The sequence below is a fragment of the Tachyglossus aculeatus genome, chromosome 21, assembly GCF_015852505.1.
Source record: "Tachyglossus aculeatus isolate mTacAcu1 chromosome 21, mTacAcu1.pri, whole genome shotgun sequence".
In the NCBI taxonomy this organism is placed as follows: Eukaryota; Metazoa; Chordata; class Mammalia; order Monotremata; family Tachyglossidae; genus Tachyglossus; species Tachyglossus aculeatus.
The window spans coordinates 41,752,724-41,813,671 of record NC_052086.1 but is presented as its reverse complement, the minus strand read 5'-3'; the positions used below and the strand labels follow the sequence as shown (position 1 = coordinate 41,813,671).

Here is a 60,948-nt window from a genome sequence, read left to right as displayed (position 1 = left end):
AGCGCTGGGGAGGTTACAAGGAGATCAGATTGTCCCACGGCGGGGGGGGGGGGTGTCACAGTCTTCATCCCCATTTTCCAGATGAGGGAACTGAGGCCCAGAGAAGTGAAGTGACTTGCCCAAAGTCACCCAGCTGACAATTGGTGGAGCCGGGATTTGAACCCATGACCTCTGACTCCCAAGCCTGGGTTCTTTCCACTGAGCCACACTTCACTTCTCCGGCCCTCAGTGCCCTCCTCTGTAAAATGGGGATTAAGACTGTGAGCCCCCCGTGGGACAATCTGATCACCTTGTAACCTCCCCAGCGCTTAGAACAGTGCTTTGCACATAGTAAGCACCACATACCTGCTGTGTGACCTTGGCAAGTTGCTTCACTTCTCTGGGCCTCAGTTCCCTCATCTGTAAAATGGGGATTAAGCCTGTGAGCCCTATCTGGGACAGGGACTGTGTCCAACCTGACTAGCTTGTATCTACCCCAGTGCTTAGAACAGTACGTGGCACATAGTAAGTGCTTAACAAATACCACAAATATTATTATTAGTAGTAATAATAATAATAACCATCCCTGCATCACTAGGTACCTGCTGTATGACCTTGGACAAGTCACTTAACTTCTCTAAGCCTCAGTTAAGTCTCCTGTAAAATGGGGATTCAATCCCTCTTCTCCCTCCTACTAAGAATGTGAGTCCCTAGTGGGACCTGATTATCTTGTATTGACCCCAGCGCTTAGTACAGTGCTTGGCCTGTAGTAAGAGCTTAATGAGGCCTTACCAGTCTGAGCCCCTCCTTCCTGTACTCTATTTATTTATTTTACTTGTACGTATTTATTCTATTTATTTTATTTGGTTAATATGTTTTGTTTTGTTGTCCGTCTCCCCCTTCTAGACTGTGAGTCCGCTGTTGGGTAGGGACCGTCTCTAGATGCTTTCAACTTGTACTTCCCAAGCGCTTAGTACAGTGCTCTGCACACAGTAAGCGCTCAATAAATACGATTGAGTGAATGAATGAATGAATGCCATTATTATTATTATTATTATTATTATTATTATTATTACCCACGTCCTTCTGACTCCCGGACTTGGGATACTAGCCACCGAGCCCCGCGGGGTGGGGAGAGAGGTGGTCTCTGGAGGCTCCGGGAGGGGGGGAGTTCAGGTAGAGGCAGGGGGCTGGACACAATGACCCCGAGTCTAGGATCCAGCAGGGACTGGGATGGTGCCTGGAATCAATCAATCATATTTATTGAGCGCTTCCTGTGTGCAGAGCACTGTACTAAGCACTTGGGAAGTCCAAGTTGGCAACATCTAGAGACGGTCCCTACCCAACAGTGGGCTCACAGTCTAGAAGGGGGAGACAGAGAACAAAACCAAACATACTAACAAAATAAAATAAATAGAATAGATATGTACAAGTAAAATAAATCAATCAATAAATAGAGTAATAAATATGTACAAACATATATACATATATACAGGTGCTGTGGGGAAGCGATTGGCGTGGGGGAGAGAGAATGGGCCTGGGAGAGCAGAGCACTGTACTAAGCACTTGGGAAGTCCAAGTTGGCAACATCTAGAGACGGTCCCTACCCAACAGCAAGCTCACAGTCTAGAAGGGGGAGACAGAGAACAAAACCAAACATACTAACAAAATAAAATAAATAGAATAGATATGTACAAGTAAAATAAATAAATAGAGTAATAAATCTGTACAAACATATATACAGGTTTGGCTGAGTCCCTTTCTCCCTGCGAGGAGGAGTCCGGCCTGTGCCAGGCGTGGGGAAGCGTTGCGTGGCAAGCGGGCACCTGTAAAAGTAGCTCGAGAGACGCGGGCCACGTCAAACGATGGCAAACGCCAATTAAAATCTTGGGAATAAATAACCAACCCGGCCCCGGGAATGATTAGAAAGCAGAGAGGCCCTGCTGTCGGGCCCACGACTCTGGTGGTAGGGAAGCAGGGTGGTCTTGCGGAAAGAACACAGGCCCGGGAGCCGGAGGACGTGCCTTCTAATCCTCCCCGTCTGCTGTCTCCTTCCTTCCTCTCCCCCTGGTCCCCCTCTCCATCCCCCCCATCTTACCTCCTTCCCTTCCCCACAGCACCTGTATATATGGATATATGTTTGTACAGATTTATTACTCTATTTATTTATTTATTTATTTTACTTGTACATATCTATTCTATTTATTTTATTTTGTTAGAATGTTTGGTTTTGTCCTCTGTCTCCCCCTTTTAGACTGTGAGCCCACTGTTGGGTAGGGACTGTCTCTATATGTTGCCAATTTGTACTTCCCAAGCGCTTAGTACAGTGCTCTGCACATAGTAAGCGCTCCATAAATATGATTGATGATGATGATGAAGTCATTTTACTCCTCTGGGCCTCAGTTCCCTCATCCGTTAAATAATAATAATAATAATGATGATGGTGGTATTTGTTAAGTGCTTACTATGTGCAAAGCACTGTTCTAAGCACTGAGGGGATACAAGGTGATCAGGTTGTCCCACGGGGGGCTCACCTTCTTCATCCCCGTTTTACAGCTGAGGGAACTGAGGCACAGAGAAGTGAAGTGACTTGCCCAAAGTCACACAGCTGACAATTGGCGGAGCCGGGATTTGAACCCGTGACCTCTGACTTCGGGGGCCCCATGTGGGACAGGGACTGTGACCATCCCGATTAATATAACCAGATAAATGTGTCCTTTTATTGTTTATTGTCATTCATCTTCGTTCAATGGTACTTATTGAGAGCTTACTCTGTGCAGAGCACTGTACTAAGCTCTTGGAAAGCACAATACAGCAACAAAGAGACAATCCCCGCCCACAACGGGCGCTCAATAAATACGGTTGAACGAACGAATTGGCTCGGATCTACTCCAGCACTCAGAATGGCGCAGGGCACGTAGTAAGCGCGTAACAGATACCACAGATAATAATAATAGCATTTATTAAGCGCTTACTATGTGCAAAGCACTGTTCTAAGAACTGGGGAGGTTACAAGGTGATCAGGTTGTCCCACGAGGGGCTCACAGTCTTCATCCCCATTTTACAGATGAGGTAACTGAGACCCAGAGAAGTCAAGTGACTTGCCCAAAGTCACACTGCTGACAGTTGGCGGAGCTGGGATTTGAACCCATGACCTCTGACTCCAAAGCCCGGGCTCTTTCCACTGGGCCACGCTGCTTCTCGTTATAATGATGGCATCTGTTAAGCGCTTACTATGTGCAAAGCACTGTTCTAAGCGCTGGAGGGATACAAGGTGATCAGGTTGTCAATCAATCAATCGTATTTATTGAGCGCTTACTGTGTGCAGAGCACTGTACTAAGCGCTTGGGAAATACAAGTTGGCACAGTCTTCATCCCCATTTTACAGATGAGGGAACTGAGGCACAGAGAAGTGACGTGACTTGCCTAAAGTCACACAGCTGACAAGTGGCGGAGTCGGGATTAGAACCCGTGACCTCTGACCCCCAAGCCCGGGCTCTTTCCACTGAGCCACGCTGCTTCTCGTTATAATGATGGCATTTGTTAAGCGCTTACTATGTGCAAAGCACTGTTCTAAGCGCTGGGGAGGATACAAGGTGATCAGGTTGTATATATGTATATATGTTTGTACATATTTATTACTCTATTCATTTATTTATTTATTTTATTTGTACATATCTACTCTATTTTATTTTGTTAGTATGTTTGGTTTTGTTCTCCGTCTCCCCCTTTTAGACTGTGAGCCCACTGTTGGGTAGGGACTGTCTCTATGTGTTGCCAATTTGTGCTTCCCAAGCGCTTAGTACAGTGCTGTGCACATAGTAAGTGCTCAATAAATACGATTGATGATGATGATGATGATGAGGTTGCCCCACTTGGGATACACAGTCTTCATCCCCATTTTCCAGATGAGGGAACTGAGGCCCAGAGAAGTGAAGTGACTTGCCCCAAGTCACACAGCTGACATTGGCGGAGCCGGGATTTGAACCTCTGACCTCTGACTCCAAAGCCCGGGCTCTTTCCATTGAGCCACGCTGCTTCTCTAATGGATACGACCGAATGAACGGATAATGATGCGTTTACTGTGTGCCGAGCTCTGTACTAAGCGCTGGGGTACAGACCAGATAGATCAGGTCAGACAGTCCCTGTCGATCCGCGTGGGGCCCGCATTCGAAGTAAGAGGGGGAAAAAAGAGGTATCATTCCCATTTTACAGATGAGGAAACTGAGGGCTGGGAAAGTCAAGTGCCTCGCCCAAGGTCACCTAGCAGGCAAGAGGCAGAGCTGGGATAATAATAATGATAATAATAATAATGGCATTTATTAAGCGCTTACTATGTGCAAAGCACTGTTCTAAGCGCTGGGGAATTTACAAGGTGATCAGGTTGTCCCACGTGGGGCTCACAGTCTTCATCCCCATTTTGCAGATGAGGTAACTGAGGCACAGAGAAGTTAAGTGACTTGCCCAAAGTCACACAGCTAATTGGCAGAGCTGGGATTTGAACCCATGACCTCTGACTCCAAAGCCCAGGCTCTTTTCCACTGAGCCACGCTGCTTCTCATGATGATGATGATGGCATTTATTAATAATAATAATAATACTAATGATAATGATGGTATTTGTTAGGCACTTACTATGTGCAAAGCACTGTTCTAAGCGCTGGGGGGATACAAGGCGATCAGGTTGTCCTACGTGGGGCTCACAGTCTTCATCCCCATTATACAGATGAGGTCACTGAGACCCAGAGAAGTGAAGTGACTTGCCCAAAGTCACACAGCTGACAATTGGCGGAGCCGGGATTAATATTAATAATAATAACAATAATGCCATTTATTAAGCGCTTACTATGTGCAAAGCACTGTTCTAAGTGCTGGGGAAGTTCCAAGGTGATCAGGTTGTCCCATGGGGGGGCTCACAGTCTTCATCCCCATTTTCCAGATGAGGTCACTGAGGCCCAGAGAAGTGAAGTGACTTGCCCAAAGTCACCCAGCTGACAACTGGCAGAGCGGGGATTTGAACCCACGACCTCTGACTCCAAAGCCCGGGCTCTTCCCACTGAGCCACGCTGCTTCTGATTGTCAGCTGTGTGACTTTGGGCAAGTCACTTAACCTCTCTGTGTCTCAGAGACACAGCGCCTACTATGTTAAAAGCGCTATGTTAAGTGCCTACTATGTGCAAAGCACTGTTCCAAGCGCTGGGGAGGCCACAAGGTGATCAGGTTGTTCTGGGTTGGGGGGCTCACATTTCCCAAATGAGGGAACTGAATTCATTCAATCGTACTTATTGAGCGCTTCCCGTGTGCAGAGCACTGTACAATAAATACGATTGATCGATTGATTGAAGGAGCTCTCTGGATCAGAAAGTTGCCACCCGCCCCCGCTTGTACTTTCTTCCAACAGAAACGGCTTTTAATAGACTATGACCTAATTCCTGTCGGGATTTCTAGTTTTCCTCCGGATAGAATTTTGCCGCCTTGCAAAAAAAATAAAGGACTATTATGTTTTCCCAAGCAATTTGCCAAGCTTACTTCCCAAGCGCTTAGTGCAGTGCCCTGCACGCAGTAAGTGCTCAGTCAATCCGATTGATTGATTGATTGATTGAGAAGCAGCGTGGCTCAGTGGAGAGAGCCCGGGCTTTGGAGTCAGAGGTCATGGGTTCAAATCCCGGCTCCGCCAACTGTCAGCTGTGTGACTTTGGGCAAACCACTTCACTTCTCTGGGCCTCAGTTCCCTCATCTGGAAAATGGGGATTAAAACTGTGAGCCCCCCCGGGGGACAACCTGATCACCTTGTCACCTCCCCAGTGCTTAGAACAGTGCGTTGCACATAGTAAGCACTTAATAAATGTCATTGTTATTATTATTATTATTACTAAGCACTTGGGAAGGACAAGTTGGCAACATAGACGGTCCCGACCGAATTCATTCATTCATTCATTCATTCAATCGTATTTATTGAGCGCTTACTGTGTGCGGAGCACTGTGCTAAGCGCTTGGGATCACACCCGGTTGGCGGCCGAGTGACCACGCGGCCCGTGGCGGTGCCACTTTCCCACCCGGATGGCAGAGGCCGCTCCCCGAGAGACAGAAAGGCCCGGCCCGCGACGGTCGGTAACAAAACCCAGCGTTTTATTGGAGGTAAAAAGAGTCGGTGAGATCCCACGTCCACCCCTGCCCGGCGTGGTTTGTCCAGGTCAGTAGTCGGAGAGAGGGCGAGGGGCAGCCCGGGCACCGACGACCCCCCGGGTGACCCTCCGGAGGGTCCCGAGGGTCCCACGGGCGCGCCTCAGTGGCACAGGGCGATGGGCTCCACGTTCAGGAAACGCACGTGCATCTTGGTCTCGATGTCAATCCCCTGCCAGATCTGCCCAGGGGGCAGAGTGATGACGATGATGGCATTTGTTAAGCGCTTACTACGTGCCAAGCACTGTTCTAAGCGCTGGGGAGGTTACAATCAATCAATCAGTCGTATTTATCGAGCGCTTACTGTGTGCGGAGCACTGGACTGAGCGCTTGGGAAGTCCAAGTTGGCAACATCTAGAGACGGTCCCTACCCAACAGCGGGCTCACAGTCTAAAAGGGGGAGACAGAGAACAAATCAATCAATCAATCAATCGTATTTATTGAGCGCTTCCTGTGTGCGGAGCACTGGACTGAGCGCTGGGGAAGTCCAAGTTGGCAACATCTAGAGACAGTCGCTACCCAACAGCGGGCTCACAGTCTAAAAGGGGGAGACAGAGAACAAAACCAGACATACTAACAAAATAAAATAAATAGAATCGATATGTACAAGTAAAATAAATAGAGTAATAAATCTGTACAAACATATATCCATATATACAGGTGCTGTGGGGAAGGGAAGGAGGTAAGATGGGGGGATGGAGAGGGGGACGAGGGGGAGAGGAAGGAAGGGGCTCAGTCTGGGAAGGCCTCCTGGAGGAGGGGAGCTCTCGGTAGGGCCTGTTACAAGGTGATTAGGTGGTCCCACGGGGGGCTCACAGTCTTCGCAGTCTTTTTAGACCATGAGCCCACTGTTGGGTAGGGGCTGTCTCTATATGTTGCCAACTTGTACTTCCCAAGCGCTTAGTACAGTGCTCTGCACACAGTAAGCGTTCAATAAATACGATTGATTGATTGATTCGCCCCCATTTTACAGATGAGGTAACAGGCCCAGAGAAGTGAAGTGACTTGCCCAAAGTCACACAGCTGACAGTTCTTACCTCCTTCCCTTCCCCAAAGCACCTGTATATATATTTGTACATATTTATTACTCTATTTATTTATTTAACTTGTACATATCTATTCTATTTATTTTATTTTGTTAATATGTTTTGTTTTGTTCTCTGTCTCCACCTTCTAGACTGTGAGCCCACTGTTTGGGTAGGGACCGTCTCTAGATGTTGCCAACTTGGACTTCCCAAGCGCTTAGTACAGTGCTCTGCACACAGTAAGCGCTCAATAAATAGGATTGATTGATTGACAGGTGGGATTTGAACCCATGACCCCTGACTCCCAAGGGAGTCATGCCCTAGTCTAAGGGACATGTAACTTGACACGCTTTATGGCTGTCTGCGTGCAGATACTTTTTAAGCATCTTTAAGCATCTTTTAAGCATCTTTTTAAGCATCTTTGCATTTCCCACTTCCGTTCCAGGGCAGACGGATGTGCGGTCAGCGGTCGTGGAGCGCTTAGTCCAGTGCTCTGCACACAGTAGACGCTTGATAAATACCATCGAATGAGACCACTGACGCTGCCTCGTCTTACCTGTCCTCCCTCCCCTGTAGACTGCGAGAGCCCCAGGTGGGACAGGGAATCTGTCCAGCCTAATTAACTTGTAATAACAATTAATAATTACGGTATTTATTAAGTGCTGACTCTGCGCCAAGCACTATTCTAAGTAATGGTGGTCCCCTTCTAGACCGTGAGCCTGCTGTTGGGTAGGGACCGTCTCTATATGTTGCCAATTTGTACTTCCCAAGCGCTTAGTACAGTGCTCTGCACACAGTAAGCGCTCAATAATGAATGAATACAAGCAGCGTGGCTCGGTGGAAAGAGCCCGGGCTCTGGAGTCAGTGGTCATGGGTTCAAATCCCAAATCCACCAATTGTCAGCTGTGTGACTTCGGGCAAGTCACTTAACATCTCTGTGCCTCAGTTACCTCATCTGTAAAGTGGGGATTAAGACTGTGAGCCCCCCGTGGGACAACCTGATCGCCTTGTAACCTCCCCGGCGCTTAGAACAGTGCTTTGCACATAGCAAGCGCTTAATAAATGCCACCATTATCATACAAGGTAATCAGGTTAGACACAATCCCTGTCCCACATTCGTTCATTCAATAGTATTTATTAAGCACTTACGGTTTGCAGAGCACTGTGCTAAGCACTTGTGAGGCTCACACTCTTAATCCCCGTTGTACAGGTGAGGTAACTGAGGCCCAGGGAAGTGAGGTTGCCGAATTGTACTTTCCAAGCGCTTGGTACAGTGCTCTGCACACAGTAAGCACTCAATAAATACGATTGAAAAATAATAATAATAATGGCATTTATTAAGCGCTTACTATGTGCAAAGCACTGTTCTAAGCGCTGGGGAGGCTACAAAGTGATCAGGTTGTCCCACGGGGGGCTCACAGTCTTAATCCCCATTTTCCAGATGAGGGAACTGAGGCCCAGAGAAGTGAAGTGACTTGCCCAAAGTCACCCAGCTGATAATTGGCGGAGCCGGGATTTGAACCCATGACCTCTGACTCCAAAGCCCGGGCTCTTTCCACTGAGCCGGATGAAGTGACTGGCCCAAGGTCACACGGTAGCAGACAAGCGATAGAGCTGGGATTAGATCCCTGATCTCTCACTCCCTAAGCCCGTGTCTAGCCACTAGGCCATGCTGCTTCCCGTGTATCATCATCAATCGTATTTATTGAGCGCTTACTGTGTGCAGAGCACTGTACTAAGCGCTTGGGAAGTACAAGTTGGCAACATATAGAGACAGTCCCTACCCAATAGTGGGCTCACAGTCTACCCACCGCAGCGCTTAGAACAGTGTCTGACACATAGTAAGCGCTTCACAAATACCGGAAAAAAACTGAAAAAAGGAGGTCAATGGCAGCGGCAGCAAGGCAGAGCTTTGCCGGCTTTTCTCCCCAGGGTCTCCCCATTCCCAGGATGCCCAGAAAATGCTCTCTTCCCTGTGTTCCCGTGCTCTCTCCCATGGCATCTGTCGCTTCCCAGATTCCCACGCCCAACCAAGCCAAGCCCGGGAGTCTCCCCAAGTTGCGGAAGGGCAGGAGAAGAGGTAGATGGGGGGGACGGGCCTACCTTCAGGAAGTCGTCAAAGGTGATCCCCTCGTACACCTGATCGGGTTGCTAGGGATTTAAGAGACGGAGAACGTGAGCCGCCCATGGGCGGGTAACCTGGGAGACGCCCAAGGGGATTGTGGGAAACTCCCTAGGCAAGATGGTACCCGCTCACTCGGAAGAGTTGAGGACCGAGGGCCCGTCAGAGTCAATAATAAAAATAATGATGGCGTTCATTAAGTGTTTACTATGTGCAAGCCGAAAATAGTAATAATAATAATAAAAATAATGGTGGCATTTATTAAGCGTTTACTATGTGCAAGCCGAGAATAGTAATAATAATAATAAAAATAATGGTGGCGTTTATTAAGCATTTACTATGTGCAAGCCGAGAATAGTAATAATAATAATAACAGAAGCAGCATGGCTCAATGGAAAAGAGCCCGGGCTTTGGACTCAGAGGGCATTGGTTCAATCCAGTGGTCGCATTTATTGAACCCTTACTTATAATGGCATTTATTAAGCGCTTGATACGTGCAAAGCACTGTTCTAAGCACTGGGGAGGTTACAAGGTGATCAGGTTGATCACTTGAGAAGCAGCGTGGCTCAGTGGAAAGAGCACGGGCTTTGGAGTCAGAGGTCATGGGTTCTAATCCCGACTCCGCCACATGTCTGCTGTGTGATCTTGGGCAAGTCACTTAATCAATCAATCAATCAATCGTATTTATTGAGCGTTTACTGTGTGCAGAGCACTGGACTAAGCGCTTGGGAAGTACAAGTTGGCAACATAGGGACAGTGCCTACCCAACAGTGAGCTCACAGTCTAAAAAGGGGGAGACAGAACAAAATCAAACATACTAACAAAATAAAATAAATAGAATAGATATGTACAAGTAAAATAAATAAATAGAGTAATAAATATGTACAAACATATATACATATATACAGGTGCTGTAGGGAAGGGAAGGAGGTAAAATGGGGGGATGGAAAGGGGGACGAGGGGGAGAGGAAGGAAGGGCCTCAGTGTGGGAAGGCCTCCTGGAGGAGGTGAGCTCTCAGTAGGGCCTTGAAGGGAGGAAGAGAGCGAGCTTGGCGGATGGGCAGAGGGATTGGGGGCATTCCAGGCCCGGGGGAGGACGTGGGCAGGGGGTCGATGGCGGGACAGGTGAGAACGAGGTACGGTGAGGAGATTAGCGGTGGAGGAGCGGAGGGTGCGGGCTGGGCTGGAGGACAGAAGGGAGGGGAGGTAGGAGGGGGCCAGGGGATGGATGGACAGCCTGGAAGCCAAAGGTGAGGAGTTTCTGCCTGATGCGCAGATTGATTGGAAGCCACTGGAGATTTTTGAGGAGGGGAGTAATATGTCCAGAGCGTTTCTGGACAAAGATAATCCGGGCAGCAGCATGAAGTATGGATTGAAGTGGGGAGAGACACGAGGATGGGAGATCAGAGAGAAGGCTGATGCAGTAGTCCAGACGGGATAGGATGAGAGCTTGAACGAGCAGGGTAGCGGTATGGATGGAGAGGAAAGGGCGGATCTTGGCAACGTTGCGGAGCTGAGACCGGCAGGTTTTGGTGACGGCTTGGATGTGAGGGGTGAACGAGAGAGCGGAGTCGAGGATGACACCAAGGTTGCGGGCTTGTGAGACGGGAAGGATGGTAGTGCCGTCAACAGAGATGGGAAAGTCAGGGAGAGGGCAGGGCTTGGGAGGGAAGACAAGGAGTTCCGTCTTGGACCTGTTGAGTTTTAGGTGGCGGGCAGACATCCAGGTGGAGATGTCCTGAAGGCAGGAGGAGATGCGAGCCTGGAGTTGGGGAGAGATCAGGGGCAGAGATGGAGATCTGGGTGTCATCAGCGTAGAGATGATAGTTGAAGCCGTGGGAGCGAATGAGGTCACCAAGGGAGTGTGTGTAGATCGAGAACAGAAGGGGACCCAGAACTGACCCTGGAGGAACCCCCACAGTAAGGGGATGGGAGGGGGAGGAGGAGCCTGCAAAAGAGACTGAGAATGAACGACCGGAGAGATAAGAGAAGAAGCAGGAGAGGACGGAGTCTGTGAAGCCAAGGTCAGATAGCGTGTTGAGGAGAAGGGGGTGGTCCACAGTGTCAAAGGCAGTTGAGAGGTCGAGGAGGATTAGGATGGAGTATGAGCCGTTGGATTTGGCAAGCAGGAGGTCATTGGTGACCTTTGAGAGGGCAGTGTCCGTGGAATGAAGGGGACGGAAGCCAGACTGGAGGGGGTCGAGGAGAGAGTTGTTGTTGAGGAATTCTAGGCAGCGCGTGTAGACAACTCGTTCAAGGAGTTTGGAAAGGAATGGTAGGAGGGATATGGGACGATAACTAGAAGGTGAGGTGGGGTCAAGAGAGGGTTTTTTTAGGATGGGAGAGACATGGGCATGTTTGAAGGCAGAGGGGAAGGAACCAGTAGAGAGTGAGCGGTTGAAGATGGAAGTTAAGGAGGGGAGAAGGGATGCTTCTAGACTGTGAGCCCATTGTTGGGTAGGGACCGTCTCTGTATGTTGTTGACTTGTACTTCCCAAGTGCTTAGTCCAGTGCTCTGCACACAGTAAGTGCTCAATAAATACGATTGAATGAATGAATGAACAGTAAGTGCTCAATAAATATGATTGAATGAATGAATGAACAAAATGGGGCTTAAGAGTGTGAGTCCTGTGTGGGACAGGGACTGTGTCCACCCGATTACCTTGTATCTCCCCCATCATCATCATCATCATCATCAATCATATTTATTGAGCGCTTACTGTGTGCAGAGCACTGTACTAAGCGCTTGGGAAGTCCAAGTTGGCAACATATAGAGACAGTCCCTACCCAACAGTGGGCTCACAGTCTAAAAGGGGGAGACAGAGAACAAAACCAAACATACTAACAGAATAAAATAAATAGGATAGATATGTACAAGTAAAATAAATAAATAAATAAATAAATAGAGTAATAAATATGTACAAATATATATACATATATACAGGTGCTGTGGGGAAGGGAAGGAGGTAAGATGGGGGGATGGAGAGGGGGACGAGGGGGAGAGGAAGGAAGGGGCTCAGTCTGGGAGGGCCTCCTGGAGGAGGTGAGCTCTCAGCAGGGCCTTGAAGGGAGGAAGAGAGCTAGCTTGGCGGGTGGGCAGAGGGATTGGGGGCATTCCAGGCCCGGGGGATGACGTGGGCCGGGGGTCGATGGCGGGACGGGCGAGAACGAGGTATGATGAGGAGATTAGCGGCAGAGGAGCGGAGGGTGCGGGCTGGGCTGGAGAAGGAGAGAAGGGAGGTGAGGTAGGAGGGGGCGAGGGGATGGACAGCATGGAAGCCCAGGGTGAGGAGTTTCTGCCTGATGTGCAGATTGATTGGTAGCCACTGGAGATTTTTGAGCTCTCCCCCAGCACTTAGAACAGTGCTTGGCACATTGTAAGCGCTTAACAAGTACCGTAAATATTATTATTATCATCATTATTATTATTAATCCCTGCACCACCACTTGTCTGCCGTGTGACCTCGGGCAAGGCACTTCACTTCTCTGGGGCTTCCGTTCCCTCATCCATAAAATGGGGATTAAGCCCGTGAGCCCAGACTGAGCCCCCTTTTTCCTCTCCTCCTCCCCATCCCCCCACCCTACTTCCTTCCGCTCCCCACAGCACCTGTATAGATGTTTGTACAGATTTATTACTCTATTTTTTTAACTTGTACATATTTACTATTCTATTTATTTTGTCAATGATGTGCATCTAGCTTTACCTCTATTTCTTCTGACGACTTGACACCTGACCACGTGTTTTGTTTTGTCCTCTGTCTCCCCCTTCTAGACTGTGAGCCCATTGTTGGGTAGGGACCGTCTCTCTATGTTGCCGACTTGTACTTCCCAAGCGCTTAGTACAGTGCTCTGCACACAGTAAGCGCTCAACAAATACGATTGAATGAATGTGGGACAGGACGGCGCCAATCTTACTTCCTAAACGGAGGCCACTCAACACTTCATCCTGGCCCACTGTTGGGTAGGGACTGTCTCTATATGCTGCCAACCTGTACTTCCCAAGCGCTTAGTACAGTGCTCTGCACACAGTAAGCGCTCAATAAATACAACTGAGTGATTGATTGATTGACCATCCCCTTTGCAGTGTGGGTACAGTCAAATCAATTTTCAATTTTCACTCACCAATGAGCGATGGAGCGGAGGGTCACATTGCTCCCACGAAAGGAAGGTTTTGTATGTGTGTGTGTTTGTGTGCTTAGTACAGTGCTCTGCACATAGTAAGCGCTCAATAAATACGATGGAATGACTGAATGTGTGTGCGTGTGTGTGAGATGGGGTTAGCTTTAGGGCTAGGAAAGTGAGGCAGGGGCTGCCCTAGCACGTAGTAAGCGCTTCTTAAATGCCACACTTGTAGTTATTTATTTATTTAGTTAGTTATTTTGTTAATATGTTTGGTTTTGTTCTCTGTCTCCCCCTTCTAGATTGTGAGCCCACTGTTGGGTAGGGACCGTCTCTCTATGTTGCCAACTTGGACTTCCCAAGCACTTAGTATGGTGCTCTGCACACAGTAAGCGCTCAATCAATACGATTGATTGATTGATTGATTGAATATTTACCATTTGTCCCACGCAGACACTGGCAGCCTCCATCATGGCCCCGTCGGCGATGGAGCGGGCCGATTCCTTCTCGATGTGGGGGTTCCCGGACAGCAGCTCTTCCACCACCTGCCCAAGGGGAGGTGGCCCAAGTTGCGGGGGGCGGGATGGGGGGCTGGGCTGGGAAGAACAGGCCGGGATGGGATGGGGAAGGGGGGGGGGGGGTGCAGGAAGCCTACTTTACATTGCGATATTCTTCCAGGGTGATCCTGCCGTCGCTGTCCGAGTCGTACATGTGGAACAGGACTGAGGATGGGAGGAGGGAGAGATCAGTCAAAGCCGGGGATTGGGCCCGGAACCCCTTCCCACCCCCCAATTCCATCCAGGCTTGGGGACCCCCCCGTTACCCTCTCCCTGAACATCCCGATCCCCTTGCTCTGAGAGACGGACATCAAAACCCCACAGCCGAGAATAGTAATCATAATAATAATAATAATAATAATAATAATAATAATAATAAAAGAGAAGCAGCGTGGCTCAGTGGAAAAGAGCACGGGCTTCGGAGTCAGAGGTCATGGGTTCAAATCCCGGCTCCACCTCTCGTCAGCTGTGTGACTTCGGGCAAGTCACTTCGCGTTTAGAGAAGCAGCGTGGCTCAGTGGAAAGAGCCCGGGCTTCGGAGTCAGAGGTCACGGGTTCAAATCCCGGCTCCACCACTCGTCAGCTGTGTGACTTTGGGCAAGTCACTTCACTTCTCTGGGCCTCAGTTACCTCCTCTGTAAAATGGGGATTAACACTGTGAGCCCCTCGGGGGACAACCTGATCACCTTGTAAATTCCCCAGCACTTAGAACAGTGCTCTGCACATAGTAAGCGCTTAATAAATGCCATTATTATTATTATTATTCTCTGGGCCTCAGCTAGCTCATCTGTAAAATGGGGATGAGGACTGTGAGGCCCCCCCGTGGGACAACCTGATCACCTTGTATCCCCCCAGCACTTAGAACAGTGCTTTGCACATAGTAAGCACTTAATGAATGCCATCATTATTATTATTAATGATAATACTAATAGTGATGATAGTGGTGCTTGTTAATAATAGTTATTACGGTATTTGTTAAGCGCTTACTCTGTGCCGAGCGCTATTCTAAGACCTGGTAGATACAAGGTCATCGGTTTGTCCCACGTGGGGCTCACAGTCTTCATCCCCATTTTACAGATGAAGTCACAGAGGAGATAAATGGCTTGCCCAAGGTCACACAACAGACCAGTGGTGGAGGTGAGATTAGAACCCACAGCCTCTGACTCCCAAGCCCGGGCTCTTTCCACTAAGCCATGCTGCTTCTCTAAGCACTTGAGCGCTTAGCTTACTATACTTGTTAAGCGCTTACTATGTGACAGGCACTGTACTAAGCGCTGGGGTGGATACAGGCTAATCGGGTAGAACATAGTTCCGATCCCACATGGGGCTCACAGTCCCAATCCCCATTTTCCAGATTCATTCATTCATTCAATCGTATTTATTGAGCGCTTACTGTGTGCAAAGCACTGTACTAAGCACTTGGGAAGTACAAATTTGCAACATATAGAGACGGCCCCTACCCAACAGCGGGCTGGAAACTGAGGCCCAGAGAAGGGAAGTGACTTGTCCAAGCTCCCACAGCAGACAAGTGGCGAAGCCAGGGTTAGAAGCCATGACCTGCTGACTCATTCATTCATTCAATCGTATTTATTGAGCACTTACTGTGTGCAGAGCACTGTACTAAGCACTTCCAGGCCCAAACTCTACCCACTACACCATGCTGCTTCTTAATTTAATGTAATTTAATGATGGCATTTGTTAAGCGCTTACTATGTGCAAAGCACTGTTCTAAGCGGTGGGGGGATCCAAGGTGATCAGGTTGTCCCACTTGGGGATCACAGTCTTCATCCCCATTTTACAGATGAGGGAACTGAGGCACAGAGAAGTGAAGTGACTTGCCCAAGGTCACACAGCGAACAACTGGCAGAGCTGGGATTTGAACCCATGACCTCTGACTCCAAAGCCCGGGCTCTTTCCATTCTTACTACACCGGAGAAGCAGTGTGGCTTAGTGGAAAGAGCCCGGGCTTGGGAGTCAGACACCTTGGGTGTTCAAATCCCAGCTCCACCGCTTGTCAGCTGTGTGACTTTGGGAACGCCACTTCTCTGGGCCTCAGTGACCTCATCTGTAAAATGGGGATGAAGACTGTGAGCCCCACGTAAGACAACCTGATTACCTTGTATCTACCCCAGCACTTAGAACAGTGCTTGGCACATAGTAAGTGCTTAACAAATACCATCATCATCATTACACCGCGCTAGCTGGCACTTGCCAGGAGCCATCCTGATGTCACAGTGAGGGAGAAAACCGGGACCCCCTTTTCCAGGTGATCCGGAGGGGACCTCCCCAGGCTGTTGCTTAGCAGTGTGGCTCAGTGGAAAGAGCCTGGGCTTGGGAGTCAGAGGTCATGGGTTCTAATCCTGGCTCCACCACTTATCAGCTGTGTGACTTTGGGCAAACCACTCAACTTCTCCGGGCCTCAGTTCCCTCATCTTTAAAATGGGGATGAAGACTGCGAGCCCCACGTGGGGCGACCTGATGACCTTGTATCTCCCCCGGCGCTTAGAACAGTGCTTGGCACATAATAAGCGCTTAATAAATACCCTTATTATTATTATTGCTGACTGGCAGAGGTGGGGACGGGGGGCTGGGGGAGGAAGGAGGGGCTTCCGTCCATCTCACATCGCAGCTTCTCTCTCCGGCACTGAGCCAGCTGCTCCTCGTCCACGCTGGCGTCGATGGGCCGGAAATAAGACATGATGGTCAGGAAGTCCTCGAAGTCGATCTCATCCGCTAGGCCTGTGGGTGCCTTGCGGAGGTTCCTTCAAAGGGTGTGACAGAAAGGGGGAGAGAAATAGGAGGGGGAGAAAGAGAGAGAGGAATAGAGAGGAGAGTGAGAAATAGAGGAGGGAGAGAGAAATAGAGAGAGGGAGAAACAGAAGAATAGAGAGGAGAAAGAAATGGAGAAAGGGAGGGAGAAAGAGCGAGAGAAATAGAGGGAGAGAGAAACATGGAGAGAATAGAGAAGAGAGAGAAATAGAGGAGGGAGAGAGAAATACAGAGAGGGAGAAACAGAGGGAGAGAAGAATAGAGAGGAGAGAGAAATAGAGGGAGAAACAGAGGGAGAGAAGAATAGAGAGGAGAGAGAGAAATAGAGGAGGGAGAGAGAAATAGAGGGAGAAACAGGGAGAGAAGAACAGAGATGAGAGGGAAATGGAGAAGGGAGAGAGAAATAGCAAAGAGAGAAATAGAGGGAGAGAGAAACACGGAGAGAAGAATAGAGAACAGAGAGAAATAGAGGAGGGAGAGAGAAATACAGAGAGGGAGAAACAGAGGGAGGGAAGAATAGAGAAGAGAGAGAAATAGCAGAAATAGAGGGAGAGAGAAACACGGGGAGAAGAATAGAGGACAGAGAAATAGAGGAGGGAGAGAGAGGGAGAGAAGAATAGAGAGGAGAGGGAAATAGCGGAAATAGAGAGGGAGAGAGAAACACGGGGAGAAGAATAGAGAGGAGAGAGAAATAGAGGAGGGAGAGAGAAATAGAGGGAGAAACAGGGAGAGAAGAATAGAGAAGAGAGAAAGGGAGAGAGAAACAGTGAAGAGAGAAATAGAGGGAGAGAGAAACATGGAGAGAAGAATAGAGAAGAGAGAAATAGAGAAGGGAGAGAGAAATAGAGAGAGGGAGAAACAGAGGGAGAGAAGAATAGAGAGGAGAGAAATGGAGAGAGAATTGGGGGAGAGAGAAATAGAGGGAGAGAAGATAGAGAGGAGAGAGAAATAGAGAAGAGAGAAAAAGAGAGGGACAAAGAGACAGAAAGAAGAGCATGACAGAGAAAGAGAAATAGGGCAAGGCAGAAACAGAAATAGAGAATGAGGGAGAGAGGAACAGAGACATAGAGATAGAAATAGGGAGGGAGAAGGGAACAGAGAGAGAAGAGCAAGGCAGAGAAATAAAGAGGATGGGGAGGAAACAGAAATAGAGATGAGGAAAGAGACAGAGAATAAGAGAGGGAGAGAGAGAAAAAAGGGAGAGAGAAGAGAGAGAGTCAACGAGAAACAGACAGAGAAATACAGAGGAGAGAAATGCAGCGAGACAGAGAGAAATAAAGGGAGAGATAAAAATAGAGACAAGAAAGAGAAATAGAAAGAGGGAGAGAAATATATATTTATATATATATTCATTCATTCATTCAATTGTATTTATTGAGTGCTTACTGTGTGCAGAGCACTGTACTAAGCGCTTGGGAAGTACAAGTTGGCAACATATAGAGACGGTCCCTACACAACAACAGGCTCACAGTCTAGAAGGGATATAGAAAGAGAGACTAAGGTGTCATGGGAAAGACTCCATGGGTTCCTCAGCTGGTCCCCGTCCTCCGTTCCCCCTCCCCTCCACCCCCCGGAGGAGCTCTGAGTGGGGCTTTCCTTTTTCCAAAGGCCCTTTCCCATCAGCCCTCTCCACACGCCATTCCTGGAATTGTTATCTCCACTTCACAGAGGAGGAAAGGAAGCTGTGAGACCTGCCCGAGGTCAAGCAGCCGGCTCACGGTGGAGCTGGGACTAGAACTCAGGTCTCTCGTCTCCCAGCCCCGGGCTGCTTCCCCCAGGTCGACCCCCACGCTGCGCGCACACTTTGCTCCTGTGATCATCATCATCATCATCATCAATCGTATTTATTGAGCGCTTACTGTGTGCAGAGCACTGTACTAAGTGCTTGGGAAGTACAAATTGGCAACATATAGAGACAGTCCCTACCCAACAGTGGGCTCACAGTCTAAAAGGGGGAGACAGAGAACAAAACCAAACATACTAACAAAATAAAATAAATAGAATAGATAGGGACAAGTAAAATAAATAAATAAATAGAGTAATAACTATGTACAAACATATATACATATATACAGGTGCTGTGGGGAAGGGAAGGAGGTAAGATGGGGAGGATGGAGAGGGGGACGAGGGGGAGAGGAAGGAAGGGGCTCAGCCTGGGAAGGCCAACCTTCTCACTGGGCCTCCAACTCCTCTATCTCGCCACGGACCTCTCGCCCACATTCATTCAATCGTATTTATTGAGCGCTTACTGTGTGCAGAGCACTGTACTAAGCGCTTGGGAAGTCCAAGTTGGCAACATCTAGAGACGGTCCCTACCCAACAGTGGGCTCACAGTCTAGAAGGGGGAGACAGAGAAAAAAACCAAACATATTAACAAAATAACATCCTGCCTCCGGCCTGGAACGCCCTCCCTCCTCATATCTGCCAGGCAATGACTCTCCGCCCTGTTCAAAGCCTTACTGAAGGCCCATCTCCTCCAAGAGGACTTCCCTGACTGCGCCTTCAATCAATCGTATTTATTGAGCGCTTACTGTGTGCAGAGCACTGTACTAAGCGCTTGGGAAGTACAAGTTGCCTTCCTTTCCTCTTCTTCCCCTCCCCTCTGCTTCGCCCTGACTCACTCCCTTTCCTTCATTCATTCATTCAATTCCTTCAGTCGTATTTATTGAGCGCTTACTGTGTGCAGAGCACTGGACTAAGCGCTTGGGAAGTCCAAGTTGGCAACATATAGAGACGGTCCCTACCCAACAGCGGGCTCCCAGTCTAGAAGAAGATGATGATGATGATGATGATGATGGCATGGGTGAAGCGCTTACTATGTGCCAAGCAGCGTGGCTCAATGGAAAGAGCACGGGCTTTGGAGTCAGAGGTCATGGGTTCAAATCCTGACTCCGCCAGTTGTCAGCTGTGTGACACTGGGCAAGCCACTTAAGTTCTCTGGGCCTCAGTGACCTCATCTGTCAAATGGGGACAAAGACTGTGAGCCCCCTGTGGGACAACCTGATCACCTTGTAACCTCCCCAGTGCTTAGAACAGTGCTTTGCACATAGTAAGCGCTTAATGAATGCTATCATTATTATTATTATTGTTATTATTATTAAGCCTGTTGTAGGCACTGGAGCGGGTGGGATGGATCTGGGCACTCCCGCCTGCCCGGCACCTGATTTCTCGTCTCTATATGTTGCCAACTTGTACCTCCCAAGCGCCCAGTACAGTGTTCTGCACACAGCAAGCGCTCAACACACATGATTGAATGAATGAATAAATTTCTCCCGGAGGGGGGACCCACTCATCCCCTCTCCCAGCCCCACACCACTCCTGTCTAGCGAAGCAGCGTGACACAGTCGAAAGAGCCCGGGCTTTGGAGTCAGAGGTCATGGGTTCGAATCCTGGCTCCGCCAGTTGTCAGCTGTTTGACTTTGGGCAAGTCACTTCACTTCTCTGGGCCTCTGTTTCCTCACCTGTAAAATGGGGATGAAGACTGTGAGCCCCCCGTGGGCCAACCTGATCACCTTGTAACCTCCCCAGCGCTTAGAACAGTGCTTTGCACATAGTAAGTGCTTAATAAATGCCATCATTATTATTATTATATCTGTCATTTTATTTATTTCTATTAATAGCTGTCTCCCCCTCTAGTCTATCAGCTTATTGTGGTTGGGGAAAGTGTCTGTTTCCTGTTATTTTGGGGAAGCAGCGTGACTTAGTAGAAAGAGCCCGGGCTTGGGAGTCAGAGGTCATGGGTTCTAATTCCAGCTCCTCCACTTGTTCATTCATTCATTCAATCGTATTTATTGAGCGCTTACTGTGTGCAGAGCACTGTACTAAGCGCTTGGGAAGTACAAGGTGGCAACATATAGAGACGGTCCCTACCTGACAGTGGGCTCACAGTCTAGAAGGGGGTAACTTGTCTGCTGCGTTACCTTGGGAAAGCCACTTCACTACTCTGGGCCTCAGTTCCCTCATCTGTAAAATGGGGATGAAGACTGTGAGCCCCACATGGGACAACCTCATTACCTTGTATCAATCCCAGTGCTTAGAACAGTGCTTGGTATGTAGTAAGTGCTTCACTTCTCTGTGCCTCAGTGACCTCATCTGTAAAATGAGGATGAAGACTGTGAGCCCCGTGGGACAACTTGATTTCCTTGCATCTCCCCCAGGGCTTAGAACAGTGCTCGGCACATAGTAACCACATAACAAATACGATAATAATAACAATAATTCATTCATTCAATCGTATTTATTGAGTGCTTACGGTGTGCACAGCACTGGACTAAGCGTTTGGGAGGTACAAGTCCGCAACATAAAGAGACGGTCCCTACCCAACAGCGGGCTCACAGTCTAGAAAGGGGAGATAATTTTGTGCTTGCCCAAGAGCTTAGTACAGTGCTCTGCAGACAGTAATTGCTCAATAAATATGATTGATCGACTGACTGACCCCAGGAGGAAAACTTGGGGCTCCTTGACACACACCCTGTCAGCTTGTTGTGGGCAGGATATGTCACTGTTTATTGTTGTACTGTACTTTCCCAAGCGCTTAGTCCAGTGCTCTGCACACAGTAAGTGCTCAATAAATACAATTGAATGAATGAATGAATGAGTGAGTGAATGGATCATCTTCTCTGGCCCCTCTCCTTCCCACAGCTCCCATCCAGCGCTTAGAACAGTGCTCTGCACATAGTAAGCGCTTAACAAATGCCATTATTATTATTCCTCCCAGGAAAAGGCTGCAGAGAAGATCCTGGGCCCTGGGTGTCAGGATCACCGGGCTCTAATCCCAGTTCCTCCACTTAATAATTAATAATATAATAATAATAATAATGATGGTATTTGTTAAGTCTTCATCCCATTTTACAGATGAGGGAACTGAGGCCCAGAGAATAACAATAATAATAATAATAATAATGGCATTTATTAAGCACTTACTATGTGCAAAGCACTGTTCTAAGCACTGGGGAGGTTACAAAGTGATCAGGTTGTCCCACGGGGGGCTCACAGTCTTCATCCCCATTTTCCAGATGAGGTAACTGAGGCCCAGAGAAGTGAAGTGACTTGCTCGAAGTCACACAGCTGACAATTGGCGGAGCCGGCATTTGAACCCGTGACCTCTGACTCCAAAGCCCGGGCTCTTTCCACTGGGCCACGCTGCTTCTTTGTAGGTCACTTCACGTCTCTGTGCCTCAGTCTCCCCGACTGTAAAATGGGGATCCGCTACCCGTCTTCCCGCCCCGCAGACTGTGAGCTCCACGTGAGACAGGGACTGGGCCTGGATCTGCCCCAAGGCTTAGCACAGTGCTTGGCGCCTCGTGAGTGCTGAAAGAACATCATTATCATTTTTTATTTTGGGGGGCGCGGTCCGGATTGCCCGGTTATTCCCAAGCGCTTAGTCCAGTGCTCTGCATCATCATCATCATCAATCGTATTTATTGAGCGCTTACTGTGTGCAGAGCACTGTACTAAGCGCTTGGGAAGTCCAAGTTGGCAACATATACAGTCCCTACCCAACAGTGGGCTCACAGTCTACTGTGTGCACTCTGCACACAGTAAGTGCTCAATAAATACGACTGAATGTGCTCTGCACCCAGTAAGCGCTCAATAAATACGATTGAAGGAATTCATTCATTCATTCAATCGTATTTATTGAGCGCTTACTGGGTGCAGAGCGCTGGACTAAGCGCTTGGGATGCGCAAGTCGACAACATACGACTCACCTGTTATCGAAGAAGGCACGGATGATTTTGGATCGGATCGGGTTGAGCTCGAGGTCCGGGATGCTGTTGAAGTTCTCCTTGCTGGGTCAGAGACAGACAGGAGCTCATTGGGAATGGGAATGGGAATGGGAAAGAGAAGAGACTCCCCCCCGCCCCCGTCACCACCCCCAGGGAGACCCCGGGATTCATCTCTCCATCTCCCCCCAACCCACTCCATAGCTCCGTGGGGCCCAGGGAGACCGTCCTCTGACTCTTTCCCCAGAGACAGGCCCGCGCCAATCAAGCAGCGTGGCTCAGTGGAAAGCGCCCGGGCTTTGGAGTCCGAGGTCACGGGTTCAAATCCCGGCACCGCCAATTGTCAGCTGTGTGACTTTGGACAAGTCACTTCACTTCTCTGGGCCTCAGTTCCCTCATCTGGAAAATGGGGAGGAAGACTGTGAGCCCCCCCGTGGGACAACCTGATCACCTTGTAACCTCCCCAGCGCTTAGAACAGTGCTTTGCCCATAGTAAGCGCTTAATAAATGCCCTTATCATTATTATTATTATGAATATTGTAATGATGGCAATTGTTAAACGCTTACTATGTGCCAAGCACTGTTCTAAGCGCTCGGGGAGATACAAGGCAAGGAAGCAGCGTGGCTCAGTGGAAAGAGCCCGGGCTTGGGAGTCAGAGGTCATGGGTTCAAATCCCGGCTCTGCCGTTTGTCAGCTGTGTGACTCTGGGCAAGTCACTTCACTTCTCTGGGCCTCCGTTACCTCATCTGTAAAACGGGGTTTAAGATTGTGAGTCCCACGTGGGACAACCTGCTCACCTTGAATCCTCCCCAGCGCTTAGAACAGTGCTTTGCACATAGTAAGCGCTTAACAAACACCAAAATTGTTATTATTAAGGTTGTCCCACTGGGGCTCAAGGTTTTCCTCCCCATTTTACAGAGGAGGGAACTGAGGCCCAGAGGAGTGAAGGTCACACAGCAGATGAGTGGAGGAGTCGGGATTAGAACCCACTTCCTCTGACCCCCAAGCCCGGGTTCTTGCCGCATCCCTGTCTCCCCGGCTTCCCATCTTTGGGGCTGGAAAGGCGGCTGGGGGGGCAGGAATAGGTGATTTTATCCCAGAAAAGGAAATCATCCAGAGGCCCTGTAGACAGATTCCCAAAAGGACACGGGCAACCCCCTGCCTCCGGGCCAGGGAAAAATAAAACCATCAGGAACAGCTGGGCATCGAGTTTTTTTGTTGTTTCCAAGATGCCCAAGGTAGCGTCTCATTCATTCCCTCATTCATTCATTCCGTAGAGAAGCAGCGCAGCTCAATGGAAAGAGCCCGGGCTTGGGAGTCAGAGGTCATGGGTTCGAATTCCGGCCCCGCCACTTGTCTGCTGCTTTGGGCAAGTCACAACTTCTCTGTGCCTCCGAAGCAGCGTGGCTCAGTGGAAAGAGCCCGGGCTTTGGAGTCAGAGGTCATGGGCTCAAATCCTGGCTCCCCCACTTAATAATAATAATGGCATTTATTATGCGCTTACTATGTGCAAAGCACTGTTCTAAGCGCTGGGGAGGTTACAAGGTGACCAGGTTGTCCCACTGGGAGCTCACAGTCAATCCTCATTTTACAAATGAGGTAACTGAGGCACAGAGAACTTAAGTGACTTGCCCAAAGTCACACAGCTGACAAGTGGTGGAGCCGGGATTTGAACCCACGACCACTGACTCCGAAGCCCGGGCTCTTTTCACTGAGCCACGCTGCTTCTCTGTCACTTGTCAGCTGTGTGACTTTGGGCAAGTCACTTCACTTCTCTGGGCCTCAGTTACCCCCTCTGTAAAATGGGGATTAAGACTGTGAGCCCCCCGTGGGACAACCTGATCACCTTGTAACCTCCCCAGCGCTTAGAACAGTGCTTTGCACATAGTAAGCACTTAATAAATGTCATCATCATCATCATCCGTTACTTCATCTTTAAAATGGGGATGAAGACTGTGAGCTCCACATGGGACACCCTGATCACCTTGTATCCTCCCCAGAGCTTAGAACAGTGCTTTGCACATAGTAAGCGCTTAACAAATGCCATCATTATTAAAAGAGAAGCAGCCTGGCTCAGTGGAAAGAGCCTGGGCTTTGGAGTCAGAGGTCATGTGTTCGAATCCTGGCTCTGCCAATTGTCAGCTCTGTGACTTTGGGTGAGTCATTTAACTTCTCTGTGCCTCAGTTCCCTCATTTGTAAAATGGGGGTTAAGGCTGTGAGCCCCCCATGGGACAACCTGATCACCATGTAACCTCCCCAGCGCTTAGAACAGTGCCCCACAGCACCTGTATATATGTATATATGTTTGTACATATTTATTACTCTATTTATTTATTTATTTTACTTGTACCTATCTATTCTATTTATTTTATTTTGTTAGTATGTTTGGTTTTGTTCTCTGTCTCCCCCTTCTAGACTGTGAGCCCGCTGTTGGGTAGGGACTGTCTCTGTATGTTGCCAGCTTGTACTTCCCAAGCGCTTAGTACAGTGCTCTGCACACAGTAAGCGCTCAATAAATACGATTGATTGATTGATTGATATATATGTTTGTATGTATTTATTACTCTATTTATTTATTTTACTGGTACATATCTATTCTATTTATTTTATTTTGTTAATATGTTTTGTTTCGTTCTCTGTCTCCCCCTTCTAGACTGTGAGCCCACTGTTGGGTAGGGACCGTCTCTAGAAGTTGCCAACTTGGACTTCCCAAGCGCTTAGTCCAGTGCTCTGCACACAGGAAGCGTTCAATAAATATGATTGATTGATCGATTGATGGATTTGCACATAGTAAGCGCTTAATAAATGCCGCCATTATTTTATTTTTATTATTATTTTATGACAGGGACATAAGTGGTGTGGGGCGAGGAATAAAGGGAGGGAGTCAGGGCGTCGTAGGAGGGAGTGGGAGAAGAGGAAAGGGAGGCACTGTCAGGGAAGACTTCCACTGTCCCCCCAGCTGCTGACACCCTAGTGGGTGGACAGATGGAGAGGGAAATTTTCCTGCTGCCAAGTAGGCCCCTCATAATAATAATAATAATAATAATGATAATAATAATAATAATAATAATAATAGCATTTATTAAGCGCTTACTATGTGCAAAGCACTGTTCTAAGCGCTGGGGAGGTTACAAGGTGATCAGGTTGTCCCACGGCAGTTCTCCCGGCACACATTTGCTCGTGTGTCTATGCACACCACATTTGCTCGTGTGTCTATGCACACCCCTCCACACAAACACGCAGTTACGGGGGACAGATGGCGAGGAGATGAGCAATTAATCAGGGATGGCTTCCTGGAGGCGGCGGGCTTTCACTGGAGACGGGGAGAGTGGCGGTCTGCCGGATGTCAACAGGGAGGGCGTGAGCGTGGGGCCGGGGAAGGAGGTGACAAGAAATTCCAGCGGCTGTGGAGTCAGAGGTCGCGGGTTCAAATCCCATGGGGATGAAGACTGTGAGCTCCACGTGGGACACCCTGATCACCTTGTATCCTCCCCAGAGCTTAGAACAGTGCTTTGCGCATAGTAAGCGCTTAACAAATGCCATCATTATTAACAGAGAAGCAGCGTGGCTCAGTGGAAAGAGCCCGGGCTTTGGAGTCAGAGGTCAGGGGTTCAAATCCCGGCTCCACCAATAGTCAGCTGTGTGATTTTGGGCAAGTCACTTCACTTCTCTGGGCCTCACTTACCTCGTGTGTAAAATGGGGATTAAGACCGTGAGCCCCCCCGGGGGACAGCCTGATCACCTTGTAACCTCCCCAGTGCTTAGAACAGTGCTTGGCACATAGTGAGCGCTTAATAAATGCCATCATTAGTATTATTATTGGGGGGCAATCAGTGTGTGATATCTAGGGGGGAAACGGGAGAAGGGTGTACAGAACGAGGCCTGATTGAATGTTTCCTAAGCATTGTCACCGATTTATTGATTTTTTATTATGTCCGTCTCGCCCTCTAGGCTGTAAGCAGGTTGTGGACTGGGAATGTGTCTATTTATTGTTCTACTGTCTTCTCCCAAGCGCTTAGTACAGTGCTTTGCATGCAATAAGCGCTCAATAAACATGACTCCAGGAAGCCGAGCCCACTCCTTCCTCTCCCCCTCCACCCCCCTCCATCCCCCCGCCTTACCTCCTTCCCTTCCCCACAACACCAGTATATATGTTTGTACGTATTTATTACTCTATTTATTTATTTTACTTGTACATATTTATTCTACTTATTTTATTTTGTAAATACATTATGTTTTGTTCTCTGTCTTCCCCTTCTAGACTGTGAGCCCACTGTTGGGTAGGGACCATCTCTATATGTTGCCAACTTGGGCTTCCCAAGCGCTTAGTACAGTGCTCTGCATACAGTAAGCACTCAATAAATACGAATGAATGACTGAATGAATGAATGAGTAGGAATAATAACAATAATGATTATTGTGGTATTTGTTACGTGCTTAGTATGTGTCAGGCTCCGGATTAAGCGCTGGGGTGGATACAAACAAGTCTGGTAGGCCTCAGTCCCTGTCCCTCGTGGGGCTCACAGTCTTCATCCCCATTTTGCAGATGAGGGAACTGAGGCTCAGAGAAGTGAAGCGACTCGTCCAAAGTCACACAGCTGACAAGTGGCAGAGGCAGGATTAGAACCCACGACCTTCTGACTCCCGGGTCTGGGCTCTATCCGCTAGGTCTTGCTATGGGGGGCGGCGGGACGGTTGGAGGGGCTGCAGATTAGCTTTGGCAGCCACTGTCCAGATCCCCCAAAGCCCAGGGCACTGCCCCCTCTTTAATAATAATAATAATAATAACAATGGCATTTATTAAGCACTTACTATGTGCAAAGCACTGTTCTAAGCGCTGGGGAGGTTACAAGGTGATCAGGTTGTCCCACGGGGGGCTCACAGTCTTAATTCTCATTTTATAGATAAGGGAACTGAGGCACAGAGAAGTAAAGGGACTTGCCCAAAGCCCAGGGCACTGCCCCCTCTTTAATGATAAGAATAATAATAATGGCATTTATTAAGTGCTTACTACGTGCAAAGCACTGTTTGAAGTGCTGGGGAGGTTACAAGGTGATCAGGTTGTCCCACGGGGGGCTCACAGTCTTAATCCTCATTTTACACATGAGGGAACTGAGGCACAGAGAAGTAAAGTGACTTGCCCAAAGCCCAGGGCACTGTCCCCTCTTTAATAATAATAATAATAATGGCATTTATTAAGTGCTTACTATGTGCAAAGCACTGTTCTAAGCGCTGGGGAGGTTACAAGGTGATCAGGTTGTCCCACGGGGGGCTCACAGTCTTTATCCCCATTTTACAGATGAGGTAACTGAGGCACAGAGAAGTGAAGTGACTTGTCCAAAGCCCAGGGCACTACCCCCTCTTTAATAATAATAATAATAATAATAATGGCATATATTAAGTGCTTACTACATGCAAAGCACTGTTCTAAGCGCTGGGGAGGTTACAAGGTGATCAGGTTGTCCCACGGGGGGCTCACAGTCTTAATCCTCATTTTATAGATAAGGGAACTGAGGCACAGAGAAGTAAAGTGACTTGCCCAAAGCCCAGGGCACTGCCTCCTCTTTAATGATAATAATAATAATAATAATGGCATTTATTAAGCACTTACTATGTGCAAAGCACTGTTCTAAGCGCTGGGGAGGTTACAAGGTGATCAGGTTGTCCCATTGGGGGCTCACAGTCTTTATCCCCATTTTACAGATGTGGTAATTGAGGCACAGAGAAGTGAAGTGACTTGCCCAAAGCCCAGGGCGCTGCCCCCTCTTTAATAATAATAATAATGGCATTTATTAAGCGCTTACTATGTGCAAAGCACTGTTCTAAGCGCTGGGGAGGTTACAAGGTGATCAGGTTGTCCCACGGGGGCTCACAGTCTTAATCCTCATTTTACAGATGAGGGAACTGAGGCCCAGAGAAGTGAAGTGACTTGCCCAAAGTCACACAGCTGACAATTGGTGGAGTCAGGATTTGAACCCCTGACCTCGGACTCCAAAGCCAGGGCTCTTTCCACTGAGCAATGCTGCTTCTCTTTCCACGCCCGGGTGTCCCGGGATGCCCCAGGAAATGGAGGGGCGGGAGGAGGGGCTCCAGATTAGTGCCACCGTCCAGCTCTGTCCCTGGCAACCCTGCAACCCTGCCTCTCCTTCCGCTCTCTGGCACGGGCAGGCGTGGATGTGGGCACAGCCATTGTCTCTCTCCCTGTGTCTCTGTCCCTGCCCTGCAGCAGCAATTGTGTTAAATCTGGAAACAAACCCATGTCCGGGTGTGGGGTGGAGGGAAGGGGGTAGGGAAAGAGGGAGGTAAGGGAAGAGGGAGCAGAGGGGTGGGGAAGGAGGGAGAGGAAGCCTCAGGCACCCAGTCCAACCCCTCAGAGGTGCCCAGTCCAGTCCCCTCAGAGGTGCCCTGCCCAGCCCAGCCTCCTCAGAGGTGCCCAGCCCAGGCCCCACGGAGATGTCCAGCCTCCTAGGAGGTGCCCAGCCTAGCCCCCACAGAGGTGCCCAGCCCTCTCAGGGGGGTCCAGCCCTCTCAGAGGCACCCAGCCCAGCCTGCTCAGAGGCGCCCAGTCCAGCCCTCCCAGAGGTGCCCAGCCCAGCCTCCACAGAGATCTACAGCCTCCTAGGAGGTGCCCAGCCTAGCCCCCACAGAGGTGCCCAGCCCCCTCAGAGGTGTCCAACCCTCTCAGGGGGGGTCCAGCCCTCTCAGAGGCATCCAGTCCAGCCCCCTCAGAGGCGCCCAGCCCGGCCCTGCCAGAGGCGCCCGGCCCAGCCTCCTCAGAGGCGCCCAACCCAGGCCCCACGGAGATGTCCAGCCTCCTAGGAGGTGCCCAGCCTAGCCCCCACAGAGGTGCCCAGCCCCCTCAGAGGTGTCCAACCCTCTCAGGGGGGGTCCAGCCCTCTCAGAGGGACCCAGCCCAGCCCCCTCAGAGGTGCCCAGCCCAGCCCTCCCAGTGGCGCCCAGCCCAGCCTCCTCAGAGTTGCCCAGCCCAGGCCCCACGGAGATGTCCAGCCTCCTAGGAGGTGCCCAGCCTAGCCCCCACAGAGGTGCCCAGCCCCCTCCGAGGTGTCCAACCCTCTCAGGGGGGTCCAGCCCTCTCAGAGGCATCCAGTCCAGCCCCCTCAGAGGCGCCCAGCCCTCCCAGAGGCGCCCGGCCCAGCCTCCTCAGAGGCGCCCAACCCAGGCCACATGGAGATGTCCAGCCTCCTAGGAGGTGCCCAGCCTAGCCACCACAGAGGTGCCCAGCCCCCTCAGAGGTGTCCAACCTCTCAGGGGGGTCCAGACCTCTCAGAGGCATCCAGTCCAGCCCCCTCAGAGGCGCCCAGCCCGGCCCTCCCAGAGGCGCCCGGCCCAGCCTCCTCAGAGGCGCCCAACCCAGGCCCCATGGAGATGTCCAGCCTCCTAGGAGGTGCCCAGCCTAGCCCCCACAGAGGTGCCCAGCCCCCTCAGAGGTGTCCAAACCTCTCAGGGGGGTCCAGACCTCTCAGAGGCATCCAGTCCAGCCCGCTCAGAGGCGCCCAGCCCAGCCCCCTCAGAGGCGCCCAGCCCAGCCTCCTCAGAGGTGCCCAACCCAGGCCCCACGGAGATGTTCAGCCTCCTAGGCGGTGCCCAGCCTAGCCCCCACAGAGGTGCCCAGCCCTCTCAGGGGTGTCCAACCCTCTCAGGGGGCTCCAGCCCTCTCAGAGTCACCCAGCCCAGCCCCCCGAGAGGCGCCCAGCCCAGCCCCGACAGAGGCCTACCGGATGGTGGGCTGGTCCCCGCTTAACTGCTTGAATCTCCGGCGGAGCTGCTCAATCTGCTCAGAAGAGACTAGAAGAGTGGGCAGGACGGCCGGCCAGATGGACGGACGGACAGACGGACGGGCAGAGGGCAGGTGGTGAGAGAGGAAGGGAAGGGGGGAGAGGGAAATAGAGGAAGGGAGAGAGGGATTAGGGGATCGTTTGTGTTGTGGCCCTCCAGAAGTAGAGCCACAGGCCCCACACCCCCAAACTCATCCCCCCACCTCTCAATCAATCATCAATCGTATTTATTGAACGCTTACTGTGTGCAGAGCACTGTACTAACTGCTTGGGAAGTACAAGTTGGCAACATATAGAGACAGTCCCTACCCAACAGCGGGCTCACAGTCTAAAAGGGGGAGAGGGAGAACAAAACCAAACATACTAACAAAATAAAATAAATGGACACATGCCCCGTCCACACAATGAGCTTACAGTCTAGAGGTGGGGAAACAGACATTAATACGAATAAATCAATTACCGACACGTACATAAGTCTTTGGGATTGGGAACTGGAATGAACAAAGGGAGCAAGTCAGGGCGATGAAGATAAGCGATGAGATTCCCCTCTCCATCCCCCCCATCTTACCTCCTTCCCTTCCCCACAACACCTGTATATATGTATATATGTTTGTACATATTTATTACTCTATTTATTTTACTCGTACATATCTATCCTATTTATTTTATTTTGTTAGTATGTTTGGTTTTGTTCTCTGTCTCCCCCTTTTAGACTGTGAGCCCACTGTTGGGTAGGGACTGTCTCTATATGTTGCCAATTTGTACTTCCCAAGTGGTTAGTACAGTGCTCTGCACATAGTAAGCGCTCAATAAATACGATTGATGATGATGATGATGATGATAAAATAAATAGAATACCCCACAATGCCTCCCACCAGGTGCCCCAGGTGGCCACGACGGGCTCCCCAAGATTTCAGCCCCCCACTTTCCACTCCAATGCCGGCCCCACTCGCTGGCCTCCTCCTCTTCCTCCTCCTCCCTGGGCAACTGGGCCGGCGGCCTCTGGGCCCACCATTGCCTCAGCCTCCAGACACGGGTCATTCATTCAGCCCCTGTAGGGACTGTCTCTATATGTTGCCAATTTGTACTTCCCAAGCGCTTAGTACAGTGCTCTGCACACAGTCAGCGCTCAATAAATACGATTGATGATGATGATTCATTCAGCCCCTCACGTCCAGCAAGCGCTTCGTACAGGCCGCACACTGGGCTGAGTGCTGGGAGAGAAACCAGATGGTCTCACAGTCTTAATCTTGTACTTGTACATATCTATTCTATTTATTTTATTTTGCTAGTATGTTTGGTTTTGTTCTCTGTCTCCCCCTTTTAGACTGTGAGCCCACATATGTTGCCAATTTGTACTTCCCAAGCGCTTAGTACAGTGCTCTGCACATAGTAAGCGCTCAATAAATACGATTGATGATGATGATGATGATGATAGTAAGCGCTCAATAAATACGATTGATGATGATGATATCCCAGAGCTTCGAACTGTGTGCGGCACAAAGTAAGCGCTTAACCCACGCCATTAAAAAAAAAAATCGGTTGGTCGGTCGGTCAGTCATTTATTTAGCACTTACTGCATGCAGAGCACTGTAATAATAATAATAATAATAAAGATAGCATTTATTAAGCGCTTACTATGTGCAAAGCACTGTTCTAAGTGCTGGGGAGGTTACAAGGTGATCAGGTTGTCCCACGGGGGGCTCAGAGTCTTAATCTTGTACTTGTACTTGTACATATCTATTCTATTTATTTTATTTTGTTAGTATGTTTGGTTTTGTTCTCTGTCTCCCCCTTTTAGACTGTGAGCCCACTGTTGGGTAGGGACTGTCTCTATATGTTGCCAACTTGGACTTCCCAAGCGCTTAGTACAGTGCTTTGCACACAGTAAGCGCTCAATAAATGTGATTGATTGATTGATTAATCCCCATTTTACAGATGAGGGAACTGAGGCCCAGAGAAGTGAAGTGACTTGCCCAAAGTCACCCAGCTGACAGGTGGCGGAGCCGGGATTTGAACCCATGACCTCTGACTCCAAAGCCCGGGCTCTTTCCACTGAGCCACGCTGCTTCTCTAAGCTCTGTACTAAGCTCTTGGGAGAGTCCAATATGTGACATTCCCCGCCCATAATGAGCTTCAGTCTATTTATTCATTCATTCATTCAATCATATTTATTTAGCACTTCCTGTGTGCAGAGGACTGTACTAAGCTCTTGGGAGAGTCCAATATATCACACATATATTCCCTGCCCACAGTGAGCTTACAGTCCATTCATTCATTCGATCATATTTATTGAGCACTTACTGTGTGTAAAGCGCTTGGGAGAGTACAACAATAAATAATAATGATAGCATTTGTTAAGCGCTTAATATGTGCCAAGTTCTAAGTGCTGGGGTAGATACAAGGTGATAGGGTTGTCCCACGTGGGGCTCACAGTCTTCATCCCGATTTCACAGATGAGGTAACTGAAGCCTAGAGAAGTGAAGTGACTTGTCCAAGGTCACACAGCTGACAAGAGGCAGAGCCCGGATTAGAACCCATGACTTTCTGACTGCCAGGGCCGGGCCCTAGCCACTCTAGCAGCATGGAAAGAGCCCGGGCTTTGGAGTCAGAGGTCAAGGGTTCAAATCCCGGCTCTGCCAATTGTCAGCTGGGCGACCTTGGGGAAGTCACTTCACTGGGCCTCAGTGACCTCATCTGGAAAATGGGGATTAAGACTGTGAGCTTCCGGTGGGACAACCCGATCACCCTGTACCTCCCCAGCGCTTAGAACAGTGCTTGGCCCATAGTAAGTGCTTAATAAATGCCATTATTATTATTATTACACCCTATCAGACAGCCCCCCAGGGACCAGCTAAGTGACCAGTTAAGTCACTCAACTTCTCTGTGCCTCAGTTACCTCATCTGTAAAATGGGGATGAAGACTGTGAGCCCCCTGAGGGACAACTTGCTCACCTTGTAACCTCCCCAGCGCTTAGAACAGTGCCTTGCACATAGTAAGCGCTTAACAAATGCCGTAAAATAAAAATAAATAAATAAATAATCCCAAACGTGGAGCTTCTGTCCGTCGGCCCATCTGCCTCTCCCTCCTCCTTCCTCCTCCTCCAGCTGGAAGAAAGATTGGCTTCTCCCCTCCCAGCTGTGACCAAAATCCATCTTTTTCCAAACTTGGCTTCCCAGCCACCCTGTCCTTCAACCCTCGTCCTCTTTTAACCCCCGGGGATGAGGCCGCGGTTGCTATGAGAACCACATCACTGGAATCCGGGCCTAAATTATTTATTTTTACAAGGAGCCTCCAACTGACCTCATGCAGCCAGCGGGGCCTGGGCCCCCACCCCCGCCTCTCCCTCCATCGCCGCTTAGTGGAAAGAGCCCGGGCTTGGGAGTCAGAGGTTGTGGGTTCTAGTCCCGGCCCTACAACTTGTCTGCTGTGTGACCTTGGACAAGTCACTTCACATCTGCCGCTCGCCAGATGTTTGACCTCGGGCAAGTCATTTCATTTCTCTGGGCCTCAGTTCCTTCATCTTCATCCTTAGAGAAGCAGCGTGGCCCAGGGGCAAGAGCCCGGGCTTTGGAGTCAGAGGTCATGGGTTCGAATCCCAGCTCCAACACCTGTCTGCTATTTATTTATTTATCTTACTTGTACATATCTATTCTATTTATTTTATTTTGTTAGTATGTTTGGTTCTGTTCTCTGTCTCCCCCTTCTAGACTGTGAGCCCGCTGTTGGGTAGGGACCGTCTCTATGTGTTGCTGACTTGTACTTCCCAAGCACTTAGTACAGTGCTCTGCACACAGTAAGCGCTCAATAAATACGATTGATTGATTGATTGATCTGCACACAATAAGCGCTCAATAAATACGACTGAATGAATGAATGAATCTCTGGGCCTCTGTTCCCTCAGCTGGAAAATGGGGGTGAAGTCTGTGAGCCCTACGTGGGGCACCCTGAGAATAATAATGGTGGTATCTGTTAAGCACTTGCTATGTGCAAAGCACTGTTCTAAGCGCTGGGGAGGATACAAGGTGATCAGGTTGTCCCCCTTGGGGCTCACAGTCTTAATCCCCATTTTACAGATGAGGTCACTGAGGCACAGACAAGTGAAGTGACTTGCCCAAGGTCACACAGCTAAGTGGAGCTGTGATTCGAACCCATGACCTCTGACTCCCAAGCCCAGGCTCTTTCCATTGAGCCACGTCACAGTCTGATGACCCTGTACCTACCCCAGCGCTTACAACAGTGCTTGGCACATAGTAAGCGCTTAACAAATGCCATCATGACCAGCGTGGCTTAGGGGAAAGAGCCCGGGCTGGGGAGCCAGAGGTCACGGGTTCGAATCCCAGCTCAGCCACTTATCAGCTGTGTGACTTTGGGCCAGTCACTTAACTTCTCTGTGCCACAGTTCCCTCATCTGTAAAATGGGGATGAAGACCGTGGGACAACCTGATTTACCTTGTATTTACCTCAGCGCTTAGAACAGTGCTTGGCACATAGTAAGCGCTTAACAAATGCCATTATTATTATTATTATTATAATTGTTATTATTGGCCCAAACCCTCAGACCGCCCTCCCTTGGCTGGGAGGCCCAAATCCCCAGACTTGGAAGGTCCTGGATTCTGGACTCTGGATTCTCGGGAGATGGAGGGAATGACTGCAATGTCGCAGACCCCCCAGGGCAGACCCCCGCTTTCGCACCCAGACCCCGCTGCAGAGCTGCCGTAGCCCGGGCATCTATTTGTATTATTTTGTTAACACGTCTTGTTTTGTTGTCCGTCTCCCCCTTCTAGACTGTGAACCCGCTGTTGGGCAGGGACCGTCTCTATATGTTGCCAACTTGTACTTCCCAAGCGCTCAGTACAGTGCTCTGCACACAGTAAGCGCTCAATAAATACGATTGAATGAATGAATCTAAGTTTCACTTTCCATAGCGGCGGTGGGCATGGTTTTTGCTTCCAGTATGACGGGGAGGAAGCTTGGGTCGCCAACGACAGTCCAGAGTCGGGCTGCCAGGCCTCGCCCGGGACTCATTAAGCACTTACTATGTGCCAAGCACTGGGGTAGATACACGTTAGGTTGGACACAGTCCCTGTCCCACATGGGGCTCACATTCTTCATCCCCATTTTCCAGATGAGGGAACTGAGACCCGGGACTGAAAGGGGAATCCCTCCACTGCCCCGTGCGCTCAAAAGTGCCCGCAGGCTAAAAACCTGGCATCATCTTCTTCCTGGCTGGAACGACGATAGTGACAATCAGTACACTGGCCCCTGGGCGTCTTTCTCTGGGAGATTTAGGCTTGGTCCCCTTTATCAATCGTATTTATTGAGGCTTACTATGTGCAGAGCACTGTACTGAGCGCTTGGGAAGTACAAATTGGCAACATATAGAGACAGTCCCTACCCAACAGTGGGCTCACAGTCTAAAAGACTTTACCCCTCTGGCCCCCATCTCCTCCTCTCCCACCCCTCACCTTTTTAAGTCACCCCATTCCCAACACCCCTAGACCAGGCCCGCCAAAGGTCACAGCTGCTGTGAGTTCGAGTGGGAACCCAGGGTACTTTTCCTTTTTTTTTTGGTATATGTGAAGCACTATGTGCCAGGCACTGTACTAAGCGCTGGGGTGAATCCAAGCAAATCGAGTTGGACACAGCCCCCTGTCCCACGTGGGGCTCACAGTCTCAATCCCCCTTTTCCAGATGAGGTCACTGAGGCCCAGAGAATCAATCAATCAATCAATCATATTTGTTGAGCGCTTACTGTGTGCAGAGCACTGTACTAAGAGCTTGGGAAGTACAAGTTGGGAACATATAGAGACAGTCCCTACCCAACAGTGGGCTCACAGTCTAAAAGGGGGAGACAGAGATCAAAACCAAACATAAGCGACTTGCCCAAGGTCACCCAGCAGACAAGCGGCAGAGCCAGGTGCTTAGTACAGTGCTCTGCACACAGTAAGCGCTCAATAAATATGATTGATTGAATGAATGAATGACCCATAATAATTATTATAATAATAATGATGGCATTTATTAGGCACTTACTGTGTGCGAGGCACTGTTCTAAGCGCAGGGGAGGTTACAAGGTGATCAGGTTGTCCCACATGGGGCTCACAGTCTTCATCCCCATTTTACAGATGAGGTAACTGAGGCACAGAGAAGTGCCCAAAGTCACCCAGCTGACAAGTGGTGGAGCAGGGATTTGAACCCATGACCTCTGACCCATGACCTGGGGGCTTTGGAGCAGAGCGTCCCAGGCCTGCAGGGAATCGGCCCTCAGTCAATCGTATTTATTGAGCACTTACTATGTGCAGAGCACTGTACTAAGCGCTTGGGAGAGGACAATACAATAATAAGCAGACACATTCTCCGCCCAGAACGAGTTTCCCTTCCGCCTCTCCGATGTAAAGCCGAGAGGAGATGGAGACGGGGTGTTGCACACACATACACACACACATTGTGCATCCTAGGAGGACGGGTAACTTTTACACAAGAGAGGCAGCATAGCAGGGTAGAGCCCAGGCCTCGGAGTCAGAAGGACCTGGGTTCTAATCCCCGCTCCTCCACCTGTCTGCTGTGTGACCTCGGGCAAGTCGCCCCAACTCTCTGGGCCTCAGTTCCCTCATCTGGAAAGTGGGGATTGAGACGGTGAGGTCTACGCGGGACAGGGATTGTGTCCAACCCGATTCTCTCGTCTCCACCCCGGCGCGTAGAACAGTGCTTGGCACATAGTGAGCGCTTAACGAATACCATCATCATTATTATTATTATTTTTGAGGATTTGGGGATACAGTGTAAACCCCGACGCATGTCTTTCATCGCTCCTCCTACCCGTGGCTCTGGCTAGCCTCTGGGGACCCCATGACCCACAGACCACTCCATTCATTCATTCAATCGTATTTATTGAGCGCTTACTGTGTGCAGAGCACTGTACTAAGCGCTTGGGAAGTCCAAGTTGGCAACATCTAGAGACAGTCCCTACCCAACAGCGGGCTCACGGTCTAGAAGGGGGAGACAGAGAACAAAACAAAACATATTAACTGAATAAAATAAATAGAATAAATATGTACAAATAAAATAAATAAACAGAGTAATAAATCCATACAAATATATATATATATATACATATATACAGGTGCTGTGGGGAGGGGAAGAAGGTAAGGCGGAGGGGATGGGGAGGGGGAGTACTCCCAGCCATCTGGGAGGGCCCTCATGCCTCCGCGAAGATGGGGGTAGAGGGCTTTGTACAGATTTATCACTCTATTTATTTTACTTGTACATACTTACTATTTATTTTGTTAATAATAATGATGATGATGGCATTTATTAAGCGCTTACTATGTGCACAGCACTGTTCTAAGTGCTTGGGGGGGTACAAGGTGATCAGGTTGTCCCATGGGGGGCTCACAGTCTTCATCCCCATTTTGCAGATGAGGTCACTGAGGCCCAGAGAAATGAAGTGACTTGCCCAAAGTCACCCAGCTGACAGTTGGCGGAGCTGGGATTTGAACCCATGACCTCTCACTCCAAAGCCCGGGCTCTTTCCCCTGAGCCACGCTGCTTCTCGATGTGCATCTAGCTATAATTCTATTTGTTCTGACGATTTTGACACCTGTCTACATGTTTTGTTTTGTCATCTGTCTCCCCCTTCTAAGATTGTGAGCCCGTTGTTGGGTAGGGACTGTCTCTAGATGTTGCCGACTTGTCCTTCCCAAGCGCTTAGTACAGTGCTCTGCACACAGTAAACGCTCAATAAATACGATTGAATGAAAAGCTCTTGGGAAGTCTAAGTGGCAACATATAGAGACGGTCCCTACCCAACAGGGGGCTCACAGTCTAGAAGGGGGAGACAGACAACAAAACAAAAATATTAATAAAATAAATATGTACAAATACATATAGAGTAATAATAATTACTCATAAATCAATAAATTTTAAAAAATTAAATTTTGATTTTAAATAAATTAACAAAAATTAATAGAGTAATAAATACGTACAAACACATATACATATATACAGGTATAGTACATATATAGTAAGTGCTTAATAAATGCCATTATTATTATTATTAATAACACACATGAACATACAAGCGCTTAGTCCGGTGCTCTGCACACAGTAAGTGCTCAATAAATACGACTGAATTGAATTAAATGAATATAGGCACGTGTCCACCGGGTCAAATGTGGAACACATGTACAGCCAGGCCGCTCCCCCACCCCCCATGAACCCGTGGGGATATAATAATAATAATGATAATAATAATAATAATAATAATAGCATTTATTAAGCGCTTACCATGTGCAAAGCACTGTTCTAAGCGCTGGGGAGGTTACAAGGTGATCAGGTTGTCCCACGGGGGGCTCACAGTTTTGATCCCCATTTTACAGGTGAGGTAACTGAGGCACAGAGAAGTGAAGTGACCCGCCCAAGGTCACACAGCAGACAAGTGGGGGAGCAGGGAAGCCAACAAGGTCAATCCTGGTCAGGCAGGGAAGACCCCCTTCATGCTCACTGGGAACCCCCCCACCCCCGGCACTGCATCTCTCCAGCGCTTAGGACAGTGCTTGGCACATAGTAAGTGCTTAAAAAACACCATCATTATTATTTTTATTATTATTATTACTACCCCAGCACTTAGAACGGTGCTTGGCACCTAGTAAGCGCTTAACAAATACCACCATCATCATTATTATTATTATCATTACCCTTGGCACATAGTAAGTGCTTAACAACTACCATCATCATTATTATTACCCCAGCACTTAGAACGGTGCTTGGCAATCAATCAATCAATCAATCAATCAATCAATCGTATTTATTGAGCGCTTACTATGTGCAGAGCACTGTACTAAGCGCTTGGGAAGTACAAATTGGCATCACATAGAGACAGTCCCTACCCAACAGTGGGCTCACAGTCTAAAAGGGGGAGACAGAGAACAGAACCAAACATACCAACAAAATAAAATAAGTAGGATAGAAATGTACAAGTAAAATAAATAAATAAATAAATAAATAGAGTAATAAATATGTACAACCATATATACATATATACAGGTGCTGTGGGGAAGGGAAGGAGGTAAGACGGCACATAGTAAGTGCTTAACAAACACTATCATTATTATTTTTATTATTATTATTACTACCCCAGCACTTAGAACGGTGCTTGGCACCTAGTAAGTGTTTAACAAATACCACCACCATCATCATCATTATTATTATCATTACCCCAGCACTTAGAACAGTGATTGGCACATAGTAAGTGCTTAACAACTACCATCATCACCATCATTATTATTACCTCTGCACTTGGAACGGTGCTTGGCACATAGTAAGTGCTTAACAAATACCATTATTATTATTATTATTGCTACCCCAGCACTTAGAATGGTGCTTGGCACATAGTAAGTGCTTAACAAATACCATTATTATTATTATTATTGCTACCCCAGCACTTAGAATGGTGCTTGGCACATAGTAAGTGCTTAAATACCACCATCATCATTCTTATTATTCTTATTATTATTACCCCAGCGCTTAGAATGGTGCTTGGCACATAGTAAATGCTTAACTACCATCATCATCATCATTCTTCTTCTTATTATTATTATTACTCTCCCAACACTTAGAACAGTGCTTGGCACCAAGTAAGCGCTTAACAGCATTTCATCATCATTCTTCTTCTTATTATTATTATTACAATTCCAGTACATCGAACAGTGCTTGGCACCTATTAAGCGCTTAGCAAATACCATCATTATCATTCTTCTTATTATTACTACCCCAGCACTTAGAACAGTGCTTGGCACCTAAGCGCTTAACAAATACCATCATTATCATTTTTATTATTATTATTACCCCAGCACTTGGAACAGTGCTTGGCATCTGGTAAGTGCTTAAGAATTACCATCATTATCATTCTTCTTCTTATTTCCCCAGCATTTAGAACAGTGCTTGGCACCTAGTAAGCACTTAAAAAACACCATCATTATCATTCTTATTCTTATTATTATTACCCCAGTACCATCATCACTATTATTATTATTATTATTATTATTATTATTATTACCCCAGCACTTAGAACAATGTTTGGCACCTAGTAAGCGCTTAACAAATGACATCATTATCATTCTTCTTCTTACTATTATTACCCCAGCACTTAGAAAGGTGCTCAGCACCTAGTAAGCGCTTAACAAACACCATCATTATCCTTCTTCTTCTTATTATTATTATTACCCCAGCACTTAGAGCAATGTTTGGCACCTAGTAAGCGCCTAATACCATCATTATGATTCTTCTTCTTACTATTATTACCCCAGCACTAAGATAGGTACTCAGCACCTAGTAAGCGCTTAACAAACACCATCATTACAATTCTTATTATTATTATTATTATTACCCTAGCACTTTAGAACAGTGTTTGGCACCTAGTAAGTGCTTAGCAAGCATCATCATTATCATTCTTCTTATTATTATTATTACCCCAGCACTTAGAACAATGTTTGGCACCTAGTAAGCGCTTAACAAATACCATCATTATGATTCTTCTTCTTACTATTATTACCCCAGCATTTAGAAAGGTGCTCAGCACCTAGTAAGCGCTTAACAAACACCATCATTATCATTCTTCTTCTTATTATTATAAGCAGCGTGGCTCAGTGGAAAGAGCCCGGGCTTTGGTGTCAGAGGTCATGGGTTCAAATCCCAGCTCTGTCAGCTGTGTGACTTTGGGTAAGTCACTTCACTTCTCTGGGCCTCAGTGACCTCATCTGTAAAATGGGGATTAAGACTGTGAGCTCCCGGTGGGACAACCTGATCACCTTGTAACCTCCTCAACGCTTAGAACAGTGCTTTGCACATAGTAAGCGTTTAATACATGCCATTATTATTATTATTATTATTATCATTATTAAGCCCCCCGTGGGACAACCTGATCACCTTGTAACCTCCCCAACGCTTAGAACAGTGCTTTGCACATAGTAAGTGCTTAATACATGCCATCATTATTATTAATAATAATAATAAATAGAAAATAATAATAATAATTCTATTAATAATTAATAGAAAAGTTCTTGGCACCTAATGAGAGCTCAACAAACATCATCATTATCATTCTTCTGATGATGATGATGATTACCCCAGCACTTAGAAAGGTGCTTAGCACCTAGTAAAATATAAAATTCTGTAAAATGGGGATTAAAACTGTGAGCCCCCCGTGGGCCAACCTGATCACCTTGTAACCTCCCCAGCGCTTAGAACAGTGGTTTGCACATAGTAAGCGCTTAACAAATACCATCATGAGCCCACTGTTGGGTAGGGACCGTCTCTATATGTTGCCAACTTGTACTTCCCAAGCGCTTAGTACAGTGCTCTGCACACAGTAAGCGCTCAATAAATACGATTGATTGATTGATAGAGTAATAAATATGTACAAACATATATCCATATATACAGGTGCTGTGGGGAAGGGAAGGAGGTAAGACGGGGGGATGGAGAGGGGGACGAGGGGGAGAGGAAGGAAGGGGCTCAGTACAGTGTACAGTACAGTGCTCTGCACATAGTAAGCGCTCAATAAATACGATTGATAAGGGGCTCAGTGTGGGAAGGCCTCAATAAATACGATTGATTGATTATTATTAGTAATAGTAGGCGCTTAAAGCTGCCCTCCTCCTGGTGATCCCCCGTGGAGGCCGGGCTCTGGCGTGTACTGAGCGTCCCGCGGGGAGTCCAGTAAGCGTTTAGTCCAGTGCTCTGCACCCAGTAAGCGCTCAATAAATACGATTGATTGATTATTATTAGTAGTAGTAGTAGGCGCTTAAAGCTGCCCTCCTCCTGATGATCCCGCGTGGAAGCCGGGCTCTGGCATGTACTGAGCGTCCCGCGGGGAGTCCAGTAAGCGCTTAGTCCAGTGCTCTGCACCCAGTAAGCGCTCAATAAATACGATTGATTGATTATTATTAGTAGTAGTAGGCGCTTAAAGCTTCCCTTCCCCACAGCACCTGTATATATGTATATATGTTTGTACATATTTATTACTCTATTTATTTTCCTTGTACATATCTATTCTATTTATTTTATTTTGTTAGTATGTTTGGTTTTGTTCTCCGTCTCCCCCTTCTAGACTGTGAGCCCGCTGTTGGGTAGGGACCGTCCCTCTCTGTGGCCAACTTGGGCTGCCCAAGCGCTTAGTCCAGTGCTCTGCACCCAGTAAGCGCTCAATAAATACGACTGAATGAATGAATGCTTTGCACATAGTAAGCGCTTAAGAAACTCCTCGAAAACTATAAATAAAATTATAAAGATATAATTTATAGGATATATAGATAACTATAGGATATCTAGGATATATCTATAGGATATATAAAGGATATAGGATATAGAATATATCTATAGGATATATAAAAATATATCCTATAAGTAGAATTATAGCTATATGTACATTATTTTATTTTGTTAGTATGTTTGGTTTTGGTCTCTGTCTCCCCCTTTTAGACTGTGAGCCCACTGTTGGGTAGGGACTGTCTCTATATGTTGCCAACTTGTACTTCCCAAGCGCTTAGTCCAGTGCTCTGCACACAGTAAGCGCTCAATAAATACGATTGATTGATTGATTACTCTATTTATTTATTTATTTTACTTGTACATATCTATTCTATTTATTTGATTTTGTTAGTATGTTTGGTTTTGTTCTCTGTCTCCCCCTTCTAGACTGTGAGCCCACTGCTGGATAGGGACCGTCTCTATACGTTGCCAACTTGGACTTCCCAAGCGCTTAGTCCAGTGCTCTGCACACAGTAAGCGCTCAATAAATACGATTGATTGATTACTCTATTTATTTATCTATTTATTTTACTTGTACATATCTATTCTATTTATTTTATTTTGTTAGTATGTTTGGTTTTGTTCTCCGTCTCCTCCTTTTAGACTGCGAGCCCAATGTTGGGTAGGGACTGTCTCTATACGTTGCCAACTTGGACTTCCCAAGCGCTTAGTCCAGTGCTCTGCACACAGTAAGCGCTCAATAAATACGATTGATGAGGATGATATCGATTGATTGATCGACTGGCTGATTAAAGCTGCCCTCCTCCGGGTGATCCCGCGGGGAGGCCGGGCTCCGGCCTGTGCTGAGCGTCCCGCGGGGAGTCCAGTGCTCTGCACCCGATTATAATTATAAATATAAATTATAAATACGATTATAAATACGATTGATTGATTGATTGATTGATTGATTAGGGAGGGCCCCCCCCCCCCCAACTACTCACAGCCGGTCTTGCCCTCGAGTTGTCGCATCTCCTCGGTGGTGGATTGGGCAGCCCCCATGCCCGGGGGAGGAGGAGGAGGAGGAGGATGGGGATGGGGGGGATGATGATGAGGATGATGATGATGAGGAGGATGAGGATGAGGATGAGGATGAGGATGGGGAGGAAGGCGTCCTCGGGGTCCTGGGTGGGACTGGAGAGCGGCGGGCAGCGGTGGGATGGGCAGCGCTGAGCAATTCGCAGCCCCCGGGCCCGGCCGGGCCGCGCCCCGCTCCCTCGTTGGGGATTCCGCGGGGCCCCAAAGCCCTCCGCCGGCCCGCCCCAAGCCCCTCAGTCCTATTTACTGAGCGTTTACTGGTGATGAGGAGGATGATGATGGCATTTATTAAGCGCTTACTATGTGCCAAGCCCTGTTCTAAGCGCTGGGGAGGTTACAAGGTGATCAGGTTGTCCCACGGGGAGCTCACAGTCAACCCCCATTTTCCAGATCATCATCATCAATCGTATTTATTGAGCGCTTACTATGTGCAGAGCACTGTACTAAGCGCTTGGGAAGTCCAAATTGGCAACATATAGAGACGGTCCCTACCCAACAGTGGGCTCACAGTCTAAAAGGGGGAGACAGAGAACAAAACCAAAGATACTAACAAAATAAAATAAATAGAATAGATAGGTACAAATAAATTAAATAAATAAATAAATAAATAGAGTAAAAAAATCTGTACAAACATATATCCATATATACAGGTGCTGTGGGGAAGGGAGGGAGGTAAGGTGGGGGGACGAGGGGGAGAGGAAGGAAGGGGGTCACTGAGGCCCAGAGAAGTGAAGTGACTTGCCCAAGGTCACACAGCTGGGGAAGGAGCACTACCCTAAGCGCTTGGGAAGGCCAAGTCGGCAACAATAATGATAGTGATGGCATTTATTAAGCGCTTACTTCTTTTAGACTGTGAGCCCACTGTTGGGTAGGGGCTGTCTCTGTATGTTGCCGACTTGGACTTCCCAAGCGCTTAGTCCAGTGCTCTGCACACAGTAAGCGCTCAATAAATAGGACTGATTGATTGATTGCAAAGCACTGTTCTAAGCACCGGGGAGGTTACAATGGGATCAGGTTGTCCCTCGGGGGGCTCACAGTCAATAATAATCAATCAATCAATCAATCAGTTAGCGCTTAACAAATGCCATCATTATTATCATTGTTATTGATCAATCGTATTTATTGAGCGCTTACTATGTGCAGAGCACTGTACTAAGCGCTTGGGAAGTCCAAGTCGGCAACACATAGAGACAGCCCCTACCCAACAGTGGGCTCACAGTCTAGAAGGGGGAGACAGAGAACAAAACCAAGCATACTAGCAAAATAAAATAAATAGAATAGATATGTACAAGTAAGATAAATAGAGTAATAAATATGTACAAACATATATACATATATACAGGTGCTGTGGGAAAGGGAAGGAGGTAAGATGGGGGGATGGAGAGGGGGACGAGGGGGAGGAAGGAAGGGGCTCAGGGGCTCAATTATTATCATTAATAATAATGGCATTTATTAAGCACTTACTATGTGCAAAGAACTGTTCTAAGCACTGGGGAGGTTACAAGGAGATCAGGTTGTCCCTTGGGGAGCTCACAGTCAATAATAATAATAATAATAATAATAATAATAATAATAATGGCATTTATTAAGCGCTTACTATGTGCAAAGCACTGTTCTAAGCGCTGGGGAGGTTACAAGGGGATCAGATTGTCCATCGGGGGGCTCACAGTCAATAATAATAATAATAATAATGCATTTATTAAGCGCTTACTATGTGCAAAGCACTGTTCTAAGCGCTGGGGAGTTTACAAGGTGATCAGGTTGTCCCATGGGGGGCTCACAGTCTTAATCCCCATTTTCCAGATGAGGGAACTGAGGCCCAGAGAAGTGAAGTGACTTGCCCAAAGTCACCCAGCTGACAATTGGCGGAGCCGGGATTTGAACCCATGAACTCTGACTCCAAAGCCCGGGCTCTTTCCACTGAGCCACGCTGCAGTCAATCAATCAATCAATCGTATTTATTGAGCGCTTACTGTGTGCAGAGCGCTTGGGAAGCACAAGTTGGCAACACCTAGAGACGGTCCCTACCCAACAGCGGGCTCACAGTCTAGAAGGGGGAGACAGACAACAAAACAAAACATATTAACAAAATAAAATAAATAGAATAGATACGTACAAGTAAAATAAATAAATAAATAGTCTTCATCCCCATTTTTTAGATGAAGGAACGGAGGCGCAGAGAAGTGAAGTGACTCGCCCAAAGTCACACAGCTGGCAATTGGCAGAGTCGGAATTCGAACCCATGACCTCTGACTCCAAAGCCCGGGCTCTTGCCACTGAGCAACATCTAGAGGGAAGCAGCATGGCTCAGTGGAGCGAGCCCGGGCTTTGGAGTCAGGGGTCATGGGTTCGAATCCCGGGTCTGCCACTTGTCAGCTGTTATTATTAGTGATTATTATTATTATGTGATTATTATTAGTAGTAAGCGCTTAAAGCTGCCCTCCTCCTGGTGATCCCCCGTGGAGGCCGGGCTCTGGCCTGTACTGAGCGTCCCGCGGGAAGTACAGTTAGCGCTTAGTACAGTGCTCTGCACACAGTAAGGGCTCAATAAATACGATTGGTTGATTGATTGATTGAGAAGGGAGGGCCCCCCCAGCCCCAACTACTCACAGCCGGTCTTGTCAGCTGTGTGACTTTGGACAAATCACTTCACTTCTCTGCGCCTCAGTGACCTCATCTGTAAAATGGGAATTAAGGCTGTGAGCCCCCCCGTGGGACAACCTCATCACCTTGTAACCTCCCCAGCGCTTAGAACAGTGCTTCGCACTAAACTAACTTCACTTAACTTCTCTGGGCCTCAGTTCCCTCGTCTGTAAAATGGGGATTAAGACTGTGAGAGCCCCCTGTGGGACAACCTGATTACCTTGTATCCTCCCCAGCGCTTAGAACAGTGCTTTGCACGTAGTAAGCGCTTAATAAATGCCATTATTATTATTATTACTATTATTATCTAGAGACTGTCCCTACCCAACAATGGGCTCAGAACAAAACAGGAAGACAAGGCGTCAAGAGCATAGAAATAAATAGAATTACAGATCTAGTTGTTCATTCGGTCGTATTTATTGAGCGCTTACTGAGTGCAGAGCACTGTACTAAGCGCTCGGAAAGTACAATTCGGCCACAGATAGAGACAATCCCAACCCGACAACGGGCTCACTGACTTGGATAATAATGCTGGTGTTGGTTAAGCAGCGGGGTTTAGGGGAAAGAGCCCGGGCTTGAGAGTCAGAGGTCGTGGGTTCTAATCCCCGCTCCGCCGCTTATCATTCATTCATTCAATCGTATTTATTGAGCGCTTACTGTGTGCAGAGCACTGTACTAAGCACTTGGGAAGTACAAGTTGGCAACATATAGAGACAGTCCCGACCCAACAACGGGCTAAGCCGTGGGACCTTAGGCAAGTCACTTCACTTCTCTGGGCCTCAGCTCCCTCATCTGTCAAATGGGGATGAAGACTGGCAGCCCCACGAGGGACAACCTGATTACCTTGTATCTATCCTAGCGTCTAGAACAGTGCTTGGCACATAGTAAGTGCTTAACATACACCATCATTATAGAGAAGCAGCGTGGCTCAGTGGCAAGAGCCCGGGCTTTGGAGTCAGAGGTCATGGGTTCAAATCCCCGCTCTGCCAACTGTCAGCTGTGTGACTTTGGGCAAGTCACCTCACTTCTCTGGGCCTCAGTTCCCTCAACTGTAAAATGGGGAGGAAGACTGTGAGCCCCGCCATGGGACAACCTGATCACCTTGTAACCTCCCCAGCGCTTAGAACAGTGTTTTGCACATAGTAAGCGCTTAATAAATGTCATTATTATTAAGAGCCCGGGCTTGGGAGTCAGGGTCATGGTTTCTAATCTCGGTTCTGCCACTTATCAGCCGTGGGACCTTGGGCAAGTCACTTCACTTCCCTGTGCCTCAGTTACCTCATCTGTAAAATGGGGATTAAAAGTGTGAACCCCATGGGGGACAACTCCAGTACTTAGAACAGTGCTTGGCACATAGTAAGCGTTTAACAAATACCATCATTATTATTACTAAGCGTTTACTATGTGCCAAACACTGTTACGAGTGCTGGGGTAATAATAATGATGATGGTATTCGTTAAGTGCTTACTATGTGTCAAGCACTGTTCTAAACGCTGGGGCAATAATAATAATCATGATGATGATGGTATTTGTTAAGCACTTGCTATGTGCCAAGCGCTGTTCTAGGCACTGGGGCAATAATAATAATCATGATGATGATGGTATTTGTTAAGCACTTACTATGTGCCAAGCGCTGTGCTAAGCACTGGGGCAATAATACATCATCATCATGATTATGGTATTTGTTAAGCGCTTACTACGTGCCTAGCACTGTTCTAAGCGCTGGGGAAATAATAATAATCATGATGATGATGGTATTTCTTAAGCGCTTACTACGTGCCAAGCGCTGTTCTAGGCGCTGGGGCAATAATAATCATGATGATGATGATGGTATTTGTTAAGCGCTTACTACGTGCCAAGCACTGTTCAAAGCGCTGGGGCAATAATAATCATGATGATGATGATGATGGTATTTGTTAAGCGCTTACTATGTGCCAAGCGCTGTTCCAAGCGCTGGGGCAATAATAATCATGATGATGATGATGGTATTTGTTAAGCGCTTACTATGTGCCGAGCACTGTTCAAAGCGCTGGGGCAATAATAATCATGATGATGATGATGGTATTTGTTAAGCGCTTACTACGTGCCAAGCACTGTTCTAAGCGCTGGGGCAATAATAATCATGATGATGATGATGGTATTTGTTAAGCGCTCACTATGTGCCAAGCGCTGTTCTAAGCATTGAGGGGATACAAGGTCATCAGGATGTCCCACGGGGGGCTCACAGTCTTCATCCTCACTTTACAGATGAGGTCACTGAGGCCCAGAGAAGGGAAGTGACTTGCCTAAGGTCACCCAGTGCATGATACGATTGATTGATTGATTGATTGAGAGGAGAAGTAGGGATTAGAACTCACATCCTCTGACTCCAAGCCCGGGTTCTTGTCGCTACATGGTAAACGCTCAATAAATACGGAAAGAAAGAAAGAAAGAAAGAAAGAAAGAAAGAAAGAAAGAAAGAAAGAAAGAAAGAAAGAAAGAAAGAAAGAAAGAGGAGGGAGTCACCTCCGAGTCCCCTGCAGCCTCCCCACACCCTGGCCACGCTTAGTTCAGTGCTCTCAAGCACTTAGTACAGTGCTGTGCACAGAGGAAGTGTTCAGTACATAGCATCACCCTAGTGGAGGCTTCCTCCTGCCCCCATCCCTGGCCATGCCGGAGGTGAGGCCGCCCTCCCCACCTTCTCTCCCCTCTGGCTCTAGCCCCCTGAAAGCTCAGTTCAGTGCTCTCAGTAATAATAATAATAATAATAATAATAGCATTTATTAAGCGCTTACTATGTGCAAAGTACTGGTCTAAGCGCTGTTCTCAAGCACTTAGTACAGTGCTCTGCGTGGAGGCATACTACTACTACTAATAATAATAATATTGGTATTTCTTCTAGACTGTGAGCCCACTGTTGGGTAGGGACCGTCTCTATATGTTGCCAACTTGGACTTCCCAAGTGCTTAGTACAGTGCTTTGCACACAGTAAGCGCTCAATAAATACGATTGAATGAATGTTAAGGGCTTGCTATGTGCCAAGCACTGTTCTAAATGCTGGGGTAGATATGTTGCCGATTTGTACTTCCCAAGCGCTTAGTACAGTGCTGTGCACACAGTAAGCGCTCCATAAATACGATTGAATGAATGGTAAGCGCTCAATAAATACGATTGAATGAATGGTAAGCGCTCAATAAATACACTTGAATGAATGAATGAATACAGGGTAATCAGGGTGTTCATTCATTCAATCGTATTTATCAATCAATCAATTGTATTTATTGAGCGCTTACTGTGTGAAGAGCACTGTACTAAGCACTTGGGAAGTCCAAGTTGGCAACATACAGAGACAGTCCCTACCCAACAGTGGGCTCACAGTCTATCAATCAATCAGTCGTATTTATTGAGCACTTACTGTGTGCAGAGCACTGTACTAAGCGCTTGGGAAGTCTAGAAGGTTGTCCCACGGTTGGGGGCCTCATAGTCTTAATCCCCATTTTCCACATGAGGTCACTGAGGCCCAGAGAAGTGAAGTGACTCGCCTAAAGTCACACAGCTGACAAATGGCAGAACTGGGATTAGAACCCACGACCTCTGACCCCTAAACCCGCGCTCTTTCCACTAAGCCATGCTGCTTCTTAAGGAAGTGTTCAGTACATAGCAACGCCTGAGTGGAGGCCCTTTCCTGCTCACCCCGGGGCCCGGTCTGCGGGATGGCAGGAGGAAGGATGTGGGCGGGGAGAGGAAATGTCAGCCGGCAGAAAGCCCCATCACTTATTTATTGGCTTTTTTTAATCAGCGTGATCGGGTTCCTGGAAGCAACACGAGCCCGCAGGCCGGGCTCACAGTGACCCTGGCATTCGATCAATCAATCAATCAATCAATCAATCAATCAATCGTATTTATTGAGCGCTTACTGTGTGCAGAGCGCTGTACTAAGCGCTTGGAAAGTCCAAGTTGGTAACACACAGAGACGGTCCCTACCCAACAGTGGGCTCACAGTCTAGAAGGGGGAGACAGACAACAAAACAAAACATATTAACAAAGTAAAATAAATAAATAGAATATGTACAAGTAAGATAAACAAATAGAGTAATACATACGTACATACATACAGGTGCTGTGGGGAAGGGAAGGAGGTAAGCGGGGGGGATGGAGAGGGAACTGAGGCAGAGAGAAGTTCATTCATTCAATCGTATTTATTGAGCGCTTACTGTGTGCAGAGCACTGTACTAAGCGCTTGGGAAGTACAAGTTGGCAACATCTAGAGACGGTCCCTACCCAACCGTGGGCTCACAGTCTAGAAGGGGGAGACAGAGGACAAAACAAAACATATTAACAAAATAAAATAAATAAATAGAATATGTACAAGTAAAATAGACTAATACATATGTACAAACATATATACAGGTGCTGTGGGGAAGGGAAGGAGGTAAGCGGGGGGGATGGAGAGGGAACTGAGGCACAGAGAATTTCATTCATTCAATCGTATTTATTGAGCGCTTACTGTGTGTACTAAGCGCTTGGAAAGTCCAAGTTGGCAACACACAGAGACGGTCCCTACCCAACAGCGGTCTCACAGTCTAGAAGAGGGAGACAGACAACGAAACAAAACATATTAACAAAATAAAATGAATAAACAGGTAAATCAATCAATCAATCGTATTTATTGAGCGCTTCCTGTGTGCAGAGCACTGTACTAAGCGCTTGGGAAGTCCAAGTTGGCAACATAGAGAGACGGTCCCTACCCAACAGTGGGCTCACGGTCTAGAAGGGGGAGACAGAGGACAAAACAAAACGTATTAACAAAATAAAATAAATGGAATATGTACAGGTAAATTCATCCGGTCAGCGGTATTTATTGAGCGCTCAGTCTGTGGAGAACACTGCACTGAGCGCTTGGGAGAGGACAATAAAGTGATAAACAATTAATAAGCCAATGGACAGAACTGCTGAGAAGCAGCGGGGCCTGTGAGTTGCCATTATTTCTCTTGCTAGGAATGGAGGTAGTGACTGTGTGGTTGTTCAGCAGAAGACATTTCCCCGGGGCCTTCAAGGAGGAGAGAATAATGAGGGAAAAACAGCCTTATTAATAGCTCCTCTAATTAATCGCCGAGTAAAAAATAGTGCTAAAGATAGTAAACGTGCGGTTCCCCCGTGAAAATAGCAGAAAAAGAAAAGTGCACCCAACAGGAGAGTCAGTAAAATCCCGTCCAATTTAGAGGTTGGTGAGGTAAAGATTTCTGAAAATGAACTAATCGCAAATCGCAAAACCACAGCAAATTGGTGAAATTATCGACCAGCCTGTGGTATTTATTGAAGCAGCGGGGCTCGGTGGAAAGAGCCCGGGCTTGGGAGTCAGAGGTCGTGGGTTCTAATCCCGGCTCCTCCAACGGTCAGCTGGGTGACTTTGGGCAAGTCACTTCACTTTTATGAGCCTCAGTTCCCTCATCTGGAAAATGGGGGTGAAGACATATCTATTCTATTTATTTTATTTTGTTAGTATGTTTGGTTTTGTCTCCCTCCCCCTTTTAGACTGTGAGCCCACTGTTGGGTAGGGACTGTCTCTATATGTTGCCAATTTGTATTTCCCAAGCGCTTAGTACAGTGTTCTGCACACAGTAAGCGCTCAATAAATACGATTGATGATGATGATGACTGTGAGCCCCCCGTGGGACAACCTGATCACCTTGTACCCCCCCCCCCCCCCAGTGCTTAGAACAGTGCCTGGCACATACTAAGCACTTAACTCGACTTGTACTTCCCAAGCGCTTAGTCCAGTGCTCAGCACACAGTAAGCGCTCAATAAATGCGATTGAATGAATGAATGAACAAATGTCATTATTATTATTAAACAAATAGTAATAATAATGGCATTTATTAAGTGCTTATTATGTGCAAAGCACTGTTCTAAGCGCTGGGGAGGTTACAAGGTGATCAGGTTGTCCCACGGAGGGCTCACAGTCTTAATCCCCATTTTACAGATATATATTCCCTGTATATATGTATATGTGTTTGTACATATTTATTACTCTATTTATTTATTTATTTTACTTGTACATATCTATTCTATTTATTTTATTTTGTTAACATGTTTGGTTTTGTTCTTTGTCTTCCCCTTGTAGACTGTGAGCCCACTGTTGGGTAGGGACCGTCTCTATGTGTTGCCAACTTGTACTTACCAAGCGCTTAGTACAGTGCTCTGCACACAGTAAGCGCTCAATAAACATGATTGATTGATTGATTACAGATGAGGTAACTGAGGCTCAGAGAAGTGAAGTGATTGCCCAAAGTCACACAGCTGACAACTGGGGGAGCCGGGATTAGAACCCATGACCTCTGACTCCAAAGCCCAGGCTCTTTCCACTGAGCAACGCTGCTTCTGTAATTATTATTGAGTGCTCTGTGTGCGGGGCTCTGTATTAAGTGCTTGGAAGACATATTCCTTGCCCTCAAGGAGCTAACACTCTAGAGGAGGAGACAGACATTAAAATACATTACTGATATTTACGTTTAAATGCTAGGAGGGAGAGGATGGGGTGAATATCAGTATATATAAGAATTCTCTGAGTTCTAGCAGACACTTTTTGAGCGTGATCGGTTTATTTGTCAGGACTAGAATTCAAGACTTGTTTCGGCATCATCAGCGAGGAGAGACATCCTGATGTACCAAGCTGTTTGCTTTGGTTAATAATAACAATAATAATTCCAAGCTGTTTGCTTTGGATAATAATAATAATAATCATTCATTCTTTCATTCACTCAAGAAGCAGCTTGGCTCAGTGGAAAAGAGCCCGGGCTTTGGAGTCAGAGGTCATGAGTTCAAATACCGGCTCGCCCAATTGTCAGCTGTGTGACTTTGGGCAAGTCACTTCACGTCTCTGGGCCTCAGTGACCTCATCTGTAAAATGGCGATTAAGACTGTGAGCCCCCCGTGGGACAACCTGATCACCTTGTAACCTCCCCAGCGCTTAGAACAATGCTTTGCACATAGTAAGCGCTTAATAAATGCCATTATTATTATTATTATTATTGAGAGCACTGAACTAAGCTTCCAGAAGGCTATTTGTTAAGCACAGATTGGAGGGAGGAGGCGGTGGTAGTGGGATGGCCACCCACGGTTCTTGTGGCCCCTGGTTGGCAATCTCTTTCTAGGACTCACCATTCATTCATCCATTCATTCAATCGCATTTATTGAGCGCTTACTATGTGCAGAGCACTGTACTAAGCGCTTGGGAAGTCCAAGTTGGCAACATAGAGAGACGGTCCCTACCCAACAGTGGGTTCACAGTCTAGAAGGGGGAGACAGAGAACAAAACCAAACATATTAACAAAATAAAATAAATACAATAAATATGTACAAGTAAAATAGAGTAATAAATACATACAAATACATACAAACAAATACATACAAACATATATATATATATGTAACATATCTATATCTATCTATCTATCTATCTATCTATCTATATATATATATATATATATATATATATATATATATATATACATATATACAGTCTGCCTGGATCCAAGGGGAGAGGGAGCAACTAGCCAGGTGGCCCCTAGTGTCATTCATTCATTCAATCGTATTTATTGAGCGCTTACTGTGTGCAGAGCACTGTACTAAGCGCCTGGGAGAGAAGCAGAGTGGCTGAATGGAAAGAGCATGGGCTTGGGAGTCAGAGGTCATGGGTTCAAATCCCTGCTCTACCAATTGTCAGCTGTGTGACTCTGGGCAAGTCACTTCACTTCTCTGCGCCTCAGTTACCTCATCTGTAAAATGGGGATTAAGACTGTGAGCCCCATGTGGGACAACCTGAGCACCTTGTATCCTTCCCAGTGCTTAGAACAGTGCTTGGCACATAGTAAGCGCTTAACAAATGCCAGTATTATTATTATTAAAGTCGGCAACATATAGAGACGGTCCCTACCCAACGTGTCCAGCCCCTCACCCGCCCTGAGGGGGCCCGGACTCTCTGGGAGACTTTGGGGAGAGGCGGAAGTGATAATGATAATAATAATAATAATAATAATAATAATAATAATAATAATAATAATAATAATAATAATAATAACAATATTTGTTAAGCGCTTACTAGGTGCCAAGCACTGTTCTAAGCGCTGGGGGAGATAAAAGCCAATCAGGTTGTCCCACGTGGGGCTCAGAAGCAGCATGGCATAGTGGAAAGAGCCCAGGCTTGGGAGTCAGAGGTCGTAGGTTCTCATCCCGGCTCCGCCACTTGTGAGCGGTGTGACTTTGGGCGAGTCACTTCACTTCTCTGTGCCTCAGTTCCCTCATCTGTAAAATGGGGATGAAGACTGTGAGCCCCCGGTGGGACAACCTGATCACTTTGTAACCTCCCCAGCGCTTAGAACAGTGCTTTGCACATAGTAAGTGCTTAATAAATGCCATTTATTAGAGAAGCATTGTGGCTCAGTGGAAAAGAGCACGGGGTTTGGAGTCAGAGGTCATGGGTTCAAATCCTGCTCCGCCAATTGTCAGCTGTGTGACTTTGGGCAAGTCGCTTAACTTCTCTGTGCCTCAGTTACCTCATCTGTAAAATGGGGATGAAGACTGTGAGCCCCCCGTGGGACAACCTGATCACCTTGTAACCTTCCCAGCACTTAGAACAGTGCTTTGCACATAGTAAGTGCTTAATAAATGCCATTATTATTATTATTATTCTCTGGGCCTCAGTTACCTTATTTGTCAAATGGGGATGAAGACTGTGAGCCCCCCGTGGGACAACCTGATCACCTTGTAACCTTCCCAGCACTTAGAACAGTGCTTTGCACATAGTAAGTGCTTAATAAATGCCATTATTATTATTATTATTCTCTGGGCCTCAGTTACCTTATTTGTCAAATGGGGATGAAGACTGTGAGCCCCCCGTGGGACAACCTGATCACCTTGTAACCTTCCCAGCACTCAGAACAGTGCTTTGCACATAGTAAGCGCTTAATAAATGCCATTATTATTATTCTCTGGGCCTCAGTTACCTCATTTGTCAAATGGGGATGAAGACTGTGAGCCCCACGTGGGGCAACCTGATGACCTGGTATCTGCCCCAGTGCTTAGAACAGTGCTTGGCACATAGTGAGCGCTTAACAAATGCCATCATTATTATTATTATTAAATCCCCATTTTACAGATGAGGGAACTGAGGCCCAGAGAAGTGAAGTGGCTTACCCAAGGTCACACAGCAGACAAGTGGCGGAAGCAGGATTAGAACCCACTACCTCCGTCTCCCAAGTCTGTGCTCTTGACACTAAGCCACTGTGCAGGTGCTCCCTGAAGACCCACCGATGACGGAAACAGTTGTGACCATTGGCTTATTTATTGTTTATTGTTCTATTGTCCTCTCCCGAGTACTTAGTACAGTTCTCTGCACACAGTAAGCGTACAATAAATAAGAATCGTGGCTCAATGGAAAGAGCCCGGGCTTGGGAGTCAGAGGTCATAGGTTCAAATCCCGGCTCCGCCAATTGTCAGCTGTGTGACCTTGGACAAGTCACTTAACTTCTCTGCGCCTCAGTGACCTCATCTGTTAAATGGGGATTAATACTGTGAGCCCCATATGGGACAACCTGATCACCTTGTGTCCTCCCCAGTGTTTAGAACAGTGCTTTGCACATAGTAAGCGCTTAACAAATGCCATCATTATTATTATTAAGAATGAATGAATGGCTTTTCAAGGGCCAGATCATTATTATTATTAAGAATGAATGAATGAATAAATGGCTTTTCAAGGGCCAGATCTGCCACTCTGAGCCTCAGTTCTCAAAGCAGCGTGGCCCAGTGGAAAGAGCCCGGGCTTTGGAGTCAGAGGTCATGGGTTCAAATCCCGGCACTGGCAATTGTCAGCTGTGTGACCTTGGACAAGTCACTTAACTTCTCTGTGCCTCACTTACCTTATCTGTAAAATGGGGATTAATACTGTGAGCCTCATGTGGGACAACTTGATCACCCTGTGTCCTCCCCAGTGCTTAGAACAGTGCTTTGCACATAGTAAGCACTTAACAAATACCATCATTATTATTATTAAGCATGAATGAATGAATGAATGAATGAATGGCTTTTCAAGGGCCAGATCTGCCACTCTGATCCTCAGTTCCCAAAGCAGCGTGACTCAATGGAAAGAGCCCGGGCTTTGGAGTCAGAGGTCCTGGGTTCAAATCCCGGCTCCGCCAATTGTCAGCTGGGTGACTTTGGGCAAGTCACTTCACTTCTCTGGGCCTCAGTTCCCTCATCTGTAAAATGGGGATGAAGACTGTGAGTCCCCTGTGGGACAACTTGATCACCTTGTAACCTCCCCGGCGCTGAGAACAGTGTTTTGCACATAGTAAGTGCTTAATAAATGCCAGTTAAAAAAAGCACCCCCCCAACCCTGTCTTGACGTTGCCATCACTGTAGACAACATAACCATCCTCCCCGCCCCTCAAGCCCGTCACTTTGGCAGTATCCTCCGCTCCTCTCTCTCATCCAACCCACGCATTCAAGCTGTCACAAAATCCTGTCAGTTTCCAACCTTCCCAGCATTGCTAAAACCCACCCTTTCCTCTCCATCCCAAATGCCACCCCGTTAATCCAGGCACTTTATCCTCTCCCACCTTGATTCCTGCATCAGCCTCCTCTCCGACCTCCCCGCCTCCTGTCTCTCCCCACTCATCATCATCAATCGTATTTATTGAGCTCTTACTATGTGCAGAGCACTGTACTAAGCGCTTGGGAAGTACAAATTGGCAACATATAGAGACAGTCCCTACCCAACAGTGGGCTCACAGTCTAAAAGGGGGAGACAGAGAACAAAACCAAACATACAAACAAAATAAAATAAATAGAATCGATATGTACAAGTAAAATAAATAAATAAATAAATAAATAAATCCAGTCCCTACTTCACTCTGCCGCCTGCATCATTTGTCTACAAAAACATTTAGGCCATGTTTCCCTACTCCTTAAGACCGTCCATTCATTAATTTATTCATTCATTCATTCATTCAATCGTATTTATTGAGCGCTTACTGTGTGCAGGGCACTGTACGAAGCGCTTGGGAAATACAAGTTGGCAATATCTAGAGACGGTCCCTACCCAACAGCGGGCTCACGGTCTAGAAGGGGGAGACAGACAACAAAGCAAGACATATTAACAAAATAAAATAGAGTAAATATGTACAAATAAAATAAATAGAGTAATAAATCCGTACAAACATATATACATATATACAGGTGCTGTGGGGAGGGGAAGGAGGTAAGATGGGGGGGATGGGGAGGGGGAGGAGGGGGAGTCCAATGGTTGTCCATCCACCTCCGCATCAAAAACTCCTCACCGTTGGCTTCAAAGCCGTCCATCCCCTCGCCCCCTCCTACCTCACCTCTCTGCCATATTTACTATTCTATTTATACTATACTATTCTATTTATTTTATTTTGTTAATATGTTTTGTTTTGTTGTCCGTCTCCCCCTTCTAGACTGCGAGCCCACTGTTGGGTAGGGGCCGTCTCTCTATGTTGCCAATTTGTACTTCCCAAGCGCTTAGTACAGTGCTCTGCACGCAGTAAGCGCTCAATAAATACGATTGAATGAATGAATGATTTGTGGTAATATGTTTTGTTTTGTTGTCCATCTCCCCCTTCTAGACTGCGAGCCCGCTGTCGGGTAGGGACCATCTCTGTATGTTGCCAACTTGTACTTCCCAAGCGCTTAGTACAGTGCTCTGCACACAGTAAGCGCTCAATAAATACGATTGAATGAATGAATGATTTGTGTTAATATGTTTTGTTTTGTTGTCCGTCTCCCCCTTCTAGACTGCGAGCCTGCTGTTGGGTAGGGACCGTCTCTATATGTGGCCAACTTGTACTTCCCAAGCGCTTAGTACAGTGCTCTGCACACAGTAAGCGCTCAATAAATATGATTGAATAAATGAAATGAATGCCCTCCTACTCCAACCCAGCCCGCACGCTTGGCTCCTCTAATGCCAGGCCTCCATCTTGTCTAACTCGCCACCAATAATAATCATAACAATAATAATGGTATGTGTTAAGCACTTACTATGTGCCAAGCACCGTTCTAAGCGCTGGGGGAGATACAAGGTCATCAGGTTGTCCCACATGGGGCTCACAGTCTTCATCCCCATTTTCCAGATGAGGGAACTGAGGCCCAGAGAAGTGAAGTGACTTGCCCGAAGTCACACAGCTGATGAGTGGCGGAGCTGGGATTTGAACCCATGACCTCTGACTCCAAAGCCTGGGCTCTTTCCATCGAGCCACACTGTTTCCCTTTCGCCCACATCCTGCCTCCGGCCTGGAATTCCCACCCCCTTCATATCGACATCGACTCTCCTATCTTCGAAGCCTTATTAATAATAATAATAATAATAATAATTTTGGTATTTGTTAAGCGCTTACTATGTGCAAAGCACTTTTCTAAGCGTTGGGGAGGAAGCAAGGTGATCAGGTTGTCCCATGTGGGGCTCACAATCTTAATCCCCATTTTACAGATATCGACATCGATTCTCCTTATCTTCAAAGCCTTATTAAAAGTCTATCTCCTCCAAGAGGCCTTCCATGACTAAGCCCTCTGTTGATGATGATGGTATTTGTTAAGCGCTTACTATGTACCAAGCACTGATAATAATGGTATTTGTTAAGCACTTACTATGTGCCAAGCACATTAAATGCCGTTATTATTATTATTATTATTATTATTATTTGTTAAGTCCTTACTATGTGCCAAGCACTGCGGGCTTTAGAGTCAGAGGTCATGGGTTCAAATCCAGGCTACACCAATTATCAGCTGTGTGACTTGGGGCAAGTCACTTAACTTCTCTGTGCTTCAGTTACCTCATCTGTAAAGTGGGGATTAAGACTGTGAGCCCCCTGTGGGACAACCTGATCACCTTGTAACCTCCCCAGCGCTTAGAACAGTGCTTTGCACATAGTAAGCACTTAATAAATGCCATTATTATTTCAAGCGCTTAGTACAGTGTTCTGCACATAGTAAGCGCTCAACAAATATGATTGATTGATAATAATGGTATTTGTTAAGCGCTTCCAATGTGTCAAGCACTGTTCATTCATTCATTCAATCGTATTTATTGAGCGCTTACTGTGTGCAGAGCACTGTACTAAGCGCTTGGGAAGTCCAAGTTGGCAACATATAGAGATGGTCCCTACTCAACAGTGGGCTCACAGTCTAAGCGCTGTTCTAAGCACTGTTCTAAGCGCTGGGGTTGATACAAGGTTATTCATTCATTCATTCGATCGCATTTATTGAGCGTTTACTGTGTGCAGAGCACTGTACTAAGCACTTGGAAAGCACAATTTGTATTTGGAAAGTGCTATTACTACTTACAATCTACTGCGTGCAGATCATCATCAATCGTATTTATTGAGCGCTTACTGTGTGCAGAGCACTGTACTAAGCGCTTGGGAAGTAGCGCTTGGGAGAACAATCATTCATTTTGCCCAGAGCTTAGCTCAGTGCTCCACACACAGTGAGCGCTTAATAAATGCGATCGGATGAATAATAATAATAATCATAATAATGGCATTTGTTAAGCGCTTACTATGTGCAAAGCACTGTTGTAAGCGCTGGGGAATACAAGGTGATCACGTCCCACGTGGGGCTCATAGTCTTAATCCCCATTTTACAGATGAGGTAACTGAGGCTCAGAGAAGTTCAATGACTTGCCCAAGGTCACACAGCAGACATGTGGCTGAGTGGGGATTCGAACCCATGACTACCAAGCCCGTGCTCTTTCCACTGAGCCACTCTGTTCTCTGAATGAATGAATCCTAGAAGAGGGGGGGAAAAAAAGTTCTCCATGCCCTAGGCGACCGGCTATTTAATAATGATGGTATTCGTGGCTCAGTAGAAGGAGTCTGGGCTTTGGAGTCAGAGGTCATGGGTTCAAATCCCGGCTCCGCCAACTGTCAGCTGTGTGACTTTGGGCAAGTCACTTCACTTCTCTGTAATAATAATAATAATAATGATAATAATAATAATGGCATTTATTAAGCGCTTACTATGTGCAAAGCACTGTTCTAAGCGCTGGGGAGGACACAAGTTGATCAGGTTGTCCCATGGGGGGCTCACAATCTTAATCCCCATTTTACAGATGAGGTAACTGAGGCACAGAGAAGTGAAGTGACTCGCCCAAAGTCACACAGCTGACAATTGGTGGATCTGGGATTCGAACCCATGACCTCTGACTCCAAAGCCCGGGGTCTTTCCATTGAGCCACGCTGCTTCTCTCCTCTGTGCCTCAGTTCCCTCATCTGGAAAATGGGGATGAAGACTGTGAGCCCCCCGTGGGACAACCTGATCATCTTGTAATCTCTCCAGCGCTTAGAACGGTGCTTTGTACATAGTAAGCACTTAATAAATGCCATTATTATTATTATTATTATTATTATTATTATTTGTTAAGTGCTTACTATGTGCCAAGCACTGTAGTCGCAAGTGGTTGTTAAATATTTTCTGACCTTCGGGACTTCTCCCCAAAAGCCAGGACCGCGAGGAAGCAGCGTGGCCTAGTGAAAAGAACTTGACCCTGGGAGTCAAACGGTCCTGGGTTCTAATCTCGGCTCCACCGTTTATCTGCTGCGTGACCTTGGGCAAGTCGCTTCACTTCTCTGTGCCTCAGTTACCTCATCTGTAAAATGGGAACTCTGACTGGGAGCCCCATGGTGGGCG

The 60,948-nt window shown here is 47.4% G+C and overlaps 1 protein-coding gene across 1 annotated transcript; it reads right to left on the bottom strand.

The window, feature by feature from the left end:
• Positions 1–6,085: 6,085 nt before the first annotated feature.
• TESC (tescalcin) lies at positions 6,086–43,666 on the bottom strand. The gene is made up of 8 exons (XM_038763439.1): positions 43,529–43,666; positions 30,215–30,284; positions 22,462–22,542; positions 16,607–16,746; positions 14,088–14,149; positions 13,865–13,972; positions 9,290–9,337; positions 6,086–6,342 (listed from the first exon to the last, which is right to left on the bottom strand). The coding sequence occupies exons 1-8, from the start codon at positions 43,584–43,586 to the stop codon at positions 6,265–6,267; spliced, it is 645 nt and encodes a 214-aa protein (XP_038619367.1). The 5' UTR covers positions 43,587–43,666; the 3' UTR covers positions 6,086–6,264.
• Between the last annotated feature and the right edge of the window lie 17,282 nt (positions 43,667–60,948).

Coding starts and splice junctions, on each gene's coding strand:
- TESC (XM_038763439.1), bottom strand. CDS start 43,586: ATGGGGGCTGCCCAATCCACCACCGAGGAGATGCGACAACTCGAGGGC. Junction 30,285..43,528: donor ACTCGAGGGCAAGACCGGCT/GTGAGTAGTTGG, acceptor CCACTCTTCTAG/TCTCTTCTGAGCAGATTGAG. Junction 9,338..13,864: donor GTGTCTGCGTGGGACAAATG/GTAAATATTCAA, acceptor TTAAATCCCTAG/CAACCCGATCAGGTGTACGA.